Here is a 72,089-nt window from a genome sequence, read left to right on the forward strand (position 1 = left end):
CACTGTATATAGTGCTCATCAGTCACTGTATATAGTGCTCAGCAGTCACTGTATATAGTGCTCATCAGTCACTGTATATACTGCTCATCAGTCACTGTATATACTGCTCATCAGTCACTGTATATAGTGCTCATCAGTCACTGTATATAGCGCTCATCAGTCACTGTATATAGTGCTCATCAGTCACTGTATATAGTGCTCATCAGTCACTGTGTATGGCGCTCATCAGTCACTGTATATAGCGCTCATCAGTCACTGTATATAGCGCTCATCAGTCACTGTATATAGCGCTCATCAGTCACTGTTTTTAGTGCTCATCAGTCACTGTATATAGTGCTCATCTGTCACTGTATATAGTGCTCAGCAGTCACTGTATATAGTGCTCATCAGTCACTGTATATACTGCTCATCAGTCACTGTATATACTGCTCATCAGTCACTGTATATAGTGCTCATCAGTTACTGTATATAGTGCTCATCAGTCACCGTATATAGTGCTCATCAGTCACCGTATATACTGCTCATCAGTCACTGTGTATACTGCTCATCAGTCACTGTATATACTGCTCATCAGTCACTGTATATAGTGCCCATCAGTCACTGTATATAGCGCTCATCAGTCACTGTATATAGTGCTCATCAGTCACTGTATATAGTGCTCATCAGTCACTGTGTATAGTGCTCATCAGTCACTGTACATAGTGCTCATCAGTCACTGTATATAGTGCTCATCAGTCACTGTATATACTGCTCATCAGTCACTGTGTATACTGCTCATCAGTCACTGTATATAGTGCTCATGAGTCACTGTATATACTGCTCATGAGTCACTGTATATAGTGCTCATCAGTCACTGTACATAGTGCTCATCAGTCACTGTATATAGTGCTCATCAGTCACTGTATATACTGCTCATCAGTCACTGTGTATAGTGCTCATCAGTCACTGCATATAGTGCTCATCAGTCACTGTATATAGTGCCCATCAGTCACTGTATATAGTGCTCATCAGTCACTGTATATAGTGCTCATCAGTCACTGTGTATAGTGCTTATCAGTCACTGTATATAGTGCTCATCATTCACTGTATATACTGCTCATCAGTCACTGTATATAGTGCTCATCAGTCACTGAATATAGTGCTCATCAGTCACTGTATATAGTGCTCATCAGTCACTGTGTATAGTGCTCATCTGTCACTGTATATACTGCTCATCAGTCACTGAATATACTGCTCATCAGTCACTGTATATAGTGCACATCAGTCACTGCATATAGTGCTCATCAGTCACTGTATATAGTACTCATCAATCACTGTGTATGTTGCTCATCAGTCACTGTATATAGTGCTCATCAGTCACTGTATATACTGCTCATCAGTCACTGTATATACTGCTCATCAGTCACTGTATATAGTGCTCATCAGTCACTGTATATAGTGCTCATCAGTTACTGTGTATACTGCTCATCAGTCACTGTATATACTGCTCATCAGTCACTGTATATAGTGCTCATCAGTCACTGTACATAGTGCTCATCAGTCACTGTATATACTGCTCATCAGTCACTGTATATACTGCTCATCAGTCACTGTATATAGTGCCCATCAGTCACTGTATATAGTGCTCATCAGTCACTGTATATAGCGCCCATCAGTCACTGTATATAGCGCTCATCAGTCACTGTATATAGCGCTCATCAGTCACTTTGTATAGTGCTCATCAGTCACTGTATATAGTGCTCATCAGTCACTGTATATAGTGCTCATCAGTCGCTGTATATACTGCTCATCAGTCACCGTATATAGTGCTCATCAGTCACTGTGTATAGTGCTCATCAGTCACTGTGTATAGTGCTCATCAATCACTGTATATACTGCTCATCAGTCACTGTATATAGTGCTCATCAGTCACTGTATATAGTGCTCATCAGTCACTGTGTATACTGCTCATCAGTCACTGTATATAGTGCCCATCAGTCACTGTATATAGTGCTCATCAGTCACTGTGCATAGTGCCCATCAGTCACTGTATATAGTGCTCATCAATCACTGTATATACTGCTCATCAGTCACTGTATATAGTGCTCATCAGTCACTGTATATAGTGGTCATCAGTCACTGTGCATAGTGCTCATCAGTCACTGTATATACTGCTCATCAGTCACTGTATATAGTGGTCATCAGTCACTGTATATAGTGGTCATCAGTCACTGTGCATAGTGCTCATCAGTCACTGTATATACTGCTCATCAGTCACTGTATATAGTGCTCATCAGTCACTGTATATAGTGCTCATCAATCACTGTATATACTGCTCATCAGTCACTGTATATAGTGCTCATCAGTCACTGTATATAGTGCTCATCAGTCACTGTGTATACTGCTCATCAGTCACTGTATATAGTGCCCATCAGTCACTGTGTATACTGCTCATCAGTCACTGTATATAGTGCCCATCAGTCACTGTATATAGTGCTCATCAATCACTGTATATAGTGCTCATCAGTCACTGTATATAGTGCTCATCAGTCACTGTATATAGTGGTCATCAGTCACTGTGCATAGTGCTCATCAGTCACTGTATATAGTGCTCATCAGTCACTGTGTATACTGCTCATCAGTCACTGTATATAGTGCCCATCAGTCACTGTATATAGTGCTCATTAGTCACTGTATATAGCGCTCATCAGTCACTGTGTATAGTGCTCATCAGTCACTGTATATAGTGCCCATCAGTCACTGTATATACTGCTCATCAGTCACTGTATATAGCGCTCATCAGTCACTGCATATAGTGCTCATCAGTCACTGTATATAGTGCTCATCAGTCACTGTGTATAGTGCTCATCAGTCACTGTATATACTGCTCATCAGTCACTGTATATAGTGCTCATCAGTCACTGTGTATAGTGCTCATCAGTCACTGTATATAGTGCTCATCAGTCACTGAATATACTGCTCATCAGTCACTGTATATAGTGCTCATCAGTCACTGTATATAGTGCTCATCAGTCACTGTATATACTGCTCATCAGTCACTGAATATAATGCTCATCAGTCACTGTATATAGTGCTCATCAGTCACTGTATATAGTGCTCATCAGTCACTGTGTATAGTGCTCATCAGTCACTGTGTATAGTGCTCATCAGTCACTGTATATACTGCTCATCAGTCACTGTATATAGTGCTCATCAGTCACTGTATATACTGCTCATCAGTCACTGTATATAGCGCCCATCAGTCACTGTATATAGCGCTCATCAGTCACTGTATATAGCGCCCATCAGTCACTGTATATAGCGCTCATCAGTCACTGTATATAGCGCTCATCAGTCACTGTGTATAGTGCTCATCAGTCACTGTATATAGTGCTCATCAGTCACTGTGTATAGTGCTCATCAGTCACTGTATATAGTGCTCATCAGTCACTGTATATAGTGCTCATCAGTCACTGTATATACAGCTCATCAGTCACTGTATATAGCGCTCATCAGTCACTGTATATAGCGCTCATCAGTCACTGTGTATAGTGCTCATCAGTCACTGTGTATAGTGCTCATCGGTCACTGTATATACTGCTCATCAGTCACTGTATATAGCGCTCATCAGTCACTGTATATAGTGCTCATCAGTCACTGTATATAGTGCTCATCAGTCACTGTGTATAGTGCTCATCAGTCACTGTATATACTGCTCATCAGTCACTGTATATAGCGCTCATCAGTCACTGTATATACTGCTCATCAGTCACTGTATATAGTGCTCATCAGTCACTGTGTATAGTGCTCATCAGTCACTGTATATACTGCTCATCAGTCACTGTATATAGCGCTCATCAGTCACTGTATATAGTGCTCATCAGTCACTGTATATAGTGCTCATCAGTCACTGTTTTTAGTGCTCATCAGTCACTGTATATAGTGCTCAGCAGTCACTGTATATAGTGCTCAGCAGTCACTGTATATACTGCTCATCAGTCACTGTATATAGTGCTCATCAGTTACTGTATATAGTGCTCATCAGTCACCGTATATAGTGCTCATCAGTCACCGTATATACTGCTCATCAGTCACTGTGTATACTGCTCATCAGTCACTGTATATAGTGCTCATCAGTCACTGTATATAGTGCTCATCAGTCACTGTATATACTGCTCATCAGTCACTGTATATAGTGCCCATCAGTCACTGTATATAGCGCTCATCAGTCACTGTATATAGCGCTCATCATTCACTGTGTATAGTACTCATCAGTCACTGTATATAGTGCTCATCAGTCACTGTGTATAGTGCTCATCAGTCACTGTACATAGTGCTCATCAGTCACTGTATATAGTGCTCATCAGTCACTGTATATACTGCTCATCAGTCACTGTGTATACTGCTCATCAGTCACTGTATATAGTGCTCATCAGTCACTGTATATACTGCTCATCAGTCACTGTACATAGTGCTCATCAGTCACTGTATATAGTGCTCATCAGTCACTGTATATACTGCTCATCAGTCACTGTGTATAGTGCTCATCAGTCACTGTATATAGTGCTCATCAGTCACTGTATATAGTGCTCATCAGTCACTGTACATAGTGCTCATCAGTCACTGTGTATAGTGCTCATCAGTCACTGTGTATAGTGCTCATCAATCACTGTATATACTGCTCATCAGTCACTGTATATAGTGCTCATCAGTCACTGTATATACTGCTCATCAGTCACTGTATATAGTGCTCATCAGTCACTGTATATAGTGCTCATCAGTCACTGTGTATACTGCTCATCAGTCACTGTATATAGTGCTCATCAATCACTGTATATACTGCTCATCAGTCACTGTATATAGTGCTCATCAGTCACTGTATATACTACTCATCAGTCACTGTGTATACTGCTCATCAGTCACTGTATATACTGCTCATCAGTCACTGTACATAGTGCTCATCAGTCACTGTATATAGTGCCCATCAGTCACTGTATATAGCGCTCATCAGTCACTGTATATAGCGCTCATCAGTCACTGTGTATAGTGCTCATCAGTCACTGTATATAGTGTTCATCAGTCACTGTGTATAGTGCTCATCAGTCACTGTATATAGTGCTCATCAGTCACTGTGTATAGTGCTCATCAGTCACTGTATATAGTGCTCATCATTCACTGTGTATAGTGCTCATCAGTCACTGTATATAGTGCTCATCAGTCACTGTATGTAGTGCTCATCAGTCACTGTGTATAGTGCTCAGCAGTCACTGTATATAGTGCTCATCAGTCACTGTATATAGTGCTCATCAGTCACTGTATATACTGCTCATCAGTCACTGTGTATAGTGCTCATCAGTCACTGTATATAGTGCTCATGAGTCACTGTATATAGTGCTCATCAGTCACTGTATATAGCGCTCATCAGTCACTGTGTATAGCGCTCATCAGTCACTGTATATAGCGCTGATCAGTCACCGTGTATAGTGCTCATCAGTCACTGTATATAGTTCTCATCAGTCACTGTATATAGTGCTCATCAGTCACTGTATATTGTGCTCATCAGTCACTGTGTATAGTGCTCAGCAGTCACTGTATATAGTACTCATCAGTCACTGTATATAGTGCTCATCAGTCTCTGTGTATAGTGCTCATCAGTCACTGTATATAGTGCTCATCAGTAACTGTATATAGTGCTCATCAGTCACTGTGTATACTGCTCATCAGTCACTGTGTATACTGCTCATCATTCACTGTGTATAGTGCTCATCAGTCACTGTATATAGTGCTCATCAGTCACTGTGTATAGTGCTCATCAGTCACTGTATATAGTGCTCAGCAGTTACTGTATATAGTGCTGAGCAGTCACTGTATATAGTGCTCATCAGTCACTGTCTATACTGCTCATCAGTCACTGTATATAGAGCTCATCAGTCACTGTATATAGTTCTCATCAGTCACTGTGTATAGTGCTCATCAGTCACTGTGTATAGTGCTCAGCAGTCACTGTGTATAGTGCTCATCAGTCACTGTATATAGTGCTCATCAGTCACTGTGTATAGTGCTCATCAGTCACTGTATATAGTGCTCATCAGTCACTGTATATACTGCTCATCAGTCACTGTATATAGTGCTAATCAGTCACTGTGTATAGTGCTCATCAGTCACTGTATATGACTCGCCCCCTGGGCCGTGGGGCACTCGGATCCGGGCCGTAGGGAACGATGGGAGTAGTAGTGGCAACCCGGTTCCGTGGCTCAGGGTGGTCAGGCCAGTGGTAGTCCGTTATGTGCTATTGATTATGTCCGACTACGCCACCCGTGGATTTGCGGTCATTAGGAACCGCCGCTGTAAGGCGGACCGCTGGGGCTGATGATGTATGCAGCTGGGATGGTGTGACTCCCCACGGGAAGAGTGCGGCCCCAGGGCAGTGTAGTGGATGTTGGGAGTGATGGTAGTGAGAGTCCCAGTGTTGATAGTGCTGGAGGAGCAAGGAGCACGCAGACAACAGGTTGCAGTCCAGGGTCTTTACTAGAACAGGTAAATTGACCCACAAACAGTCTCAGCTAGGAGGGGACCTGGATGTCTGAGAGCAACGGGGAAATTGGCCCTGGTCAGGGTGAGGGTGTAGGCCTACCGTGCTTTCTGCGCTCCTTCTGGCTATCTCCTCGTTATAGGGTAACAGCCCACGTTTCCGAGCTTTCCCTGTATTCTCGCCTGTATGGCCTGCAACGTGGGTTCCTTTCTACTCCCAGCCTTGTACGGCTTTGCTGGTCCCTTCTGTTGTGGCAGGGCCTCCAGGCTTCTTAGGCCAAGGAATATACAGTCCCCTGCGGGCTGGTTATCTGCTGGGGGATGTGGAATCCTTCCAGCCTCAGACACCAAAGTCTGGTAAATTAAGTCCTTTATCTGCCAAGACAGGCTCACTTCGCCTCTTGTCTCTGGCTTGTGGCTCTCCTCCTGCCACACTTCCTCTTAGGTGCAATACAACTCTCTGTCCGTGCTCTGCTCTGGGACAAGTCTCAGTCCTGAGACAGGCCTTCAAGTTCTCTCTAACCGTGCCCCCAGCACCAGCTTTTATAGGGGCAGCCTGCTCCCCCTACTGGCCTGAGACAGGAGGTACTGCATGCTAATGTTCCCCTGACTAGAGAACCTCCCCCTTGCTCTCAGACACAGCTTTATTACATTTTGTGGCATCCAGGCCAGGGTGACACATTCCCCCCTAGTGAAATTTAGTACTCCGGGACTAAACAATAAACAAAGACAATATGCATAACTATAAAACATTAACAGACAGACGACGCACAGATTGAGTTCTTAAGGTCACAGTGTGGTCTGTGACCGGGTGTCCATATCACCAATACAACGGGGAGCCTTAACCAGGTGGGGGTCTGTCCTACCCCAAGTCCTTTACAGTCTTAGTTCATTCCTTGGTTAAGCTCCGAACGCAGTCCATACAAGGTCCCGGTTATAAAAAGTCCATAACCTTTGAGTCCTTACGTTAGCTGCAAGAAACTGAAACACAGAATTACCAAACATGCATGTAACTTGGCAAACAATTCAACATTTGGCAACAGGGTTATTTACAATTTTAGCACGCTCTATATTCTCCAGCGAGCGGGTATCTGCCCCTTTGTGCTCCTGGTTGACCTCCTTAACCCACTGTCTGGTGGTGGACTGACTTGGCTTTCCCCACTAGCGTTAGGGGTGCAGCTACCAGCTGGGTGTACAGGTAGGGCAGGCAGCTGTCTCCGGGTCCTTTGGCTTACCGCAGGCATGGCAGGCTCACTGTCAGCAGAGGGTTGACTCTCCTGGGCTGCTGGTACAGGCTCTTCTGCCTCTGGAACCGCTTGCTCCTCTTCACCTTCCGGCTCTGGTGTTGGTTGTTGCTGTGCCGGTTGCAGGAAATGCAGGACAGGTACCACTATGGCATAATTTATGCGAGTCCAGGACTGAGGGAACTCTCCGAGAACGGTGCTGATCATTTCTTCCTTATCCTCTGCGGGTTCAAGGTCACTCTGATCCTCTTCTGCACTACGGAGTTGCTCGGGGCACCTTTTGAGGTGGTCTCTGGAGACGGTACTAGTGGTTTCTCCTCCGTCCTTGGTGATTACGCACACCTTTGGGTTGTCGTGGTCAGACTGCAGTACGGTGTAGGGTTCCCTTTCCCACTGGTCGTCCAACTTATGTAGCCTTCTCTTCCGCTTCAGGACTTGCTCACCAGGTTCTAGGGGACCAGCAGGGGCGTGTTGATTGAAGAGTTTTTCTTGCCTCTCTCTCACCGGGGCCAGGCTCTTCTCCACACTCTCCTGTACCTTCTTGTACTGCAGTTGCCTTTCCGTATCCCAGTCCGCATCCGGGGAGGTGTCCTCAGGTATTAGGACTCCCATCTCCAGGTCTACGGGCAGCTTACCTCGTCTAGCTCGCATCAGGTAAGCCGGGGTGCAGTTTGTAGCATTCACCGGGATATTGTTGTATAGGTCTATCAGGTCCGGCAGTTTTTCTGGCCACAGGCTGCGCTCCTCCAGGGGCAATGTCTTCAGGAGATCAATGACTATATTGTTCATCTTCTCACACATCCCATTGGTTTGGGGGTGGTAAGGCGTTGTACGAATCTTCTTACAGCCATAGAGGTTGCAGAACTCCTGGAAGATTTCAGCCTCGAACGCTGGACCCTGGTCTGTCAGGACCTGTTCCGGATACCCGTGTGGACGGCAGAAGTATTGCTGTAAGGCTCTGGCCGCTGTTTGGGCTGTCAAGTCCTTTACCGGGACCACCACGAGAAAACGGGAATAATGGTCCACGATTCTCAGGGCATAGATGTATCCTGACCGGCTTGGAGCCAATTTGACGTGGTCCAGAGCTACCAGCTCAAGAGGCTGCGTGGTGACGATGGGCCTCAAGGGTGTCTTCTGGCTGGCACGGTCCTTCCTCCTTAGGTGACAAGGGCCACAGTCTCTGCACCATTTTTCTACAGCTTCTCTCATGCCGACCCAAAAGAACCTTCCTCTTAGCAGGAACTCCAGTTTCTTCCAACCGAAGTGTCCCGCTCTGTCATGGTAAGCCCCCAGGACCATAGCTGCATCCCGCCTTGGGACCACGACTTGCCAGGTCAGCTCGTGCGTCCGGTGGTTGACAATCCTTCTGCACAACTTGCCTTCGTAGAGGAACAGCTTGCTCTTCTCCTTCCATAGCTGCTTGGCTTCCTCTGGGGCATCTGGATCTAGGCGGGCGTCTTCCTGGGTCAGCAGATCTTTCACCAGGCGGACTGCAGGGTCACTATCTTGGGTCTCGGCCCAGCTGTGGTGAGGTAGGGGATTGATCATCACAGTTGTTAGATCCTCCTCCTTCACGCGGTGGGAGTGTTGAGTGGCTCCATACCGGTGAAACGCGGGGAGTTCTGCCTCCTACAGCTCTTCTGGGTCTTCGTCACCTGCAGGTAAGTGAGGCATTCTTGATAGGGCGTCCGCTTTGGCATTGGTTTTGCCTGCCCGGTACTTGATCACGAAGTCATAGTTGGAGAGACGGGCCATCCACCGCTGTTCCAGGGCACCCAGTCTTGCATTGTCCAGGTGTGTCAACGGGTTGTTGTCCGTGTACACGGTGAACTTTGCGGAGGCCAGGTAATGCTTGAAGCGTTCTGTCACGGCCCACACCACTGCCAAGAATTCTAGCTTGAAGGAGCTGTAATTCTCCGGGTTCCTCTCGGTGGGCCTCAGCTTCCGACTGGCGTACGCGATCACCCGTTCTCTGCCCTGTTGGTTTTGGGACAGTACGGCTCCCAGTCCCACATTACTGGCATCTGTGTGGAGGATAAAAGGCTGGCCATAGTCAGGGTAGGCCAGGATCTCATCCCCCGTGAGGGCCATCTTTAGCTGGCGGAAGGACTCCTCTTCCGGTTTATCCCACTTGAAGGGTGGCTTTTGACTCCTGGACTTAGACTGTCCGATCAGGAGGTCCTGCATAGGAGCTGCCATCTTAGTGAACCTGGGGATGAACCTTCGGTAGTAGCCTACCAACCCGAGAAACTGTCTCACCTCTTTGATGTTCGAGGGGCTTGGCCAGCTCTTGATTGCCGTGACCTTGTCAGGGTCGGGGGCCACTCCTTCCGCGCTTACCACGTGCCCTAGGTACTGGACCTTTGGTTTCAACAGGTGACACTTCGATGGTTTCACCTTCAGGCCATAGCCTGCCAGGGCTTCGAACACCTCGGCCAGGTGCTTTAGATGGTCCTCGTAGGTTTTCGAATAGACGATCACGTCGTCCAGGTAGAGGAGGACCATCTCGAAGTTTCGGTGCCCTAGACAGCATTCCATCTGCCTCTGGAAGGTCCCTGGTGCGTTGCAGAGCCCGAAGGGCATACAGTTGAATTCGCTCAATCCCATCGGGGTGGTGAAGGCGGTCTTCTCCTTGTCAGCCTCTGCCACAGGAACCTGCCAGTACCCGCTAGTAAGGTCCAAAGTAGAAGAGAAGTTAGCAGATTTTAGTGCGGCTAAAGACTCCTCTATTCTAGGCAGCGGATATGCGTCTCTGTGGGTGATACGGTTGATTTGTCTATAGTCCACGCACATTCTCATGGTGCCGTCTTTCTTTTTCACCAGAACCAAGGGGGCTGCCCAGGGGCTACAGCTATCTCTAATGACCCCAGCTTCCTTCATTTCTCTTAGCATGCCCTTTGCGTTCTGATAATGTGCAGGGGGTACAGGTCGGTGTCTTTCTTTTATTGGTGGGTGGCTCCCTGTGGGGATGTGGTGTTCTATCCCTTTTACTCTGCCGAAGTCTAGCGGGTGCTTACTAAAGACTCTCTCGTACTCCTGTACCACCCGGTAGACTCCTTGTTTTTGGTGCAGGGGAGTGGAGTCAGCACCCACGTGGAGTTTCTGGCACCAGTCCTCCTTTTGTTTCTGGGAGGCATTACCCTCCGCCTGTGGAGATGGAGGCAAGGGTTCCACGGCCCTGATAGCTTTGTGTTCGACAACAAACAGTTTTGCGAGTGTAGCGTGCCTGGGTAAGTGTACTTCCCTCTCCCCAATGTTGAGAATGCGGACGGGCACCCTCCCATGACGGACATCAACCACCCCCCGGGCTGTCAAAATGGTGGGCCTGCTGTCTGAGTACACGGGTTCTACCATGGCTTGGTAGTGTCTACCTCTCAACCCGATTGCAGTCCGACACCAGATCATCATTTCACTTTTGGGAGACATGGAAATGGGGAATGGGTCACTCAGTCTTACGCTACCGATCTCACCACCAGACAGTTCTACCTGCTGCCGTCTCATCAGGGCTTTTATCTCCTTGTTGAGGACTCTCTGTTGGCTGGAACTAGCATTCACTGCCACCTGTTGTAGAATTACAATTACCTCTGAAAGACAATTTTCAATTACGTTAGTACCCACAGTTATTTTAGGGTGACTTTCACGATGGTCAATGTCCACGATAATCACTCCCTGTGCCGGTAGTTCAACTTTACCAATTTTAATGGTCATCTCCTTGAACCCCATCTGCGGCACGGGTAAGCCATTACTGGCGATGATGCTCAAGTTACTGTCTGGATACCGTATGATATCAGCATCAGTCCAATACTGCTTAAAAAGTACATAAGGGATAGTGGTTACTTGCGATCCTGTATCTGTTAGAACCTTGCTCTTAGGTTTTTTCCTTTGCTGGTCACATGACCTTGTTGGCCTATTTAATCCTGCTCCGCCCTTCTGGCTTTGCTGGACTTCATTGTATAACTACTTTCTAGCTAGCCTGTGCTCTGTATCTAACTCTGTTAGTTTGCTTGGTCTACGGACCTCTATATTCTATATATTTTGTTTGTTCGTCTGTCTGCTACTATTTCTGTTAGGAGGTGTCCATTTTCCTCCCAGTCCTTAGTACTTGTAGGGATTCCATCCCCACATCTATAGGTCTCCGTACAGACTAGCTTAGGACTTTAGCAGGTCTGATCGCAGGATCAGGTCCCCTGTTACATCGTAGGGATTCAGCTGAGTTCTATCGTAGGGACAGATCTCCTCTCTTTCCTTAGCTCTGGTAGCAGAACATAACAGTAAGTCCAGCCTGCAAATTCTCTAAGGAAAGATTTTTCTGTTCCATCATGGTGTCGGTTCAGGATTTGGCTCATCGCCTGCAGGGACTCTCTCTGGAGGTGGCCGAGCTCCGTCAGCACGTGAGTAACTGTCCTGGAGCACATTTCTTGGAGCCTAAGGTATGTTTGCCGGATTTATTTTTTGGTGAACACCGAGAATTTTTTTCATTTAAAAATGCTTGCTTATTGTATTTTCGTTTGAGACCCAAGTCCTCTGGGGATGAATCCCAGCGCATAGGGTTCATAATGTCACTTTTGCGCAAAGAGCCTCAGGAGTGGGCCTTTTCTTTGCAAACTAGTGATACATGCTTCAGATCAATGGATAGTTTTTTTTCTGCTTTGGGGCTATTATATGATGATCCTGACCGTGTCGCATCAGCTGAGACTGAGTTAAGACGTTTGAGACAGGGATCAGGTAATGTGGAAAAATATTGTACTCATTTCCGTCGATGGTCTACTCAAACAGGGTGGAACGATTCTGCTCTGAAAAGTCTATTTCTTGCTGGGCTCAATGAAAGGGTTAAAGACCTGCTAATTGCTTATCCTACACCTGAAGATTTGCAACAGGCTATGCAATTAGCTATACGGGTGGATAGAAGACTGCGTGCAAGGGTTAATGAGAGCAAATCCTCTGCTATGTCAGTTTCTGGTTATGAGAATGTGTGTACTGACAGTGGTGAACCGATGGAGATTGGATCGGTGGCACCTCGCTCTCAAGAAAAAGACCGTAGAGTTTTTGAAGGCTTGTGTTTCTATTGCGGAAAATCTGGTCATTTGATTAAAGGCTGTGAGCTTCGTATGAAGAAAGAAAAAAAAATGGTCAGTCATGCCCGTATTGCCTGTTTAAATTCCAAGGGTGTATTTTTAGCTGCTTCCACGATTGCTCAGGAAAAATTAATGGAATTTCGGGTGTTTGTCGATTGTGGGTCTACTCTGAATGTAATTGATGGGGGATTCTTGGAAAGACTCAATTTAAAACCCGAACCTTTATCATCCCCCATTGCTGTGGTTTCTGTGGATGGCTCCCCTTTGAAGAATATTACTCTCAAGGTCTGTGAATTTCCTCTCACTATTAATGGTGTTCACCATGAGAAATTGGATTTGGTAGTGTTGAATAACTTGCCTTCTCCAGTAATATTGGGATTGCCCTGGTTAAAATTTCACAATCCTGTACTGGATTGGTCTACCAGTGAAATTAAATCCTGGAGCCATAAATGTTATGACAAGTGTTGTAACGGGCGCATTGCAGCTTTGGATAGGGGAGAATTTCCTGTTCCTATTCAGGATTTTTGGAGAGTTTTTTCTGAGAAGGAATCGCAGGTTTTGCCTCCCCATAGAGACTATGATTGTTCTATTGAATTTGTCCCTGGAGCGACTCTTCCTAAAAGTCGTTTATTTAACCTTACTATTCCTGAGAGGAAGGCTTTGGAGGAATACATACAGACAAGCTTGGCCGCCGGTCACATTAGGCCCTCTAAGTCTCCTGTGGCTGTTGGATTTTTTTTTGTAAAAAAAAAGGACGGCGGTTTACGTCCTTGTCTGGATTTTCGTGAGATTAACAAAATTACTGTACGCAATCCTTACCCACTGCCATTGATTCCTGATTTATTTAACCAGTTAATGGGGGCCAAGTGGTTCTCTAAAATTGACCTTAAGGGGGCATACAATCTGTTGCGCATGAAGGAGGGTGACGAATGGAAGACTGCTTTTAACACTCCTGTGGGTCATTTTGAGAATCTGGTTATGCCTTTTGGTCTTACCAATGCTCCTGCATTTTTTCAGAATCTTATTAATGACATCCTTAGACCTTTGATCGGCAAAAATGTGGTTGTGTATTTGGATGACATTTTGATTTATTCGCCGGATCTGGAGTTTCATTGGCGGAGCGTACGTGAGGTATTACAGTTGTTAATGGACAATTCGCTTTTTGCTAAGCTGGAGAAATGTGAGTTCGCTGTACAGAGAATTAGTTTTTTGGGTTACATTATCTCCAGCGAAGGTTTTGAGATGGACCCGGTTAAAGTTCAAGCTGTACAGGAATGGCCTAGGCCTATTGGTTTGAAATCGATACAGAGGTTTTTAGGTTTCGCCAATTATTACAGAAAATTCATAAAAAATTTTTCTAGTATTGTCAAACCTCTGACCGATCTCACCAGGAAAGGTGCTGATGCGGTTCAGTGGACTTCTGAGGCCATTGAAGCTTTTGTGTATCTCAAGGAGAGGTTCACCTCTGCTCCCATCCTTATGCAGCCTGATGTGACTAAGCCGTTTTTGGTTGAGGTTGATGCTTCCTCTGTGGGGGTTGGCGCAGTATTGTCTCAGGATAACGGGGATGGATTACATCCCTGTGCTTTTGACGCGCCCCTGGGCCTGTGTCGCGCAGCGTTGCGCACGCGGGAGCTTACCCGGAGTCGGATCTGTTGAGGGTTGTAGTCTCGTGGCGGTGATCCGGTCCGTGTCCAGGGAGTCAGACTAAGTGGCGCTGTATCAGCGGTAGATGTTGGACGACTACGCCACCCGTTGAGTACAGCTAAGGAGCTGCTGCTGCAGGGCAGACCGCTGAGGCCGGTGGTAGGATTGTGCAGCGTGATAGTATAACCCCCAACGGGAGGGGTATGGCCTCAGGGCAGCCGACGTGGATGATGGGGGTAGCAGGAACCACTCGGAGACGGTACGGTGTAGTTCAGGGTCTTTACTGGTGACAAAGATAGACCCTCCCGGAGTACTGGCTAGCGATTGGGGCCTGGTCAGTCCTTGAGCAGATGGGATCTCCCCTGGCCAGGCGGAGTTGTAGGCCTCCCAAACTAACAATACTCTTCTGGCTACCTTGCTAGAGGCGGGTATAAGTAGCCCACGTCCCTGAGTGTACCGTGTGGTGCTCACCCGTATGGCCGGTGACTCGGGGCCTTCTAGTAGCTTCCGCTTCCACGACGGCGGTGCTGGTCCCACGCGTGTGACCGTGCCTTCGGGTTTCTGGGCCAGAGGACCTGCAATCCCCTGCCGGTCGGTTTCTGCTGCTGGATAGGAGTTAGTCCCCACAGCCTCGGACTCCGGGTCCGGTGATAACTTCTCAGTCAGGGCGAGCTCTGCAGCTGCCAGCCCCTGACTCCTTGTAGCACTGCTCCCACAGAGCTCCTGTTGTTTCTTCCTATGCTGCTTCTCTTCTCTACTTCTTCTCTACTCACTAACCCTGCCTCAGCCCTAGGTTTATATAGGGGAAGTTCTTCCCCTCCCAGGACTGGGCAGGAGGTGTGGCATGCATAGGATTCCTGACCAAGAGACCTCCCACCTGCTCTCAGACATAACATTGCTGTTACTGTGGAAACCAGACCCCTGGGGTGCCACATTCCCCCCTAGTGAAATTTAGTACTCCGGGACTAAACATATTTTTAGAAAAACATAACAAGGTATAAACAATAATAATACAATAAGAAAAACACATAAAGATGGTCACGGCGTGTCCGCAACCGGGAAGAAGCGAGGTAGTGCTTAAAGCGTTCGGTGACTGCCCACACCACTGCCAGGAACTCTAGCTTAAATGAGCTGTAATTCTCAGGGTTTCTCTCGGTGGGTCGCAGTTTTCGGCTGGCGTAAGCGATTACTCGTTCTTTCCCCTGCTGGATCTGGGACAGCACGGCTCCTAGCCCGATGTTACTTGCGTCGGTGTAGAGGATAAAGGGCTGGCTGTAATCAGGGTACGCCAGGATTTCATCCCCCGTGAGGGCCATCTTCAGCTGGCGGAAGGACTCTTCTTCTAACTTCTCCGATCTGAAGGGTGGCTTCTGGTTCTTGGCCTTCCGGGACTGGCCTATCAGGAGGTCCTGCATAGGAGCTGCCTTTTTGGTGAAACCGGGGATGAATCTGCGGTAATAGCCTACCAACCCGAGGAACTGCCGCACTTCCTTTACACTGGAGGGACTTGGCCATTCCTTAATTGCGGTGATCTTATCAGGGTCGGGAGCCACTCCATCAGCGCTCACCACGTGTCCCAGGTACTGCACCTTTGGTTTCAGGAGGTGACACTTGGAGGGTTTCACCTTTAGGCCGTAGCTTGCCAGAGCTTCGAACACTTCCGCCAGGTGTTTCAGGTGGTCCTCATACGTCTTGGAATATACGATGACATCGTCCAGGTACAACAAGACCGTCTCGAAGTTTCTGTGGCCCAGACAGCACTCCATTAATCGTTGGAAGGTTCCTGGTGCGTTGCAGAGTCCGAACGGCATGCAGGTAAACTCGCTAAGTCCCATCGGGGTGGTGAATGCGGTGTTCTCCCGGTCCGCCTCTGCTACAGGAACCTGCCAGTACCCACTAGTGAGATCCAAGGTAGAGAAGAAGTTAGCAGATCTTAAAGCAGCCAAAGACTCCTCTATCCTTGGTAAGGGGTACGCCTCCTTGTGTGTGATACGGTTGATTTTCCGGTAATCTACACACATCCTCATGGTGTTGTCTTTCTTTTTGACTAAGACTAGTGGAGCTGCCCAGGGGCTACAGCTATCCCTGATCACCCCAGCCTCCTTCATGTCTCTAAGCATCCCCTTGGCATGTTGGTAGTGTGCAGGGGGTACGGGTCGATACCTCTCTTTTATGGGAGGATGGTCTCCCGTGGGGATGTGGTGTTCTACCCCCTTGACTCGCCCGAAGTCTAACGGGTGTTTACTAAACACTCTCTCGTACTCTTGAACCACCCGATAGACTCCCTGTTTCTGGTGTGAGGGAGTGGAGTCAGTACCCAAATGTAGTTGCTGACACCAGTCCTCCATTGTTTTCTTAGAGCCGTTACCTTCCTCCGGGGAAGATGGAGGCAAGGGTTCTACGGACTGTATGGAATCTTGATTGATGGTATACAATTTGGCTAGCGTGGCATACCGGGGCAGGTACACTTCCCTCTTCCCGATATTTATTATGCGAACGGGCACCCTCCCATGGCGTACATTGACCACCCCCCGTGCTGTCAAAATGGTGGGCCTACTGTCTGAGTAAACTGGTTCTACCATTGCCTGGTAATCTCTACCTCTCAGACCAATAGCTGCCCGGCACCAAATCATCATTTCACTTTTCGGGGGCATGGCAATAGGGAAAGGGTCACACATTCGCACGCTACCAATCTCACCACCGGAGAGTTCTAGCTGTTGCCGTCGCATCAGTGCCCGGATCTCTTTCTGGAGCACTCGCTGCTGGCCGGAGCTGGCGTTCTTGGCAACCTGCTGTAAAAGGAAAATCACCTCTGCAAGACAATTTTCAATTACATTAGTTCCTAGAGTTATCTTTGGGTGACTCTCGTGTTTGTCAATGTCTACAATGATCAGTCCCTGTGCTGCCAATTCGACTCTACCGATTTTAATGGTCACCTCTTTAAATCCAATCTGTGGCACGGGCTGACCATTGCTGGCGATGATACTCAAGTCGTCGTCAGGGTAGCGGGTGATATCCGAGTCATTCCAGTACTGCTTGAAGAGCACGTACGGGATGGTGGTGACCTGTGACCCGGTGTCCAGTAGGGCACTCATAGGAATGCCATCCAGTACCACGGGTAAGACTGGACGTCCTCCCACATATTTGTCGCGCCAGTTCGATGGGCCTGGTGATCTTTTTCCTGGGGGTTGGCCCTCTACCCCAGGTTGTGCCAGTTTAAAGGACAGTACCTTGCCATATGTCCGGGTTGATTGCAGCGGCGGCAGATGGGTCGTCCGTCCTCGTTGTATCGGTCGCTGGGTCTTCCTCTGGCCGGTGGGGTCCTCCTTGGTCGACGCCACGGGATGTCCTCCGGTCCGGATGCCAGCTGGATCTTCCCTGGAGTGGAAACCTGTAAAGACTGCACAGTTCGGGTTAGCGCAGCAACGCTTTTAGCTAGCTCTTGGACCTGATGGTGCAGGTCTGGAGCCGGGTCATTGTTCAAAGCCTGCGCATCAGCTCCCACAGGCCCTGCCGACAAGGGCGCCGCCTCCTGGTGGTAAGTGGTAGTGGGGCGTCTGTGGGTCACAACGCCACCTGGTGCCGGTTCTCGGAGCACCCGGATGGCTCTGTCCTTGAACTGTGCAAATCCCAGATGAGGGTCCTGTAAGGCCATTGCCCGCAACTGGGTTCGGTGGGCATTGCAATATAAACCCTCTATAAATTGTTCAGTCAACAGCCTGTCCTCGTCTCCCACACCGTCAGGGTCGGTCTGCTTAATGGCTCTCAGGGCCTCTTGTAGGTTCAGGGCATAGTCCCTTATACTCTCATGTGCCCGCTGTTTGCACCCGTAGAATCTAAGCTTGATCTCGGCTGAGGTGCGGATATCAAAGGTGTCCCTCAGCCGGGTTAGTATCCCTGCGACAGTCCTCCCCCCAGGTGGCCAGGACTTTACCTCCCTTTGGGCTGCCCCGGTTAATTGGGCCACCAGGATGCTCACTTTTTGCTCCTCTGTGAGGGGGTACACCTGGAAGAGGCTATCCAGCTTTTCTCTAAAGTCATGCAGGGTATGTGACTCCCCTGAGTACTGGGGTAGCCAGGCTGCCCCCGGGATATAAGGCATGGTGAAAGGCATGACCGCAACAGCGGTGGCGCTGGCGGGGGTTGAAGCGGTGAAGCTCTCCTCCTTATCCGACATCCTTCTCCCCCCTAGTGGACCGTGGCCTACCTTGCGATGATCCTCTTCCGTAGGCCGCGGCTCCGCAGTGGATCGTCAGGGTTGAGGACCTTCCGTCGCGCTCCTGTGACGTCGGCGTCTGCTGGGCTCCTTCCAGGACCTTACGCAACGTCCGGATGTGAGGCGGGGCTTCAGTTCTCGCGCGCTTTCGGAGTCCACGCCCCTCTTCTTCCCGCGCGGCGTCCTCAAGATGGCGTCCAATGGCGGGAAAACTCCACGTGTGGCGGGAAGAAGGCTGAAGATGGCGCCGGATGGCGGGAAAACTCCACCGATGGCGGGAAGGAAGCGGAAGATGGCGCCGGATGGCGGGAATCTTCACCACAGGTAAGTTTGAACAGTCTTTTTCAGGCACGCAGTACCCGGTGGTTGCGGGCACGAAATCCTGCCGACTACGCCAAAAGTTGACGCGCCCCTGGGCCTGTGTCGCGCAGCGTTGCGCACGCGGGAGCTTACCCGGAGCCGGATCTGTTGAGGGTTGTAGTCTCGTGGCGGTGATCCGGTCCGTGCCCAGGGAGTCAGACTAAGTGGCGCTGTATCAGCGGTAGATGTTGGACGACTACGCCACCCGTTGAGTACAGCTAAGGAGCTGCTGCTGCAGGGCAGACCGCTGAGGCCGGTGGTAGGATTGTGCAGCGTGATAGTATAACCCCCAACGGGAGGGGTATGGCCTCAGGGCAGCCGACGTGGATGATGGGGGTAGCAGGAACCACTCGGAGACGGTACGGTGTAGTTCAGGGTCTTTACTGGTGACAAAGATAGACCCTCCCGGAGTACTGGCTAGCGATTGGGGCCTGGTCAGTCCTTGAGCAGATGGGATCTCCCCTGGCCAGGCGGAGTTGTAGGCCTCCCAAACTAACAATACTCTTCTGGCTACCTTGCTAGAGGCGGGTATAAGTAGCCCACGTCCCTGAGTGTACCGTGTGGTGCTCACCCGTATGGCCGGTGACTCGGGGCCTTCTAGTAGCTTCCGCTTCCACGACGGCGGTGCTGGTCCCACGCGTGTGACCGTGCCTTCGGGTTTCTGGGCCAGAGGACCTGCAATCCCCTGCCGGTCGGTTTCTGCTGCTGGATAGGAGTTAGTCCCCACAGCCTCGGACTCCGGGTCCGGTGATAACTTCTCAGTCAGGGCGAGCTCTGCAGCTGCCAGCCCCTGACTCCTTGTAGCACTGCTCCCACAGAGCTCCTGTTGTTTCTTCCTATGCTGCTTCTCTTCTCTACTTCTTCTCTACTCACTAACCCTGCCTCAGCCCTAGGTTTATATAGGGGAAGTTCTTCCCCTCCCAGGACTGGGCAGGAGGTGTGGCATGCATAGGATTCCTGACCAAGAGACCTCCCACCTGCTCTCAGACATAACATTGCTGTTACTGTGGAAACCAGACCCCTGGGGTGCCACACTTTTTTTTCAAAAAATTTTTCGGAGACTGAACTGAATTACGATATTGGTAATCGGGAATTATTGGCTATTAAACTCGCATTTGAACACTGGCGCCACTTCTTGGAAGGTGCGGAATTTCCCGTTCAGGTTCTTACGGATCATAAAAATCTGATGTATCTTGATGCTGCCAAGCGCCTGAATGCCCGTCAGGCTAGGTGGGCACTGTTTTTCTCGCGGTTTAATTTCTCCGTTACTTACATCCCTGGTACTAAGAATGTTAAGGCGGATGCCTTGTCTCGCAGTTTTTCTCCCATAGTCGGTGCTGAGAAAGAGGAGAACATTTTACAAGAAGGTGTTGTGATAGCTGCTTTGGACTCCGTTTTGGAAGATGAGATTCTTAAAGCACAGGAGAATGCCCCATCTAACACTCCTCATGGGAGGTTGTTTGTGCCTGGGACCTTTAGGAGAGATTTGTTTGTTGAGTGTCACGAATCTCGGTTAGCAGGTCATCCCGGAATCTCTGAGACCAAGAGACTGGTGGGTCGCAGTTTTTGGTGGCCTGGATGGCAGAAGGAAGTCATTAAGTGGGTGCGTCAATGTACTATATGTGCTAGATCTAAGTCCTCACATACTCCTGCTGCGGGGTTGCTTTGTCCTTTGGAGGTTCCCAGTGCTCCTTGGACACATTTGGCTATGGACTTTATAACTGACCTTCCCCCCTCTGAGGGTTTTACTGTCATCTGGGTGGTCGTGGACCGTTTTAGCAAGATGTGTCACTTGGTTCCCTTCGTCAAACTGCCCTGCGCTAAAACTCTCGCTAAGGCCTTTGTCAAGGAAATTGTCAGACTTCATGGTGTTCCTACTGACATTGTTTCTGATAGGCGTCCTCAGTTCGTGGCTCGTTTTTGGCGTGCCTTTTGTGACAGGTTGGGAGTTCATTTATCGTTCTCGTCCGGATATCATCCTGAATCTAATGGCCAGACAGAAAGGAAAAACCAGGATGTTGAGCAGTTCTTGCGTTGTTTTGTGGCAGACAATCAAGAGGGGTGGTCTGAGTTTCTGCCACTTGCTGAATTTGCTCTGAACAATCATACATCTTCTTCTGCTGGTTGTTCGCCTTTTTTTTGTCGTTCTGGGAGACATCCGTCGTTTGGGTCGTTCTCCAAGTTGGGATCTGCCGTGCCTGAGGAGGAGAATTTTTCCGGTGATTTGGAGAGAGTTTGGACGGATGTGCGTGGTAATCTTCAGGAGGCCAACAGAAAATCTAAAGACTACTTTGATAGGAAACGACAGGAGGTTTTGTTCGCTGTTGGTGACATGGTTTGGTTGTCCTCTAGGAATCTGCGGTTGAGGATTCCTTCTAAGAAATTGGGTCCCAAGTTTGTAGGGCCCTTTAAGGTGCTTCAGGTTGTCAACCAATCTGCTGTTAGGTTGGAGGTTCCTACCTCCTGGAGAATTAATCCGGTATTTCATGTCTCTCTGTTAAAAAAAGCTGTTGTGTCGGATGGTGACGCCTCTGCCTCTGTTCCTCCGGTGGTGGAGGACGGGGAATATGAAATTTCTCGCATCCTTAACTCTAGACGGTATAGAGGTAGTTTGCAGTATCTTGTGGCCTGGAAAGGTTTCGGACCCGAGGATAACTCTTGGGTGAGGTCAGATGATGTTTCCGCGTCCAGACTTATCAGAGCGTTTCACAGGAGATTTCCTGATAAGCCTGGTCCTAGGGGATCTGGAGGATCCTCTTAGAAGGGGGGGTACTGTTAGAACCTTGCTCTTAGGTTTTTTCCTTTGCTGGTCACATGACCTTGTTGGCCTATTTAATCCTGCTCCGCCCTTCTGTCTTTGCTGGACTTCATTGTATAACTACTTTCTAGCTAGCCTGTATCTAACTCTGTTAGTTTGCTTGGTCTACGGACCTCTATGTTCTATATATTTTGTTTGTTCGTCTGTCTGCTACTATTTCTGTTAGGAGGTGTCCATTTTCCTCCCAGTCCTTAGTACTTGTAGGGATTCCTTCCCCACATCTATAGGTCTCCGTACAGACTAGCTTAGGACTTTAGCAGGTCTGATCGCAGGATCAGGTCCCCTGTTACATCGTAGGGATTCAGCTGAGTTCTATCGTAGGGACAGATCTCCTCTCTTTCCTTAGCTCTGGTAGCAGAACATAACAGTATCCAGCAAGGCGCTCATGGGGATACCGTCCAGCACCACGAGTAAAACCGGGCGCCCCCCAACGTACTTATCACGCCAATTATAAGGGCCTGGTGATCTTATGCCTGGGGGTTGGCCCTCTGCCCCAGGTTGAACCCGTTTAAATTACAGTACCTGGAAATGTGTCCGGGCTGGTTGCATCGACGGCAAATGGGCTGTCCATCCTCTGCGTAGCGGTCTGTGGGCCTCCCTCGGAACGACGGGATCCTCCTCTGTCGACGCCACGGGACATCCTCCGGACTTGAAGCCGGCTCGATGGGTCTTGACGGGTCCACTTGCAACGCCTGGACGGTCCTGGTCAACGCCGTGATGCTCCTGGTCAGCTCCTGGACTTGGTGGTGCAGGTCTTTCGACGGGGCTTGGTTCAGGGCTTGTGCATCAGCCCCCACGGGGTCCATAGAGGAGGGCGCCGCCTCCTGGTGGTAGGTGAGAGCAGGGCGCCGGGGGTTTATAGCGCCACTGGTTGCAGATTCACGAGCACCCTTATGGCCCTGTCCTTAAATTGGGCAAAGGTCAGGTCAGGGTTCTGAAAGAACATGAGGCGCAGTTGGGCCCTGTGGGCGCTAGACAGCAGACCTTCTATGAATTGTTCTGTTAGCAGCTTATCCGTTCCCTGCACACTGCCAGGGTCAGTTTGTTGAATAGCCCTCAAGGCTTCCTGCAGATTTAGGGCATAGTCTCTGATGCTGTCCTGTGCCCGCTGCTTACATCCATAGAACCTCATTTTAATCTCAGCGGAGGTACGTGTGTCAAAGGTACCCCGCAGCCGGGCCAGAATACCCTTCACAGTCCTTTTCTCCTCAGTGGGCCATGATTTTACCTCCCTTTGGGCTGCACCAGTTAACTGCCCTGTTAATATGCTGACCTTCTGTTCCTCTGTCAGGGGGTAAACGTGGAACAAACTGTACAGCCTTTCCTTGAAGTCAGTTAGGACATGGGGCTCCCCTGAGTACTTGGGCAGCCAGGCCGCTCCAGGGATGTAGGGCAGGGAAAAGGGCATCACCGCTGCTGCAGCTGCGTTGGTGGTAGTGGGCGCCTCTGTATCCGACATCTTCCTCCCCCCTAGTCAAGCGTGGCTTACCTTCCGACGATCCTCTTCTGTAGGCCGCGGCTCCGCTGCTGCTGCTCTGGACGAGGACCTTGCGTCGCGTCCTGATGACGTCAGCGTCGCTCTCTCTCCCTTCCAGGACCTTGCGCAGCGTCGGTGCGTGGGGCGGAGCTTCGGATCTCGCGCGCTTTCGGCGTCCACACCCCTCTTCTTCCCGTGCGGCGTCCCAAAGATGGCGTCCGATGGCGGGAAGCGGCTGCGGATGGCGGGAAGACGGCAGAAGATGGCGGGAAACGACCCAAGATGGCGTCCGATGGCGGGAAACGACTCCGGACGGCGGGAAACTTCGCCACAGGTAAGTACAAAAGTCTCTTTCAGGCACGCAGTACCCGGTGGTTGCGGGCACGAAATCCTGCCGACTACGCCAAAGCTGACTCGCCCCCTGGGCTGTGGGGCACTCGGATCCAGACAATAGGGGGAACGATGAGAGTAGTAGTGGCAACCCGGTTCCGTGGCTCAGGGTGGTCAGGCCAGTGGTAGTCCGTTATGTGCTGTTGATTATGTCCGACTACGCCACCCGTGGATTTGCGGTCATTGGGTACCGCCGCTGCAAGGCAGACCGCTGGGGCTGATGATGTGTGCAGCTGGGATGGTGTGACTCCCCACGGGAAGAGTGCGGCCCCAGGGCAGTGTAGTGGATGTTGGGAGACATGGTAGTGAGAGTCCCAGTGCTGATAGTGCTGGAGGAGCAAGGAGCACGCAGACAACAGTTTGCAGTCCAGGGTCTTTACTGAAACAGGTAAACTGACCCATAAACAGTCCCAGCTAGGAGGGGACCTGGATGTCTGAGAGCAACGGGGAAATTGGCCCTGGTCAGGGTGAGGGTGTAGGCATACCGTGCTTTCTGCGCTCCTTCTGGCTATCTCCTCGTTATAGGGTAACAGCCCACGTTTCCGAGCTTTCCGTGTATTCTCGCCTGTATGGCCTGTGACGTGGGTTCCTTTCTGCTCCCAGCCTTGTACGGCTTTACTGGTCCCTTCGGTTGTGGCAGGGCCTTCAGGCTTCTTAGGCCAAGGAATATACAGTCCCCTGCGAACTGGTTCTCTGCTGGGGGATGTAGAATCCTCCCAGCCTCAGACACCAAAGTCTGGTAGATTAAGTCTTTTATCTGCCAAGACAGGCTCTCTTCGCCTCTTGTCTCTGGCTTGTGGCTCTCCTCCTGCCACACTTCCTCTTAGGTGCAATACAAAACTGTCTGTCCCTGCTCTGCTCTGGGACAAGTCTCAGTCCTGAGACAGTCCTTCAAGTTCTCTCTAACCCTGCCCCCAGCACCAGCTTTTATAGGGGCAGCCTGCTCCCCCTACTGGCCTGAGACAGGAGGCATTGCATGCTAATGTTCCCCTGACCAGAGAACCTCCCCCCTGCTCTCAGACACAGCTTTAATTACACTGTGGCATCCAGGCCAGGGTGACACACCTCCATACATTAAAAAAAAAATCAAATTCTCACCTCACTCCTCCTCACCTGCTGCAGCTGCTCGGGTCCAGACTCCAGCATCGCCGGTATCTTCTCGCTCTGCTCTCCCTGTGATGGCTCAGGGGAGCTCGCGGTGGAAAGACGTCACCGCACCCTCTGACCTGAGACGTCACAGGGAGCGCAGAGCAGGAAGACAGCGGATCTGCGGAGGCACGGGGAGAGGTAAGTATCCGGCTGCCAGGGCCCTGAGCAAGCGGGGGAGAAGGGCGGGCGCTGACACCGCTCTCCTCCGCCCATAGCCCAGCGGGGTGCGCGACCGCCAGTGGGCCCCTCTGCCTGCTTAGGGCCCCGGCACTTGCCCGGGTGCGCCGGGTGTTGACACCGGCCCTGGAGCCATACGTACCAGGATATGGAAATTTAACAGTAGCTGCTGCATTTCCCACCCTAGGCTTATACTCAAGTCAATAAATTTTCCCAGTTTTTTGTTGTAAAATTAGGGGTCTCGGCTTATACTCGGGTAACCGCGCACAGGCAGCATGTGACCCCCGGCTGCAGCCGGCTCTTGCTTCCGCTTATGTCACGACTATTTGCGGCTGCAGCCAGGGAGTCTCCTGTTTTGTGTTCCACGGTGAGTGATGGGCTGTGGGCGGGGTTATCCCCCATCCTGTCACACCCGGCATCCACAGCACGCGCATTCATTGACAGAGCGCGCGGTGGATGCTGGGTGTGACACGATGGGGGAAAACCCCTCCCACACCCCGTCATTCACCGGGATACGTGGAACAGGAGACCCATGGCTGCAGCTGCAAATAGTCGTGATGTAAGCGGAAGCAAGAGCCAGCTGCAGCCGGGGGAATTACGTGCTGGCTGTGCGTGGTCAGCGATGTTGTCACAAGCAGTATTGACAACATGACGTAATTACAAAATTCATTAGGGGCCCCGGGGGGATACATTGGGGGGTCAATTTAAAGTAGTGCACAACCCATTTAAACACTGCTTCGCTGATTAGTCGCGCCCGGTCGGCCGCATACATATTCTAGAATACCCGATGCGTTGGAATCGGGCCACCATCTAGTATATATATATATATATATATGTATATATATATATATACTAGCTATTGAACCCGTTCTACGCCCGGGTGGCGAGCATTTTTATTGGTATATGGTCTCCCATGCTGGTATGTGCTGCCCCCCTCCTTGTATTTGTGCTGCCCCCATCCTGTCCCCACCATCCAATCCTGGTATGCGTGGTACCCCTCACCCCCAATCCTGGTATGCGTGGAACCCCTCACCCCCAATCCTGGTATGCGTGGCACCCCTCACCCCCAATCCTGGTATGCGTGGAACCCCTCACCCCCAATCCTGGTATGCGTGGCACCCCTCACCCCCAATCCTGGTATGCGTGGCACCCCTCACCCCCAATCCTGGTATGCGTGGCACCCCTCATCCCTATCCTGGTGTGTATGGTATCCCTCATCCTGATATGCATGGCACCCTATCCCTCACTCCCAATCCCGGTATGCGTGGCACCCCTCACCCCCAATCCCGGTATGCGTGGCACCCCTCATCCCGGTATGCGTGGCACCCCTCATCCTTATCCTGGTGTGTATGGTATCCATCATCCTGGTATGCATGGTACCCCATCCCTCATCCCTATCCTGGTGTGTATGGTATCCCTCATCCTGGTATGCATGGCACCCCATCCCTCATTCCCAATCCCGGTATGCGTGGCACCCCTCACCCCCCAATCCCGGTATGCCTGGCACCCCTCACACTTTTTTGTTAAGTATATAATTCCACATGTGTTAATTCATAGTTTTGATGCCTTCAGTGTGAATGTACAATTTTCATAGTCATGAAAATACAGAAAAATCTTTAAATGAGAAGGTGTGTCCAAACTTTTGGTCTGTACTGTATATATATATATATATATATATATATATATATATATATAGTCGTGCTCAAAAGTTTACATAAAAGAGCAGAATTTTTCCTTTCTTGGCCTTGTTTCAGAGAATATGAATGAGAACAAAAAACCTTTTTCTCCACTCATGGTTATTGGTTGGGTGAAGTCATTTATTGTCAAACTACTGTGTTTTCTCTTTTTAAATCTTAATGACAACCGAAAACATCCAAATGACCCTAATCAAAGGTTCACATACCCTGGTGATTTTGGCCTGATAACATGCACAGAATTTGACACAAATGGGTTTGAATGGCTGCTAAAGGTAACATGCTCACCTGTGACCTGTTTGCTTGTAATCAGTGTGTGTGTGCATAAAAGCTGAGAGAGTTTCTGGCATCCAGACAGACTCTTGCATCTTTCATCCAGCCACTGACGGTTCTGGATTGTGAGTCATGGGGAAAGCAAAAGAATTGTCGAGTGGAGAAAATTTTTTTTTGTTATCATTCATATTCTCGGAAACAAGGCCAAGAAAGGAACAATTCTGCCGAGGTATGTAAACTTTTGAGCAGAACAGTATATACATACATATATATACATACAGAGGCAGGTAAAAGTTTGGACACCTCTGGTCAAAATTACTGTTATTGTGAACAGTTAAGCAAGCGGAAGGTGAAATTATCTCTAAAAGACCTAAATTTAAAGATGACACATTTAATTTGAATTTTAGGCAAAAATATATACAGTACAGACCAAAAGTTTGGACACACCTTCTCATTTAAAGATTTTTCTGTATTTTCATAACTATGAAAATTGTACATTCACACTGAAGGCATCAAAACTATGAATTAACACATGTGGAATTATATACTTAACAAAAAAGTGTGAAACAACTGAAAATATGTCATATTCTAGGTTCTTCAAAATAGCCATCTTTTGCTTTGATGACTGCTTTGCACACTCTTGGCATTCTCTTGATGAGCTTCAAGAGGTAGTCACCGGAAATGGTTTTCACTTCACAGGTGTGCCCTGTCAGGTTTAATAAGTGGGATTTCTTGCCTTATAAATGGGGTTGGGACCATCAGTTGTGTTGTGCAGAAGTCTGGTGGATACACAACTTATAGTCCTACTGAATAGACTGTTAGAATTTGTATTATGGCAAGAAAAAAGCAGCTAAGAAAAACGAGTGACCATCATTACTTTAAGAAATGACAATCAGTCAGTGCGAAAAATTAGGCAAACTTTGAAAGTGTCCCCAAGTGCAGTTGCAAAAACCCTCAAGCGCTACAAAGAAACTGGCTCACATGAGGACCGCCCCAGGAAAGGAAGACCAAGAGTCACCTCTGCTTCTGAGGATAGGTTTATCCCAGTCACCAGCCTCAGAAATCGCAGGTTAACAGCAGCTCAGATTAGAGACCAGGTCAATGCCACACAGAGTTCTAGCAGCAGACACATCTCTTCAACAACTGTTAAGAGAAGACTTTGTGCAGCAGGCCTTCATGGTAAAATAGCTGCTAGGAAACCACTGCTAAGGACAGGCAACAAGCAGAAGAGACTTGTTTGGGCTAAAGAACACAAGGAATGGACATTGGACCAGTGGAAATCTGTGCTTTGGTCTGATGAGTCCAAATTTGAGATCTTTGGTTCCAACAACCGTGTCTTTGTGCGACGCAGAAAAGGTGAACGGATGGACTCTACATGCCTGGTTCCCACAGTGAAGCATGAAGGAGGAGGTGTGATGGTGTGGGGGTGCTTTTCTGGTGACACTGTTGGGGATTTATTCAAAATTGAAGGCATACTGAACCAGCATGGCTACCATAGCATCTTGCAGCGGCATCCTATTCCATCCAGTTTGTGTTTAGTTGGACCATCATTTATTTTTCAACAGGACAATGATCCTAAACACACCTCCAGGCTGTGTAAGGGCTATTGGACCAAGAAGGAGAGTGATGGGGTGCTACGCCAGATGACCTGGCCTCCACAGTCACCAGACCTGAACCCAATTGAGATGGTTTGGGGTGAGCTGCACCGCAGAGTGAAGACAAAAGGGCCAATAAATGCTAAGCATCTCTGGGAACTCCTTCAAGATTTTTGGAAGACCATTTCCGGTGACTACCACTTGAAGCTCATCAAGAGAATGCCAAGAGTGTGCAAAGCAGTCATCAAAGCAAAAGGTGGCTACTTTGAAGAACCTAGAATATAAGACATATTTTCAGTTGTTTCACACTTTTTTGTTAAGTATATAATTCCACATGTGTTAATTCATAGTTTTGATGCCTTCAGTGTGAATGTACAATTTTCATAGTCATGAAAATACAGAAAAATCTTTAAATGAGAAGGTGTGTCCAAACTTTTGGTCTGTACTGTATATACTGTTGTTTTTTACATTTTAAAAATTATAAAAATGAAAATGGGCCAATGCAAAAGTTTGGGCATCCTTGGAGATTTGTGTGCTCAGATAACTTTGACCAAGGTTTCAGACCTTAATTAGCCCATTAGGGTTATGGCTTGTTCACTATCATCGTTAGGAAAGGCCAGGTGATGCAAATTTCCCAACTTTAGAAAAACCCAGCCTCGTCTAACCTTGTGCTAAAAAAACAGCAGCCATGGGTTCTTCTAAGCAGCTGCCTAGCACTCTGAAAATGAAAATGGTGGAGGCCCACAAAGCCTAAAAAGGCTATGAGCAGATAGAAAAGCGTTTTTAAATTGCCCTTTCCCCAGTTCGAAATGTAATTAAGAAATGGTAGTTAACATGAACTGTGGAGGTCAAGATAAGGTCTGGATGACCAAGCAAGATTTCAGTGAGAGCTGCTCATAGGATTGCTAGAGAGGCAAATCATAACCCCCACTTGACTGCATAAGATCTTCAGAGACACCTGCACAAATATGGCCTTCATGGAAGAGTCATCAGAATGAAACCTCTCCTGCATCCTCACCATAAAATTCAGTGTCAGAAGTATGCAAAAGAACAGCTAAACAAGCTTCATGCACTTTGGAAATGATGAGGTTAAAATAGAACTCTTTGGCCACAATGATCTAAGGTATGTGTGGAGAAAAAGGACACAGAATTTCAGGAAAAGAAAATCTCACCAAACATTAAGCATGGGGGTGGGTCAATCATGCTTTGGGGTTGTGTTGCAGCCAATGGCACGGGGAACATTTCACAGGTAGAGGGAAGAATGGATTCAATGAGATTTCAACAAATTCTTGATGCAAACATAACACCATCTGTAGAAAACCTGAATTTGAAAAGGGGATGGCTTATACAAATGGATAATGATCCTAAATACAAGTCAAAATCGGCAGTACCTCAAAATGCGCTAGTTGAAGGTTTTACAATGGCACTCACACTGCCGATCGGAACATCATTGAAAATCTGTGGCTAGACCTCAAAATAGCAGTGCATGCAAGACGACCAAGGAATCTCACAGAACTGGAAGAATTTTCCAAGGAAGAATGGATGAAAATCCCTCAAGCGAGAATTGAAAGATTCTTTTCTGGCTACAAAAAGCGTTTACAAGCTGTGATACGTTCAAAAGGGGGCGCTACTAGGTACTAACCATGCAGGGTGCCCAAACTTTTGCATCGGCACATTTTCCTTTTTGAAATTTTTAAAATGTAAAAGATGAAAAAATATATATTTGTTTTTGCGTAACATACAAATTAAATGTGTCATCTTTAACTTTAGGCCTTTTAGAGATCATTTCATCTTCAACTTGCTTAACTGTTCACAATAACAGTAATTTTGACCAGGGGTGTATACATACAGGGTGGTCCAAAAGTAGGTGGCCAGAAAATAATAACATTTATTTTGATTTATATATAAAATTATATTTACTAACACAAGCATAACATTGACAATTACATTTTATTCTGAACAATAATACAAAAGTCCTTAAATGTTATCAGCGCAGGGGCTCAAACTGTTTTCCATTACAATTTGCACAGCTTTGAAGTCGCCTCTTACGCTTCGACAAACTTTTTTGCACAAGTCTCTTTGGGTATTAATTTCTTGAAATGCATCTCTTATGTAATTTTTCAAATCACTGACACTTTTTGGTTTTCGACTATAAACTTTGTCCTTGAGTACTCCCCAAAAGAAAAAATCCATTGGGGTCAAGTCTGGTGAACGTGCCGGCCAATCAAGTGGGCCTCTTCGGCCAATCCATTTATTAGGAAATGTTTCATCAAGATACTCGCGGGCTACTCTTGAATAATGTGGAGGGGCCCCATCTTGTTGGAAATAACAAAGGTCATGTGAATTAGCCTGTTGCTGTAACTGGGGAACAACTTGATTCATTAGAATTTCAAGATACTTATCTCCTGTGACTGTTCCATCAAAAAATATTGGTCCTAAAACACCAAAACTTGAAATACCACCCCAAACATTGACACCAGGCTCATTTAGTTGTTGCTCTAATGTTAAAGCTGACTCGCCCCCTGGGCCGTGGGGCACCCGGAACCGGGCTTCTGTATGATGCTGGGGGTAGTAGTGGCAACCCGATCCCGTGGCTCAGGGTGGTCAGACCAAATACTGTGGCAGTCTATTAATAGATTTGTGAATGTCCGACTACGCCACCCGTGGATTGCGGTCAGAGATAACCGCCGCTGCGAGGCAGACCACTGAGGCTGGTATTGGTGTGCAGCACAGGGGTAGGACAACTCCCCATGGGAAGAGTGTAGCCTCAGGGCAGTGTAAGTGGATGCTGGGGGTGATAATGCCGGCCGCGATAGTAAAAGTTCAGAGCCCGTTTCAAGCAGTCCTGGGTCTTTATTGTAGATGTTATTAATGACCCAACAGTAGTACCGGTTAGGAATGGGCCTGGGTATCTGAGAGCATTCGGGCGAGCCCCACTGGTCAGGGTGAGTGTGTAGGCCTACCGTTCTCTCTATGCTTTTTCTGACTATCCCCCTCTTCGTGGTGTAATAGCCCACGTCCCTGAGCTGGCCGTGAACTTCTCGCCTGTATGGCTTGCGACTCGGGCCTTGGGTACCTTTTTGCTTTCTCCTCGCTGTACTGGTCCCTCTGTGTGGCAGAGGCCCCAGTCTTCTTAGGCCAAGGGACCTGAAATCCCTCGAGGGTTGGTTCTCTGCTGCTGGGCTTGATAACCCAGGGCAGCCTTGGACCCCAATGTCCGGTTAGATTGGTTCTCTGCCAGGACCGGCTCTCATCGCCTCTGTTCCTGGCTTGTAGTTTCTCCTCTGCCTCACGGACTCCTCAGCTGCTGCTGACCTGTCCCTCTTCTCTGAGAACTCGTCTGGTCACTTCAGAAGTGGGTTCTGGCCTCCCTAACCCTGCCCCAGTTCCAGCTTTTATAGGGCAGCCAGCTCCCCCTACTGGCCTGGGACAGGAGGTGCTGCATGCTAATGGTCCCTAACCAGGGAACCTCCCTCCTGCTCTCAGACACAGACTTTAATATTTGTAGCATCCAGGCCTGGGGTGACATTCCCCCCTAGTAAAATTTAGTACTCCGGACTAAACACATTTTTAGGGAACACAAATACAGGGTATAAACAATAACATAACATATATAAAAGTACATTTTGTCCTTAAGGTCACGGCGCTTCCGTGACCGGGTGTCCATATCACCCAATAAGGTGAAGTTTTGGAACGGTGCGGAGACCTGTCTCCATAGACCCCAAGTTCCTGGCCTTGGGCGTGGCGACAAGGCTGAGCTACCTACTTTGGGCCACAAGGGGCCACGCCGGACATGTTTTTCTTCTGTGACCATCTTCGCAAGAGGGCACAAAGTGCAACTATCTACAAGACAGTTCCGGCCATTCAGTGTCCATGACCGGTCAGTCCATTGTACTAGGAAAAACTGGAAAAACATTATTAATAACCAGGTAACAAATATAAAACATTAACTATATACTTTGCATTTAGATTCTCCAGCGAGCTGATATTTGACCCCTAGTGCTCCGGGTTGACCTGCGTAACCCACTGTCTGGTGGTGGTCTCACCTGGCTTTCCCCACTAGCATTTAGGGTACAGCTACTAGCTGGGTTTACAGGCAGCGCAGGCAGCTGTCTGCGGGTCCTTTGGTTTACCGCAGGCATGGCAGGCTCACTGTCAGCAGAGGGTTGACTCTCCTGGGCTGCTGGCATGGGTTCTTCTGCCTCCGGGGCTGCTTGTTCTTTTGATTCTTCCCGCTCTCCTGTAGGTTCCTGCTGGGTAGGTTGAAGGAAGTGTAGGATGGGTACCACTATTGCGTCGTTTATCCGAGTCCAGGACCGGGGAAACTCTCCAAGAACTGTGCTGATCATTTCTTCCTTGTCCTCTGCGGGTTCAAGGTCATGTTGATCTTCTCCTGCACTCTGTAGTTGCTCGGGGCACCGTTTTAGGTGGTCTCTGGAGACGGTGCTAGTGGTTTCTCCTCCATCCTTGGTAATTACACATACCTTCGGGTTGTTGTGGTCGGACTGCAGTACTGTGTATGGGTCGCTCTCCCACTGGTCATCTAGCTTGTGAAGCCTTCTCTTCCACTTCAGGACCTGCTCTCCAGGTTCCAGGGGACCAGCAGGGGTGTGTTGGTTGAAGAGCCTCTCTTGCTTTTCTCTCGCTTGAGCCAGACTCCTCTCCACACTCTCCTGTACCTTCTTGTACAGTAGCCGCCGTTCCGCATCCCAGTCTGCATCTGGGGAGGTGTCCTCGGGTGTCAGGACTCCCATCTCCAGGTCCATAGGCAGCTTACCTGGTCTTGCTCGCATCAGGTAAGCCGGGGTGCAATTTGTAACATTCACCGGGATATGGTTGTATAAGTCTATCAGGTCTGGCAGCTTCTCCGGCTACAGGCTACGTTCTTCCAGGGGCAACGTCTTGAGGAGATCAATGATGATATTATTAATTTTCTCACACAGCCCGTTGGTTTGCGGGTGGTAAGGCGTTGTCCGAATCTTCTTACAGCCGTAGAGGTTGCAGAACTCCTGGAAGACTTCAGCCTCAAACGCTGGACCTTGATCTGTCAAGACCTGTTCCAGATACCCTTGTGGACGGCAGAAGTGTTGTTGGAAGACTGGCCGCTGTTTGGGCTGTCAAGTCTTTAACAGGAACCACCACCAGGAACCGGGAATAGTGATCCACTATTGTCAGGGCATAGACGTAGCCCGACCGGCTTGGAGCTAATTTCACATGGTCCAGAGCTACCAGCTCAAGAGGCTGCCTGGTGACGATGGGCCTCAAGGGTGTCTTCTGGCTGGTACAGTCCTTCCTTCTAAGGTTACATGGGCCGCAGTCCCTGCACCACTTCTCTATGGCCCCTCTCATACCGATCCAGAAGAACCGCTCTCTCAGTAGGAACTCCAGTTTCTTCCACCCGAAGTGTCCCGCTCTGTCATGGTAGGCCTCCAGGACCATTGCTGCATCTCGTCTTGGGACCACTACCTGCCAGGTCAGCTCGTGCGTCCGGTGGTTGACAAGCCTTCTGCACAGCTTACCCTCATAGAGGAATAGCCTGCTTTTCTCCTTCCATAACTGCTTGGCTTCCTCTGGAGCGTCCGGGCCAGGGCTAGCATCTGCCTTGGTTAACAGGTCTTTCACCAGGCGAACTGCAGGGTCACTATCTTGCGTTTCAGCCCAGCCGTGGTGGGGTAAGGGTTGAACATGACGGTGGTTAGGTCTTTGTCTCTTACCCGGTGAGAATACTGAGTGGCCCCATACCGGTGGAACGCACGGAGCTCTACTTCCTCCAGCTCTTCCGAGTCCTCTTCTCCTTCGGGTAAGTGGGGCATTCTTGATAGGGCGTCTGCGTTGGCGTTGGTTCTGCCTGCCCGGTATTTGATTGTGAAGTCATAATTTGATAGCCGGGCCATCCACCGCTGTTCTAGGGCACCTAGTCTTGCATTGTCCAGGTGTGTCAACGGGTTGTTGTCCGTGTACACAGTGAACTTTGCGGAGGCCAGGTAATGTTTAAACCGTTCTGTGACGGCCCACACCACTGTCAAGAATTCTAGCTTGAAGGAGCTGTAATTCTCCGGGTTTCTTTCAGTGGGCCTCAGCTTCCGGCTGGCATATGCGATCACCCTTTCTCTGCCCTGTTGGTTCTGTGACAGTACGGCTCCCAGACCCACATTACTGGCATCTGTGTGGAGAATAAAAGGCTGGCCATAATCGGGGTAGGCCAGGATCTCATCTTCAACTGGCGGAAGGACTCCTCTTCCGGCTTGTCCCACTTGAAGGGTGGCTTGTGACTTCTGGATTTAGATAGCCCTATCAGGAGGTCCTGCATTGGAGCTGCCATCTTGGTGAACCCGGGGATGAACCTTCGGTAGTAGCCTACCAACCCGAGGAATTGCCTCACTTCTTTGATGTTAGAGGGGCTTGGCCAGCTCTTGATTACTGTAACCTTGTCGGGGTCGGGGGCTACTCCCTCTGCACTCACCACGTGTCCTAGGTACTGTACCTTCGGTTTCAACAGGTGACACTTTGAGGGTTTCACCTTCAGGCCAAAGCCTGCCAGGGCTTCAAACACCTCTGCCAGGTGTTTCAGATGGTCCTCGTAGGTCTTTGAATATACAATCACGTCGTCCAGGTAAAGTAGGACCGTCTCAAAGTTTCGGTGCCCTAGACAGCATTCCATCAGCCGCTGGAAGGTCCCGGGTGCATTGCAGAGCCCGAATGGCATACAGTTGAATTCACTAAATCCCATCGGGGTGGTGAAGGCGGTCTTCTCCTTGTCAGCCTCTGCCACAGGAACCTGCCAGTACCCGCTAGTAAGGTCCAAAGTAGAGAAGAAATTAGGTGATTTTAGGGCTGCTAAAGACTCCTCTATTCTAGGTAATGGGTATGCGTCTTTATGGGTGATACGATTGACTTGTCTATAGTCCACGCACATTCTCATGGTACCGTCTTTCTTTTTTACCAGAACCAAGGGGGCTGCCCAGGGGCTACAGCTGTCTCTAATGACCCCGGCTTCTTTAATTTCTCTCAGCATGCCCTTGGCGTTCTGATAGTGTGCGGGGGGTACAGGCCTGTATCTCTCCTTTATTGGTGGGTGGCTCCCCGTGGGGATGTGGTGTTCTACCCCTTTCACGCTGCCGAAGTCTAGCGGGTGCTTACTAAAGATTCTCTCGTACTCCTGAACCACCCGGTAGACTCCTTGTTTTTGGTGCAAGGGAGTGGAGTCAGCACCCACGTGGAGTTTCTGGCACCAGTCCTCCTTGGGTTTCTGGCAGCCATTACCCTCCGCCTGGGGAGATGGAAGCAAGGGTTCCACAGCCCTGACAGCATTGTGTTCAACAGTATACAATTTGGCTAGTGTAGCGTACCGGGGCAAGTGTACTTCCTTTTCCCCAATGTTTAAGATCCGGACGGGCACCCTTTCATGGCGGACATCAACCACCCCCCGGGCTTTCAAAATGGTGGGCCTGCTGTCTGAGTACACGGGTTCTACCATGGCTTGGTAGTCTCTCCCTCTTAACCCGATTGCAGTACGACACCAGATCATCATTTCACTTTTGGGAGGCATGGCAATGGGGAACGGGTCGCTCATCCTTACGCTACCGATCTCACCACCAGACAGTTCTACCTGTTGCCGTCTCATCAGGGCTCTTATCTCTTTCTGGAGGACCCTCTGTTGGCTAGAGCTAGCATTCTTCGCCACCTGCTGTAAAATTACAATTACTTCTGAAAGACAATTTTCAATCACGTTAGTACCCAAGGTTATTTTAGGGTGACTTTCTCGACGGTCAATGTCCACAATGATCACTCCCTGTGCCGGCAGTTCAACTTTACCAATCTTAATGGTCATCTCTCTGAACCCCACCTGTGGCACGGGCTGGCTATTGCTGGCGATGATGCTCAAGTCATTGTCTGGATAGCGGGTAATGTCTGTGTCACTCCAATACTGCTTAGAAAGTACATAGGGGATGGTAGTTACTTGTGACCCGGTATCCAGCAGTGCACTCATGGGGATACCGTCCAGCACTACGGGTAAAACTGGGCGTCTCCCCACGTACTTATCGCGCCAATTAGACGGGCCTGATGACCTTATGCCTGGGGGTTGGCACCCTGCCCCAGGTCGGACCCGTTTAAAGTACAGCACCTGGCTACGTGTCCCGACTGGCGGCAACGGCGTCAAATCGGCTGTCCATCCTCCGTGTAACGGTCGGTGGGCCTCCCTCTGAACGACGGGATCCTCCTCTGTCGACGCCACGGGACATCCTCCGGACTGGAAGCCAGCTTGATTGGTCCTGACGGGTCCATCTGTAATGACTGTACGGTCCTGGTCAATGCAGCAACACTCCTTGTTAGTTCTTGGACCTGATGGTGCAGGTTTGCAGGCGGGGATGGGTTTAGGGCCTGCGCATCAGCCCCCACAAGGTCTGCGGGGTAGGGTGCTGCCCCCTGGTGGTAAGTGATGGCAGGACGCCGGGAAGCTACAGCGCCACCCGGTGCGGGTTCTCGGAGCACCCGGATGGCCCTATCTTTGAACTGTGCAAAAGTCAAATCGGGGTTCTGTAGGGCCATGAGGCGCAGCTTGGTTCTGTGGGCGCTGGACAGCAGACCTTCTATAAACTGGTCAGTCAACAATTTATCTGTATCCTGCACGCTGCCAGGGTCAGCTTGCTTGATTGCCCCCAAAGCTTCCTGTAAATTTAGGGCATAATCTCTGATGCTATCTTGAGCTCGCTGCTTACATCCATAGAACCGCATTTTGATTTCTGCTGAGGTACGGGTATCAAAGGTGTCCCGTAGACGGGTCAGAACCCCCCTTACAGTCCTTTTCTCCTCAGCTGTCCAAGACTTTACCTCCCGCTGGGCCGCACCAGTTAACTGCCCTATCAGTATGCTTACTTTCTGATCTTCTGTCAGGGGATAAACTTTGAACAGGCTATACAGCCTTTCTTTAAAGTCGTCCAAGGTATGCGACTCGCCGGCATACTGTGACAGCCAGGCCGCTCCGGGAATATAGGGCATGGAAAACGGCATCACAGCTGCAGCGGCTACGCTGGTGGTAGAGGGTCCCTCCGCTTCCGACATCCTCCTCCCCCCTAGTTAACCGTGGCCTACCTTCCGGCGATCCTCTTCTGTAGGCCGCGGCTCCGCTCGCGATGCTTTGGGCGAGGACCTTATGTCGCACGGTGATGACGTTGGCGTCCGCTGGATCTCCTTTTTGGACCTTGCGCAGCCACAAACATGTTTCTGGATGCCACAAACATTAAAGGCTGTGTCTGAGAGCAGGAGGGAGGTTCTCTGGTCAGGGACCATTAGCATGCAGCACCTCCTGTCCCAGGCCAGTAGGGGAAGCAGGCTGCCCCTATAAAAGCTGGAACTGAGGGCAGGGTTAGGGAGACCAGGACCCACTTCTGAAGCATCCAGAAGGGTTCCAAGAAGAGAGGGACAGGTCAGCGGCAGCTGAGGAGTCCAGGAGGCTGAGGAGGAACAGCAAGCCAGGGACAGAGGCGACGAGAGCCGGTCCTGGCTGAGAGAGAACTGCACAACCGGACACTGGGGTCCGAGGCTGTCAGGGTTGCAAGCCCGGCAGCAGATCACCTACCTGTGAGGGATTTTAGGTCACTTGGCCTGAGAAGCCTGGAGGATCCGCCACACAGAGGGACCGGTACAGCACAGAGAAGCAACAGGTAACTAAGGCCCGAGTCGCAAGCCATACAGGCGTAGTGCATGGTCAGCTCAGGTACGTGGGCTATCACACCACTAAAGTGGGAGATAGTCAGCAAGGGCAGAGAGAGTACGGTAGGCCTACCCACTCACCCTGACCAGTGGGGCTCGCCCGAATGTTCTCAGACACCCAGGCCCATTCCTACCCTGTACTCCTGTTGGGTCATAAGTGCCACCTACAATAAAGACCCTGGACTGTTTGAGGTAGACTCTGGACCTTTATTATTGCGGTCTGCACCATCACCCCCAGCATCCTATTACCTGCCCTGAGGCTACACTCTTCCCGCGGGGAGTTATTCTATCCTAGTGCTGCCTACCAACATCAGCCTCAGCGGTCTGCCTTGCCGCAGCGGTCATCCCTGACCGCAATCCACGGGTGGCGTAGTCAGACATTCAAAACCCTACAAATAGACTGCCACAACATTTGGTCTGACCACCCTGAGCCACGGGATCGGGTTGCCACTACTACCCCCATCATTGCACTGAAGTCCTGTTCCGAGTGCCCCACGGCGCAGGGGGCGAGTCATCAGCGTAGGGCGGGCCTTCAGGTCTCGCGCGGTTTTGATGTCCACGCCCCTCTTCTTCCCGCGCGGCGTCCCGAAGATGGCTCCCGATGGCGGGAAACGGCTTAGTTTGGCGGGAAATGGCCCCGAATGGCGGGAAACTTCACTCAGGTAAGTATAAAGTCTTTTTCAGGCACGCAATACCCGTTTGTGGCGGGTTGTTCACAATCCTGCCAACTACGCCAAAGCTGACTCGCCCCCTGGGCCGTGGGGCATTCGGAACCGGGCTTCTGTACGATGGTGGGGGTAGTAGTGGCAACCCGATCCCGTGGCTCAGGGTGGTCAGACCAAATACTGTGGCAGTCTATTTAAAGATTTGTGAATGTCCAACTACGCCACCCGTGGATTGCGGTCAGAGATAACCGCCGCTGCGAGGCATATCGCTGAGGCTGGTGTTGGTGTGCAGCACAGGGGTAGGACAACTCCCCACGGGAAGAGTGTAGCCTCAGGGCAGTGTAGGTGGATGCTGGGGGTGATAGTGCCGGCCGCGATAGTAAAAGTTCAGAGCCTGTTTCAAACAGTCCTGTGTCTTTATTGTAGATGTTATTAATGACCCAACAGTAGTACCGGTTAGGAATGGGATTGGGTATCTGAGAGCATTCGGGCGAGCCCCACTGGTCAGGGTGAGTGTGTAGGCCTACCGTTCTCTCTATGCTCTTTCTGACTATCCCCCTCTTCGTGGTGTAATAGCCCACGTCCCTGAGCTGGCGGTGTACTTCTCGCCTGTATGGCTTGCGACTCGGGCCTTGGGTACCTTTTTGCTTTCTCCTCGCTGTACTGGTCCCTCTGTGTGGCGGAGCCTCCAGGCTTCTTAGGCCAAGGGACCTGAAATCCCTCGCGGGTTGGTTCTCTGCTGCTGGGCTTGATAACCCGGGGCAGCCTCGGACCCCAATTTCCAGTAAGATTGGTTCTCTGCCAGGACCGGCTCTTGTCGCCTCTGTCCCTGGCTTGCAGTTTCTCCTCTGCCTCACGGACTCCTCAGCTGCGGCTGACCTGTCCCTCTTCTCTGAGAACCCTTCTGGTCACTTCAGAAGTGGGTTCTGGTCTCCCTAACCCTGCCCCAGTTCCAGCTTTTATAGGGCAGCCAGCTCCCCCTACTGGCCTGGGACAGGAGGTGCTGCATGCTAATGGTCCCTAACCAGGGAACCTCCCTCCTGCTCTCAGACACTGCCTTTAATATTTGTGGCATCCAGGCCTGGGGTGACACAAATGCATGTTCTCATTATACCAGTAAATACAATTATGTCTGTTAATATGGCCGGATAATGTGAAAGAAGCTTCATCACTCCACATAATGTTATCTAAAATTACTGGATTTTCTTCAGTTTCGTTAAGCATAATCTCACTAAATTGCAGCCGCCTGTCTGGATCATCCTCCAATAAACCATGAATTAGACGTGGACGATCAGCTTTCCACCCAATAGATTTCAGGATTCGCATGATAGAAGCTCGTAAAATTCCCAATTCCAGAGAGGCTCTTCTGGACTTTTTTGGACTCTGAACAAATGTTTCAGCAACAAGTTGTTTATTATCTTCTGTACAGACTGTTTTGGGTCGACCAGTTTTTGGAGCATTAAGGATTGAGCCGGTGGCATTGAATTTGTCACGAATGTGGTAAATGCTTTGTCTCTTTGGGGCTTGAGTACCAAATCTTTCAACCCAATTTGCTCTAACGGTTTCAGCATTTTGAGATTTCCAATACTCTGTTAAAATCCATTTTCTTTGATCTGTATGTAAATTATTTGCCATTATGTGTTATCTGAATTATCTGAAAAGAAAACAGATTTGGGGGAGATCTATCTGTGAAAACTAGATCTGTGAAACTGGCTCAGTTGCCCTTAGCAACCAATCAGATTCCACCTTTCATTTTCCAAAGAGTCTGTAAGGAATGAAAAGTGGAATCTGATTGGTTGCTAAGGGCAACTGAGCCAGTTTCACTTTACACCATGTTTGATAAATCTCCCCCTTCATAACCTTATTACACTTTCTGTCCACCTACTTTCGGACCACCCTGTATATACATACACAATGTCCGGCCCATTTTTTTGAGTTTTGCTTGAAATTATGACCAATTTGCCCTTTTTTCTCTGTTTTTTGTGTTGTTCCAATACACTCAAAGGAAGTAAACGTGTGTATAATAAAACATGTGTAATTGCAATAATTTTCTGGGAGAAATACTTCATTTTCTGGAACAATTTCAAGGGTGCCAACACTTTCAACGATGACTGTATACAGGATGTGTTTTTATATACAGCATGTTTGTGTTTACAGTGTGAGTGTGTACAGGTGCATCTCACTAAATTAGAATATCATCAAAAAGTTAAGTTATATCAGTTCTTCAATACAAAAAGTGACACTCATATATTATATAGAGTCATTACACACAGTGATCTATTTCAAGTGTTTATTTCTGTTGATGATTATGGCTTACAGCCAATGACAACGCAAAAGTCATTATCTCAGTAAATTAGAATACTTTATAACAACAGCTTGAAAGATGATTTTACCATCCGAAATGTCCTCCTGAAATGTCTGTTCAGTAAATGCCCTCAATACTTGGTCGGGGCTCCTTTTGCATCAATTACGGCATCAATGCGGCAATGTGGCATGGATTCGATCAGCCTGTGGCACTGCTGAGGGGTTATGGAAGCCCAGGTGGCTTTGATAGCAGCCTTCAGCTCGTCTGCATTGTTGTGTCTGGTGTCTCTCATCTTCCTCTTGACAATACCCCATAGATTCTCTATAATAGATTCTCTATGGGGTTAAGGTCAGGTGAGTTTGCTGCCAATCAAGCACAGTGATACTGTTGTGTAAACCAGGTATTGGTACTTTTGGCCGTGTGGACAGGTGCCAAGTCCTGCTGGAGAATGACATTTCCATCTCCAAAAAAAGAGGGAAGCATGAAGTGCTCTAAAATGTCCTGGTAGACGGCTGCGCTGACAGTGGACCTCCACCAGCAGATGACATGGCTCCCCAAACCATCACTGATTGTGGAAACTTCACAGTAGACCTCACGCAGCTTGGATTGTGGCCTCTCCACTCTTCCTCCAGACTCTGGGACCTTGTGGAGTGTGTCAAACTAAGGGACCTTTTTAAATGCTTAGGAAGCCTTTGCAGGTGTTTTTTGTTAATTATTCTAATTTACTGAGATAATGACTTTTGTGTTTTCATTGGCGGTAAACCATAGTCATCAACATTAACAGAAATAAACACTTGAAATAGATCCCTCTGTGTGTAATAACTCTATATAATAGATCCCTCTGTGTGTAATGACTCTATATAATATATGAGTTTCACTTTTTGTATTGAAGAACTGAAATAAATTCACTTTTTGATGATATTCTAATTTAGTGAGATGCACCTGTATGTGAATACAGTGTGTATATTTACAGTATTTTTGCAGGGCTGCCACCAGGAATTTCAGGGCCCCATACTGGCAACATTTTTGGGCCCCTTGATACTCTGCCCAGACTCCACCCCAGCTCCGCCTCCATCTCTCAAATCTTTCATAGTGCCACAGCCCACTTCTGCACCACGCCCTTCCCAATCCCACATTAACAGTTCTCATGGAACACCATATTAGATACATTGTTTTTTTGTTTTGGCCAAAAGATTTTTTAAGCCTGCCACCACGACAAGGTAGACTCTTTTGGCAGGGCCCTACTCTACTCTAACATTAAAAATTTGTTAAAATATCCAATACTCTTTTTAGTTATATTTGTATTTATTTTTCTTTAAGGGAATGTGTCACATACATTTTTTAAACTAATTGAAACCAGATTGTGATAATGTTTTTATAATCGGTATTTCTGATTTCAGGGTATTGTATTCTGTTTCCTGTACATTTATGGAAGCTGCTCTCTTGCCTGTTTGGAGATATGGACATTGGACCTATGTCACAAGATACTGTATTATAGAGGACTCTATTTCCTGGAGAGAGCTTTCTATACATGTTCTCATGTTTAGTGACATGCAGATGTTATTGTGCAGGAAGGGGGGAGAGGTGAGCTGTGACACTACCTACTGTGAATGGTGGATTCTGTTATCTCTCATTGTAATCCTGCTTGTTATGATAATGAGCTGACTGCTGAAAAGGGATCTCTTCTGGACTTGTTAGTCTATTAGAAAAGCGGTTTCTGATTATTTATTATTTTATGATATAAGGGGTGACAAACTTTAAAGTCAATTATTCCAAGGCTTTAAACTATGATTAAAAGGATTGGCCATTTTCTGCTTATTGTTGACCAATGTGTTTGAGAAGAAGGTAAGGCACTTACTAATATGGCCTTTCTTGAATTTCAGCACTAAATATCAAATATGGGAAACACAAATCTCGGCTCTGCTGAGTTTCTGCACTGAATGCCTTTTATCATCTACAAACACATTGGTTAACAATAACCAGAGAGTGGTCAATGCCCTCAACATAAAAACTTCCCTAACACATTCCCAGTAAACATTTCACTAACTAAATGTATTTTTCATAAGAGTCATTTAGTTAAATCCTTTGGCCAATTAAAGATCATAAAAATGAAGGCATTGGCTCTTCTATCATCTCTATAAAACCAGTGGAGGGAGTGTAAAGTGCTGTAGTGCTGTAGTCGTGACCGAGCTGCAGTCCCTTTGGCACTTTACAGACAAGGGGTGTCCCAGTCCCAGTGTGCTATAAAGTGTGGGGGGCATCACACTCACTTGTGGGCCGTAGGCCTTCGCTGCCTCCAGGCTTCCGTCCTCAGGAGCCGCCGTACACAATGCATGGAACAACATTCAAACAGTCAAACTTTCACTAACAAGTACAAGTTCATCATGTGGGTACAAGTGGGATCGGGCCCAGCAATGCAGACTTCCTTCCTCCTTAGCACAACTCCTCTTCTCTTCTGCCACACGTTCATTCTGGACTACCCCCAAGTCTGCTGACTCCATCAGCCCCAGGGATTCATTGTCCACTCCAGCAGTGCCCCCGGGACCTGCCACCTGCTCCTCATGTAACTCCATGTCGCAATGTCAGAAGACCAGCCCGCTCCATGGTACCTGGCCTGAGCCATAGGCTCCAGGTGCTGTTGGAATGGCCATCACGGATCTCCATTTGGCCTCCCACTGTACAGAACATTTGGCCCATGCTGCCCCAACAACCCACCACCCCACCTGAACTTGAATTCTCTTCTACCCTTCACTGGCTGACACTGAATCCCCTCTAACCAGGAAGTGCCCCCCCTTCTAATCAGCACTAGTGCCCTCCCACTGGGCTAAACCTAACCTTAACCATTTCCTATCTCACATGCTAATCTATTATCCTTATGCTATATTCTATGCTATGCTAAACCACAATATTGCAATATGTAGTAAAAATCACACCACAGGCTGATCTTCAATGGAGCGCCGTCAGAACAGGCTCCAGGGCCTTCAACAGGCCAGCGGCAGCCATGACAACCCATCGGCACCCTGCATTACTGGAGGAAGGGGCAAGGTGTGCCCCCCAGACTGCGCTTTAAAAATGAGATTGACAGCAGCATTTAAGGGATTAACAGCAGCGAGTGGAGCTTAGCTCTGCCTGCTGCTGTTACAGTCAGATGCTGGCTGTATTAGGCCACGTACACACATTGAGTATTTGGTGAGTTTTTTACATCAGTATTTGTAAGCCAAAACCAGGAGTGGGTGATAAATATAGAGGTGGTGACATGGTCCTATTATACTTTTCCTCTGATTGTTCCACTCCTGGTTTTGGCTTACATATACTGATGGAAAGAACTCACCAAATACTCACCGTGTGCACGTGACATAGGGGTATGTGCATGCGCAGTCTTTTATACATCGGCGTATCCACTTACTTTTTTTCTATAGAAAGACGCTTCTGGAAAACCCTGGCTGTGTGGATAGATAAAATAGTGGAAGCTTAAGATTGGATCGGTCATTTCTTTTAGTTGCTTTCGAAGCCTGAAGTGCTTAACAGAAGAGACAAGAAATGAAATATATGCACAGCAAGTCGTTTTGACATTGCTGTGCATATATTCATTCTTTTTTATGTTTTTTAAGTGTTTTTTCAGGTGGGTTCATGGCAGAATATGCCTGAAAATGAGGCGGTGTGCACATACCCTAACAGTCAACATCTCTGGGAAATGATGCAGACTACTACTATTGTAGGTTAGAGGAAAAGGAACCACTGGTTACAAATGCCTATAACAGGTATTCTTGTACTTCCATTTACCCACAGTGCATCTGCAGTAGTGATGGACAGTCTGGCTCTTTTTGGCGATCTGTCTCTCCTGGCTCTGCTCACCAAAAACAGCCAGCTCTTTTGGATCCTAAACCGATCCCTATTAAATATGTGTTTACAATAGGTGAACACATATTTAAGATTATGTTAATGAGGTTGAAACTCTGCCTACTTGCAGTTGACCAATTAAATTGATGAGTGGGCAGAATTTGGTCTGGGTGGGAGTTACATCCCCTGAACACTGGAATTTAACACCCAGTTAGAGCCATTCAGAGAATATAGTGGCCCTCACTGGGGCGCTGACCCCCATCGTTCACAGCAGGAAGCCGTCAGTTTGTTTCAGGTCGTTTGTGAACGACCCATCACTAATCTGCGGGCTCCTTCATCTTTCAGCATCCATCTTCATTCTTCCCAAAGTCGGGGGGCGGGGTGTGTGTGTTATCCAGTATGGTGGTATTAGTGGTATTATACACCTATGATCTAGGGCGGTGTCTGCCTCACACTATATTCCTTATAGCTCATGTCATTACTTTCTTGAATATGAGGAATTCCAAAGACATGTACATGGACATGCAATAGCAATAGAAAAAAAAATCCGGCCTCCTTCCACCCCTTAATAGCCGGCCATCTCACACCTTATTTCCCCGTCACCCAGGACAGCTCAATGAGTTGTTATGGAGGAGGGGGAAAAGTATAACTATAGTCATCGGTAGTCACCGGTAAATATAATTATTTTACATAGCAAAGCAATATAGCTTTAAATGCTATGATTTAAAAAAAAAACTGGCCTCCTTCCACCCCTTAATAGCCAGCCATCTCACACCTTATTTCCCTGTCACCCAGAACAGCTCAATGAGTTGTTATGGAGGAGGGGGAAAAGTATAACTATAGTCATCGGTAGTCACCGGTAAATATAATTATTTTACATAGCAAAGCAATATAGCTTTAAATGCTGTGATTTAAAAAAAAAAAAAACTGGCCTTCTTCCACCCCTTAATAGCCAGCCATCTCACACCTTATTTCCCCGTCACCCAGGACAGCTCAATGAGTTGTTATGGAGGAGGGGGAAAAGTATAACTATAGTCATCGGTAGTCACCGGTAAATATAATTATTTTACATAGCAAAGCAATATAGCTTTAAATGCTGTGATTTAAAAAAAAAAAACTGGCCTCCTTCCACCCCTTAATAGCCGGCCATCTCACACCTTATTTCCCCGTCACCCAGGACAGCTCAATGAGTTGTTATGGAGGAGGGAGAAAAGGGTAATTATAGTCACCGGTAGTCACCGGTAAATATAATTATTTTACATAGCAAAGCAATATAGCTTTAAATGCTATGATTTAAAAAAAAAAAAAACTGGCCTCCTTCCACCCCTTAATAGCCAGCCATCTCACACCTTATTTCCCCGTCACCCAGGACAGCTCAATGAGTTGTTATGGAAGAGGGGGAAAAGTATAACTATAGTCATCGGTAGTCACCGGTAAATATAATTATTTTACATAGCAAAGCAATATAGCTTTAAATGCTATGATTTAAAAAAAAAAAAAAAACTGGCCTCCTTCCACCCCTTAATAGCCAGCCATCTCACACCTTATTTCCCCGTCACCCAGAACAGCTCAATGAGTTGTTATGGAGGAGGGGGAAAAGTATAACTATAGTCATCGGTAGTCACCGGTAAATATAATTATTTTACATAGCAAAGCAATATAGCTTTAAATGCTATGATTTAAAAAAAAAAAAATCCGGCCTCCTTCCACCCCTTAATAGCCGGCCATCTCACACCTTATTCCTCACAGCCCGTGTCATTGCTGTCACGAATATGAGGAATGTAAATTACCGGTATATTTAAAAATTGTCATAGGCATTAAAAAAAAAAAAGTCCGGCCTCCTTCCACCCCTTAATAGCCGGCCTGTCTCGCACCTTTTATTTCCTCTCAGCTCAGGACAGCACCATAATCTGCTGCTATGATGGGTGAGAGGAAATGCAGTCACCGGTTATAAATGCCTATGACTGAGGGGAAGTGCAGGTGTTATTGCACTTCTACTTACCAAGCATCTCTTGGCTCCTCCATCTTGCTGGTTGCATCTTCGCTCCTCCCGAGGTTAAGTGCCTGATGGATATTGGAGACATCTTCTTACTCCACGTCGCCCTGTAGCCAGTGCCAATCCTGGGATCCATACTTCAATCTTCCTATATTCTGATGATCTTCATTTCCTTCTGTTCTTCTTCCAGGGACTCCAGAGGGCACTATCTCTGATGACACGTGAGTCTTCAAGGGTTTTCTAGCTGACAAATGAAAAGCCTCTGAATGCAGCCTGTTTGTCTGGGGGGATCGATGACATTGTGGCCTCTGCTGCCTCCAACTTGCCTAGATGGAACCTTTTGCGGCGGTGATGAGGTTCAGATGTCTGGATGAAACACAACAGATGATTAGTATTTAAGGATGATGACTTATCACATTAAATAAAGTCACAATCTTTGCTCTTCATTTGTGTAGATTTTATTCCCAAGTAATCCTACATATTGGTTTTCTGGTCAATGTACTGCAATTAGCATGAGAATCAATACAGCAATTGACTATATTTGGTTTATTACCTAATCATGGGAGGTTCCATCGGTAATATACTGTAATATTTCTGTCATGTGAGATTGGTGATCTTCATGGGAAACATTTATGCCAGGTTCGTTTGGTGGCTGGCAAATTACCGCCTTTTAGGCTGCTCACCCACTAATCCAGTGTGCCGTCATACAAAGCTCATGCTAGCAAACATTAATGTATGCAGGATGACGTCAAAGATTGTTGGTGTATGAACATAAGAGCTGAAGCTAGATGCATCAAACCCGGGTGCTCTGTACAGACCCTGTGCACAATCAATGATGGAGGGGCATTAAATTCAGAATCCGATGGCGCTTGGCATCGTTTTTTTTCTTTCAGATTCCTACTAATTCGGACAGCAGAAGCCTCTATATGCCTCCTCGAGGTATATGGAGATTGAGAAGACTGCTCATGCTCATATATAGACTTTTCTGGGAGACCTATTACAGTTTTGCACAAATTCGAGCTGTAATTCGACCTTATCCATGAGCACTTTCTCTTATGTACAGTGGTTAAAGAAGAATATATTGGGCGTTGCATTCACTAGTCTTACTCTTCTTAAACATTAGATGGCTGTACAATTTCAGACTGCCAACCCTTTTGTTCTTACTGAGATAAGTTGCCACCAGATATTTGGCCAGCTACTATGTCGGCCCTCGCTCAACCGAGCTCTGCGGTGTTCCCTATGTGAGAGCTGCTGCCAGACATGCCTATAGGTGGTTTATCTCAATGAGAACAAAAGGATTGGCAACCCTGAATTGGACATGTCAGATACTTAACTCCCGCAAAAATCAATTGTCCGGGGGTTCCTATACAGATTAGACTGTTGGTAGAATCTATCGTTATCGGTGGGTTTGGCCAACAATAGTTTAATGTGTATTGGAGTAAAATACACCAAATTTATGACAAGGTGCATGGCCTTTACAAAAATCTGGTGCTTGAATAGTTTTACAGAGATAAATACATCTATGCTACCCTTGTATCATTTTCTATAATATGTAACAGTAAATCTATTAAAGGCAATATGTCACCAGGTTTTTGCTACCTTATCTGAGAGCAGCATGATGTAGATAAAGAGACCCTGAATCCAACAATGTATCACTTAGTTTACTTTGTGCAGTGGTTCTGATACAGAGTTCTTAGATTTAGCAATGTAGCAGAGTTGAGAAAGCTAACCCCGCCCACACTAGGCTGTGCATGTAAACAGTCCATTGACATTGAGCTGCTTAACACAGGAGGAGGCGGAGTCGGACTAGCAAGCATGTGCTGTTGTAGTCCTGGCAATGATAATCACCAGGTGATAAAACTTTCAGTGTAAGTAAACAACAGCACACAGCATTACAGGTGACATATCATTGAAATCTGTGATTTAACCTCTTCCTCATGCTGTCCGCAGATTACATAGTAAAAAGTTCACCCTGACCTGGATACAATTTCTGTCCATTTACTTACTACAGAGATGTGTGGTGGGGGCATCTGAAGGGCTTCCACAGAGACCCAGTCAATATGCTGGAAAAAGGGATGATCTCTGATGTTTCTGTGGACTCCTAAGCGCTTGGCGGGATCTCTCTGGAGGAGCTGGAAATGAAAAATATGCTTAATAGTCAATCAGTGCAGGTAAAAAATCTTATAACAGAACAATTCTACAGGACTTCTGTAGTGCAACGTTAGACCCTAGGGCTCTTTCACACGTCTGTGTGTCCGGTATGTGTGGTGACAGTTTCCACACGTACCGGAGACACTGACACACGTAGACCCATTCAAATGAATGGGTCTGCGCACATGTCAGTGTGTTTCCACGGACCGTGTGTCTGTGTGATCCACACAGACATGCCAGTTTTTGCCAGCCGGCAGCACGGATCACACGGACCCATTCAAGTCAATGGATCTGTGTAAACATGTACCGCACATGGATGCCATCCGTGTGATATGTTCCGGGCTTGGGAATCAGCGGTACAGTTAGAGCTAATCCCAAATGCCGGGTGCTGAATGCTGTCCTCATCATAGTTCCCTGCCGGCACAGCGATCAGCACCAGCAGGGGATAGTGATGAGAGTAGAATTCTGCTCCCGGTGTCTCCACCTGTAAAAATAAGAATAAAATTTAAAAAATCCTTATACTCACCTGTCCTAAGTGTCCCCCGCTGTAATCCACCCGACCGCTCAGCAGAGGAGCTGTGCTCAGTGAGCGGTGTCCTGTCAGTCACTGAGCTCAGCGCAGCTCCGGGGCCTGCTCGCTGCAGGAGTCATTCTCCCCTGCTCCTCTGCTACTACTCTCATCATTATGTCCTGCTGGTGCCGATCGCAGCGTCGGCAGGGGACTATGATGAGGGCAGTGTTCAGCGCCCGGTGCTTGGAAACAGTGCTAACTGTACTGCTGATTCCCAAATTCCGGTGCGTGTGCTACTGATGCGCCACACGGGTGGCACATGAGCGTCACACGTGTGCCACACAGGTGCACAAGGACACGCATATCTCCGGTACCAGAAATATCAGGACGTGTGAAAGAGCCCTTAGGTCCAACTGACTGTAGACTGCCAGTAGATCCATGACAGCAAGGCTCAGTGACTAAACACTTCTACCCAGCAAAACAAGTACTCATGTAGATCCTCAAATGGATTCATTGCTGGTTAGAAAGGGAAAAATTAAGAGTACATTGGCCTATTCTGTGCGGCTTCAGTACATTTACCATGGCAGTACATTACTAAGTAGTAAATCCAATATCCGTATCGTTCTCACCTCTCTAATGATGTCTTCAGCGCCGGAGGAAGATGTATCAAATAGTGCAGGATGGTAAGTGCACTCACCGGTAACCATCTCATTTATGATGAGGCCAAGCGCGTACCAGTCCACTCCGGCGCCATACTCCTCCCTAGCCAGCATCTGTCACAGAGGAGAGAACAGTTACTACATAGGTGACATGTCAGCACATGAATGTATCAGTCTTTGTATCACGTTTGTGTACTTCTGTGGTAAAATGACACAGAGTCAGTTGAAGTAAGAAGCGTCATTGATGTTTGCTGAAAGAGGCTTTTAAGTTTCCTGGAAGAGATGTGCCGACTGCCGACTACTTCATTGTAGTTTAGTGCATTATTTTTTAACCTTGCATTTTAGGCTATCGGCCAAAGTTTAGTGTACTCTAGGGTAATGCACATGATGTATTTTTTGGGAAGGAGGGGCAAGTCCACCGAGTTTTTCAAGAGGAAGACGCTTCAGGAAAAGTCTGAGTTATTTTTATCCTGAAGCATCTTTTTTTTTTTTACCCTTCTTCGTCATTTCCATGCCCCTGACGCCCATCCCCCTGCTCCCTCTCTCTGGAGCACTCTGGAATGCCTGCTCTGTCTGCAACAAGCTCCATTTTGTCCATGACCTCTTTACCTATCACAATCTCTCCTTCCTGGGCATCACAGAGACATGGTTGACACCCTCTGACACTGCCTCCCCTGCTGCGCTGTGTTACGGTGGCCTCCACTTCACCCACACTCCTCGCCCTGGTAACAGACATGGTGGAGGAGTGGGTCTACTCCATTCTACCAACTGCACCTTTAGCCCTATCCCACCTCTACCCTCTCTTATTCTACCTTCTTTTGATGTCCACTCTGTCCGCATTTACTCTCCCTCCAACCTCCAAGTGGCTGTCATATACCGACCTCCAGGCCCGGTCACTGCCTTTATTGACCAATTCTCCACCTAGCCTCTTTACTTTATCTCTGCTGACATTCCCACAATCATCATGGACGATTTCAACATCCCCACTGACACTCACCAGCCAGCAGCATCCAAACTCCTGTGGCTTACTTCATCCTTTGGAATTACTCAGTGGTCCTCCTCAGCCACCCACACAGACGGACACACACTAGACCTCATCTTCACCCGACTCTGCTCCCTATATATCCTTACAACCTCCCCACTACCGCTATCTGACCACCATCTACTCATGTTGTCATCCCTGTCCTCCTCACCTGTCACCCATGTCCAGCAACTAGCACACCCCCGCAGAGACCTTGCACATCTAGACACTCACACACTCTCTGACTCTATTCTACCACTGACATCCATATCTTCACTCCACGACACAGACAGCGCCACTGCTTTCTACAATGCCACTCTTGCATCAGCTATTGACTCGGTCGCCCCTCTTATGCATGGCAGAGCACGACGAGTCAATAGGCAACCCTGGCACAACAACCTCACTAAACAGCTTCGACAAGCATCCAGGGTTGCAGAAAACACATTCTCAAGATGACTACATTCAAACAAGCAACACTTGCATTCAAATCAGCCCTCACCTCTGCTAAACATGCCTACTTCACAACCCTCATATCTTGCTTATCCTACAACCCCAAACAGCTATTCAACACTTTTAAATCTCTCCTCCACCCCCCACTGACCCCTCCGACCGCCGTCATCTCTGTTGAGGAGTTTGCCACACACTTCAAAAACAAAATTGACCAAACAAGGCAAGTCTATACTGCCCAACCACCACAACCCCTTTGTTTTCCAGACCATTGCCCTTCCCCCATAACCTACCTTCACAACATCACGGAAGGAGACCTTACTCGTCTCCTCTCCAAATCACACCTCACCACTTGTGCACTCGACCCCATCCCATCCCACCTCCTCCCCAACCTCACCCCACCATTCATCCCATCCCTTACTCATCTCTTCAACCTATCACTAACTTCTGGCACCTTCCCTGCTGCCTTCAAACATGCCTAAATCACGCCCATCCTCAAAAAGCCATCCCTCGAGCCAACCGCCTTGTCCAGCTACCGCCCCATATCGCTGCTCCCATTTGCCTCCAAACTCCTTGAGCAACATGTTCACACTGAACTTTCCTCTTACTTCTCATCTAACTCTCTCTTCGACAACCGACAATCCGGCTTCCGCCCCCATCATTCCACTGAAACTGCCCTTACCAAAATCACCAATGACTTACTTACAGCCAAAGCTAACAGACAATTCTCTGTACTCCTTCTTCTTGACCTGTCCTCTGCTTTCGACACAGTTGACCACTGACTCCTACTACAGATCCTCTCTTGCTTTGGCGTCAAAAATCTTGCCCCATCCTGGATGTCCTCATACCTTTCTAACCGCACATTTAGCGTCTCCCACTCCCACACTACTTCCTCACCCCGGTAATCGCCGGTCCTCCCAAGAACTCCTTCTCTCCTCCACACTTATTCGCTCCTCGCCCAATGGCCTCCAAGATTTCTCCCGAATATCCCCCATCCTATGGAATTCTGTGCTTCACCACATCTGATTATCCTCCACACTTGGATCCTTCAGACGGAACCTGAAAACCCATCTCTTCAAACAAGCTTAGAGCCTGCCATGATCTTGCCTGCTGCCACCTCAACAACACTGGAGCCACCACAACAACCCAACCTACTGTCTTCTTCCCCATTCCTGTAGAATGTAAGCCCGCAAGGGCAGGGCCCTCTTCCCTCTGTACCAGTCTATCATTGTTAGTTTGTTTACTGTAAGTGATATCTGTATTTGGTATTTAACCCCTCCTTATGTACAGCACCATGTACATCTTTATGTACAGTATCAATGGCGCTATATAAATAAATAATAATAATAATAATATTTTCATGAGTGCTTTTTCAACATTTTTGACCATTGGCATTTTTTTAGCATTTCTCCAGCATTTTTGTGGTATTTTTTACTGCTGTTTTCTATTCCTTTTTTGTAAAAAAAACTATGTTCAATAATGAAGAAACCGTTAGTGTTGGCAAAAACAATAGCACAACGCTCAAAAAGATACTTGGATGTTTGCTGGAAAACGCTTTAAGAATGGTAAGGTCACTTCTTTTAACCACTTTGCGTCTTTGGAAGCCTGAAGTGATTAAATGCCTCTCAAAACACAACATATGAACGGCAAGTCGTTTTTGCACTGAAATACATATGTTTGTTCGTTTGAGCGTTTAGTTTGTGCTTTTTCAGCCAATTTTTCAAACCTCTCTAAATACGTCTTTTTGCCGTCTATTTGTCCAGTATATGTTACTATTCTGAAAAAAAAGTATGGGATAGCTAGTAGAACACACTATTCCATCATTTAATACAGTCTAAACATATATTTTAAATTTACACTTTTTTACCATGTAGGTCTGTGAGTTATGGATACCACTGTTTGCCATCCATCACACGCATTTGTTACAGGGATACATCCTGAACTTTTCAATAGGTTATACTGATATACAAGTGCTTCGCGCTAAATTAGAATATCATCAAAAAGTTAATTCATTTCAGTTCTTCAATACAAAAAGTGAAACTCATATATTATATAGAGTCATTACACACAGAGTGATCTATTATATAGAGTCATTACACACAGAGTGATCTATTTCACGTGTTTATTTCTGTTAATGTTGATGATTATGGCTTACAGCCAATGAAAACAGAAAAGTCATTATCTCAGTAAAGAATACTTAACAAAAAACACCTGCAAAGGCTTCCTAAGCGTTTAAAAAGGTCCCTTAGTCTGTTTCAGTAGGCTCCACAATCATGGGGAAGACTGCTGACTTGACAGATGTCCAGAAGGCAGTCATTGACACACTCCATAATGAGGGTAAGCCACAAAAGGTCATTGCTAACGAAGCTGGCTGTTCACAGAGTGCTGTGTCCAAGCATATTAATGGAAAGTTGAGTAGAAGGAAAAAATGGGGTAGAAAAAGGTGCAGAAGCAACCAGGATTGAAAGGATTGTTAAGAAAAGGCCATTAGAAAATTTGGGGGAGATTCACAAGGAGTGGACTGCTGCTGGAGTCATTGTTACAAGAGCCACCACACACAGACGTATCAAGGACATGGGCTACAAGTGTCGCATTCCTTGTGTCAAGCCACTCATGACCAATAGACAGCGCCAGAAGCGTCTTACCTGGACCAAGGAGAAAAAGACCTGGACTGTTCTCAGTGGTCCAAGGTGTTGTTTTCAGATGAAAGTAAATTTTGCATTTCATTTGGAAATCAAGGACCCAGAGTCTGGAGGAAGAGTGGAGAGGCCACAATCCAAGCTGCTGGAGGTCTAGTGTGAAGTCTCCACAATCAGTGATGGTTTGGGGGGCCATGTCATCTGCTGGTGTAAGTCCACTGTGTTTTATCAAGACCAAAGTCAGCTCAGCCGTCTACCAGGAAATTTTAGAGCACTTCATGCTTCCCTCTGCCAACAAGCTTTTTGGAGATGGAAATGTCATTCTCCAGCAGGACTTGGCCCCTGTCCACACTGCCAAAAGTACCAATACCTGGTTTACACACAACAGTATCACTGTGCTTGATTGGCAGCAAACTCGCCTGACCTTAAGAGAATCTATGGGGTATTGTCAAGAGGAAGATGAGAGACACCAGACCCAACAATGCAGACGAGCTGAAGGCTGCTATCAAAGCAACTGGTCTTCCAGAACACCTCAGCAGTGCCACAGGCTGATCGCCTCCATGCCACATTGCCGCATTGATGCAGTAATTGATGCAAAAGGAGTGTTAGCAGAGGATTAATCTGCGTGACATCCAGAGTTTAGAACACAGAATGTAGGTTTATTCATATCCAGCATAGGCACAGCATGGAGTCTGGTGTTACTGCAGCATGAGGAAATCAAATACATATATAACAACAACACAGGAAGAGAAGGAGGGGGCATCCTGTCTGTGGGAGTTTTTTTTTTTTTTTAACTAAACTTGGTTAATAACCTCACAATATGCACAACATATGAAACAGCACAGTAGTTGTTGCAATACACATACAGATTAATATGTATTATTCCAACACCCCCACTCAACAACTACTTATCCTCTTAGTCCCATTATGGTTCTCAATTCTTGGAACCTAGCTCATGGCAATGGCTTTGTCATAATGTCAGCTACCATCTTATCAGTTTCGCAATAGACAAACTGAATTATCCCACGATCTATCAAATCACGTAGATGATGATGTCTGACGTCAATGTGCTTGGTTCTAGCACTGATCTTTTCACTGCATGCAAGTTTAATGCATCCTTGGTTGTCTTCATAAATCACCGTCGGCTGAGTTGTCGGTTTGCCAAGATCGTCCATCAATTGTCTTAGCCAAACAACCTCCTGGCTTGCATAGGCTGCGGACACATACTCCGCTTCTGTAGATGACAAGGCAACAGACATTTGTTTCCTACTAGACCAGGAGATTGAACTTTCTCCAACTCTAAACAAGTATCCACTTGTGGATTTACGATCACGCGAATCACCAGCCCAATCCGCATCTACATAGCCGGTAAGTTCTAGATCTCCTGCTGCAGATAGTTTTAAATTTACATCTTGCGTTTCTTTCAAATATCGGAGAAGTCTCTTAACAGCATTCCAGTCTCTTTGGCGCGGTTCTTCCACATATCTGCAAAGGATTCCAACTGTTGTTGTGATATCCGGTCGAGTCATAGTTGATATGTATAGAAGTGCCCCCACTGCCTGACGATATTTCTCATTGTTAGGCAACAGGTCATCTTCTCCTTCCAGCTTCAGGTAGGATGGTTCCATTGGGGTTGATATACCTTTGGCCTCTGACATTTTAAACTGATTCAGAATCAAATTAATTTTTGCACTTTGGTTTAGAAGAAAACTTCCATCTTCCTCTCTCTGGATTTGGATTCCTAGATAATATGTCACACTTCCAAGGTCTTTTGTTTCAAAGTGCTGATTCAGAATTTCAGTCATTTTTCCAATTTCTGCGTCGTCTTGATGAACAACAATCACGTCGTCCACATATAAGAGAATATACATCCACTTTCCATCTGTATATTTTGTGTATAAGCACGGATCTGCTTGACCTCTTTTAAATCCTTCTTCCAACAAGACTTTATTCATCTTGGTGTTCCATGCTCTTGCTGATTGCTTAAGACCATAGAGAGATTTTTGTAGTTTGCAAACAAGATTCTCTTCACCTCTTTTTACATAACCTTCAGGTTGAGTCATGTATAAGTCCTCCTCAATGTCACCATTTAAAAAGGCAGTTTTTATATCCAAATGTCTGACATAGCATAGCATAGCATAGTTTTAAAGCCGAATAAAGACTTGCGTCCATCAAGTTCGACCTGTTAGTTCTGTAATTGCTAAAGTTGATCCAGAGGAGGGCAAAAACCCCAAATGATTTAGCCAATCTTCACCTGAGGAAAAATTCCTTCCCGACTCTGAAACCAGCAGTCAGAATAAATCCCTGTATCAACCTACTATTTTATTTTATTTTTAAGTATACGCTGAAATCTGCCTGGTATCTAGAAATGCATCCAGTCCCCGCTTGAACTGGTGTAGTGAATCCGACATTACCGTCTCCTCACTCAGTGAATTCCATATTCTCACTGCTCTTACCGTAAAGAACCCCTTCCTATGCTGGTGCTGAAACCTTTTCTCTTCCAGTCTTAGTGAGTGCCCTCTTGTTACCGTAATATCCCTACTTTTGAACAAATCCCGGGCAAGGTCTCTATACTGTCCCCTAACATATTTGTACACATTTATTATGTCCCCCCTCAACCTTCTCTTTTCCAGGCTGAATAGTCCTAGTTTTGCCAACCTCTCTGGGTATTGCAGTCCCTCCATTCCCTTTATTAATTTTGTTGCCCTCCTTTGTACCTTTTCAAGCTCATTTATATCCTTTCTATATATTGGGCCCATAACTGAGCACAGTATTCCAAGTGTGGTCTGACCAGTGCTTTGTACAGTGGAAGAACAATGTTCTCATCCTTTGCAGCTATACCTCTTCTGATACATCCCATTACCCTGTTTGCCCTTACAGCAGCGGCCTGACTTTGGGCACTCCAATTTAGTTTGCTATCAATCAAGATGCCCAAGTCCTTCTCCATCTCTGAATTCCCCAATGATTTCCCATTCAGTGAGTACTGGTGACTTCCATTTTTCCTTCCCATATGTATGACCTTACATTTCTCCTCGTTAAACCTCATTTGCCATTTAATGCTCCACCTACCCAGCTTATCCAAATCCCTCTGTAGGTCTGCACTGTCCTCTTTTGTATTAATTGTTTTACATAACTTTGTGTAATTGTAAAATAATACTCTTTTCTGTATTATTTTTCTCTACTGAGGACTTCTCAAAGTATCAATATCACGATATTCTTATAAAAAAATGTATCTATTTATTCTTGGATCGTCCATTAAAAAGAATCAGATTGCAGCAGGTACATACAATAATGAGTTATAAAGTAATTGTCCATTTGTCCATAATTAGCTTAATTGTTGAGATTCACCCATCTTTCCTTGGATCCTGGCTGGTAAATCATGTCTTTGTCCAGCACGTGTCCAGGCCTACATGTCATCTGCTTCTCAGCATGAAGATTCTTCTTGTGGGGTGGGCAGAGCAAGAGAGCCCCCCCCCTTTCCGTACCATGGGCTTTTATAGCCAGTCGTATGGACACCTGTTCTACATATGGTAGTGAACCAAAAATACACACACAAATAGCGCATGTCAACTAGACACGATGGCTGATGCAATCCTTGTATAGAACTCAAATTTAAGAAAAATGATTATTGATTAACATTCCAAATGAATTTCCATAATTAACCATTTAACATTTCCCCCTTTTTTGAGAATAAAAGGACTTTAACCGAAAATTCTCAAAAGAAGATACATTCATCAATCATTTTTTTTCTTTCCTTCTTCCTTGGCAATATCATTAAATTTCCATAATAATAATAATAATCTCATCAATAATAGTATCAGATTGTTGTTATATAATGATGTGAATTCATGTTATGGTAAGCCGTGACTAATATTCATTTAATATGTATAATTATACTTCCCTATATCTAAATTGAAGCTATCGCGGGTTCAATCGTCATCGTCTGATGTCATCGGGTCGTCGTCTCGTCTTCTTCTTGGTTCTTTTATAACACGGTCTTTAGATGAAAACTCCTTTGAAATAAATGACAGCGTGTAGATATTGTACAGTCCATAATTGTATTCATTATTGTGCAGTCCATAAACTGTACTCTTTATTAGAAAGATCATGTGTGTCAGATGATAAGAAGACAAAGTCCATGGATGAAATGTAGCTTTAATATCTGTGCGATGTCACCTGGACTTACGGTGGATAGTTCTGGAATCTTCCGTGTGTCCGCACTGGTCTCGTGTCACTTTTGGAACAGATGTGACGTCTTTGGTCAGTAAAGCAAGGGTTAACTTGACACTTCCCTGCTTTATATAGCCCCATAACCAGTACTCAGTCCTTTATATACAGGACACATATGCCAGGTATTACCTGTTCACCAGCTTTCATTGAAGCGTTGCAGGTGATAAGAAACCACTGGAACGTGATGAAACTTGAGCACAACCCAGTTCATATAGGATCATCGTCCTCTGCCGTCCCGGTGATCAGTGGTGTGAATTGTATTGTATGTACTGGACACAGTCTATGATCACTCAGCATTCACACCTGTTACCTTCTGAGACGTCCGGATATCAGTTGCTTCTTCTTGTAACTTTTGAGAGTCTCTTTGATTTATAAAAATTAAAAGTCTTTATTAAGATAGAATTCATAATTGCGATGTCTTGATTGAAGTCTTCATTCCCTAATCTGATACCAAATCTGGCAACTTTCCTAACCTATAATATCACAGCGTACCATAGCAATCAATAATATCCATCTAATTATTATCAAAATATTAAAATAAATTATGTTTGGAATAATAAACAATAATAGATAATAATTCATTAGTAATCAAGTTCTCCATATGATAGAACATTTTTATGTCATAGGTGTAATTACCTTTTCCAACCCATAGGTGTCAGTGTGTTTTGAAACAACAAGTGTTTATATCTTTATTAAACCAATAATACCAAAGAATGTATATTCCTGAACTAAAATGAATAAATATATGTGAATTTATAAATGAATGAATGAATGAATTGTTGTGTTTATGTAGCACCCTGAGGATTCGGCTGCTACAGGGGTATTGCACCTCAACCCAGAGGTGTGATATTCCACTCCCGGGTAAGGATGGAGTGTGGACCTGAGCTCGGTAGGCTGCATGCACTACACACATCCCATTTCCGAGGAACAGACCAACGGTACTCCCACTTAGAAATGTGCAGGTACGACCGAGTCTGTTCCTGGCTGGAGTGGGAGGGGGGTGGTACATCCCAAGTAGTGTAGGGGCAGATAGGGGGAGCAGCCTGGGTAAAGTTAGGAGCTCATTGGGTGCTGGTCACCTGAGCTCACACATAGGGGGAGTATATAAGGTGGGCACCATCTAAGATCAGGGTCAGTCTGTCAGAGTCAGCAAGAAGCAGAGGTCCAGATGAGCCTGCAGAGAGAGAGTGGAGCAGAGAAGGAAAGACCCAGAGGGGGAAAAAGAAAGGACTCTGAGAACCCAAATTCAATCCCCGGGTGAAGAGTCGGCAATAGGGTACCGGATCCCAAACTGGTGGGGGCAAAAGCACACCCTAGCCAGAGACCGGAGGCCGTGGGCAGCGTCTGCCACGGCCACCCACCACATCCACCCCGAAGGCAGACCACGTGGAGGGTCAAGGAACCCAAGGCCAAGGGTCTCCCAACAGAAGGCCCGAGGGAGCTGGACCTAGGTGGATCACTAGTGGGGACGGCCAGAGGAAAAGACAGAAGGAGAGCTCAGGGTCACGCTCCGGACTTGCTTGGGGGTTTGCTGAGTCCAGGACCTGGTGGACGCAGCACGGCTCGGGTGGTCACTTGAAGCTGGAGTGACCGGAACATCAGCAGTGAGTAAATACCCTAAACTGCACAACCCGACTCTGTCTTCACTTAACATCTACGCTGCACCACCACAACCCCCATCCTCTGCACCTGACCCCCTGAGGCTATACCCCACCCGTTGGGGGTTATACTACCAAAAGCTGCACCAACACCATCAGCCTCAGCGGACCCTGCTGCAGCGGCGGCCATAGTGACCGCAATACAACGGGTGGAGTAGTCGACATAAAGAACTTAATAACATCTGTAGGACTGCCACATACAACTGAGCTTGACACCCTGGGCACGGACCGGGTCACAGCCACTCGGAAGACTACAACTCCCATCTGATCCGGCTCCGGGTATTTCCCCTAAAGAATATGGCCCAGGGGGTGCGTCAACTTAAAGTTAACTTAAAGTTGACGCACCCCCTGGGCCATATTCTTTAGGGGAAATACCCGGAGCCGGATCAGATGGGAGTTGTAGTCTTCCGAGTGGCTGTGACCCGGTCCGTGCCCAGGGTGTCAAGCTCAGTTGTATGTGGCAGTCCTACAGATGTTATTAAGTTCTTTATGTCGACTACGCCACCCGTTGTATTGCGGTCACTATGGCCGCCGCTGCAGCAGGGTCCGCTGAGGCTGATGGTGTTGGTGCAGCTTTTGGTAGTATAACCCCCAACGGGTGGGGTATAGCCTCAGGGGGTCAGGTGCAGAGGATGGGGGTTGTGGTGGTGCAGCGTAGATGTTAAGTGAAGACAGAGTCGGGTTGTGCAGTTTAGGGTATTTACTCACTGCTGATGTTCCGGTCACTCCAGCTTCAAGTGACCACCCGAGCCGTGCTGCGTCCACCAGGTCCTGGACTCAGCAAACCCCCAAGCAAGTCCGGAGCGTGACCCTGAGCTCTCCTTCTGTCCTTTCCTCTGGCCGTCCCCACTAGTGATCCACCTAGGTCCAGCTCCCTCGGGCCTTCTGTTGGGAGACCCTTGGCCTTGGGTTCCCTGACCCTCCACGTGGTCTGCCTTCGGGGTGGATGTGGTGGGTGGCCGTGGCAGACGCTGCCCACGGCCTCCGGTCTCTGGCTAGGGTGTGCTTTTGCCCCCACCAGTTTGGGATCCGGTACCCTATTGCCGACTCTTCACCCGGGGATTGAATTTGGGTTCTCAGAGTCCTTTCTTTTTCCCCCTCTGGGTCTTTCCTTCTCTGCTCCACTCTCTCTCTGCAGGCTCATCTGGACCTCTGCTTCTTGCTGACTCTGACAGACTGACCCTGATCTTAGATGGTGCCCACCTTATATACTCCCTCTATGTGTGAGCTCAGGTGACCAGCACCCAATGAGCTCCTAACTTTACCCAGGCTGCTCCCCCTATCTGCCCCTACACTACTTGGGATGTACCACCCCCCTCCCACTCCAGCCAGGAACAGACTCGGTCGTACCTGCACATTTCTAAGTGGGAGTACCGTTGGTCTGTTCCTCGGAAATGGGATGTGTGTAGTGCATGCAGCCTACCGAGCTCAGGTCCACACTCCATCCTTACCCGGGAGTGGAATATCACACCTCTGGGTTGAGGTGCAATACCCCTGTAGCAGCCGAATCCTCAGGGTGCTACATTTACTCAGAAAATGTAAACATTTTTCTTATATTAATATATATCATCATTATATTTGATGAAGCAATATTCTTGTACTTGACATTACCCCATTAAATATTAATGTGTTTTCTCAATTGAAATCTTGAACTGAATTAAAATCAAAAATTGAGAATTAAAAATGAAAAATGGAAAAATAAGAAAATAAGTAAGAATACAATTTTAAAAATGAAAAATAAAATTAAGAGTAAAAATAAGAATAAAAATAAAAATAAGGCCTTTAAATTGTAATGACAAATGCAGAGTAATTATATTCTCCATAAAAAATACCCTTATATCTCCATTATCTGGATGATTTCATATTTGTCATAACCTTGTATCACCAAAAAATTATTAAACTATGCAACTTTGCATGTAATACCCTTCTTAATTGTACCATTGTACCTTATTATTGTTTTACCTTTATTAAAATGTATGGAAAATAAGTATTGATCAAAAGTGATTATGTAATCAGGATCAAAAACACATTTTCCCCCTTAATACCAAAAAAATATTATTTTATAAAATTTATGTATATATCAGAACCAAATTAAAATAATTATTCTTCTAGAAATATTTTGCATAAATTTCATATCGATGAGTAGCATAGATTTGTCTAAAGAGAGGTGTGTACCTATTGAGTTAACCATTAAAAATAATATCATAGTTATTCAAGAATATTATCATGTGGAAAATTATTCTAAATGTAAATTTGCTTTGTAAACCATTTGATGTGTGGTTGCTCTTATCCACTATGTCACGCTGTCTCTGTATACTGGAGGTAGGGGGCCTAAGCTGACCCTAAGCTGGGGCCCTGACTAATCCCTCAACCTGGAGGTACTGTTAATGGTACAGAGGTCCAGGCCGCCAGCGTAACCCCTACCGCCTGAGGATCCCTGCACCTAAGTAATCTAGTCCTGAGAAGGACCCCGATCACAACAAAAGAGGACAAGTAATAATATGCCCACACACAGTACTTAGACGAACGAGACAGTACAAGGGAAAAACCAAAACCACCTTGCATACAAAAACTACACAACTACAACAGAGGGAACACCAATGGGAAGGAGATAAATGATAAAGCGAGGAAGGGAAAAACCACTCCAAATACACTTATCTCAGAAACTCCAAATACCACGATCCGCTCTGTAAGTCTGTATGAAATGCTTTCACCGACACTTCCCAAACAGACCAGCAGGCATTTGAAGGAGACTCACTACAGCAGCATTGATTGCAGCTGGGCGAGGCTGGACCTCGTCTAGCACAGAGAGAGAGAGAATTAACTCCCTCACTGCCGAAAACACAAAGCACCAAAAAGTCAGCTGCGAGAAGTCAGGCTGTGTAATCGTGACGATCTTCGTGGCGACACACCCGTGACAGTACCCCCCCTTCTACGAGGGGCCTCCGGACCCTCAGGGCCAGGTTTATCCGGGTGAGTCGTGTGGAAGGCCCGAACTAATCGGTCTGCGTTAATATCCGACGCAGGAACCCACATCCTCTCCTCAGGACCATACCCTTTCCAATGAACCAGGTACTGAAGGGACCGGCGATTAAAACGTGAATCGATGATCCTTGATACCTGGAACTCCAAGTTACCATTGACCACCACTGGAGGGGGAGGTAAAGGTGACGGTACCACCGGCGCCACATACCTCTTAAGCAACGATCTGTGGAACACGTTGTGAATTTTAAACGTAGGGGGGAGGTCAAGACGGAATGCCACCGGATTAATAATAGAACTGATTCTGTACGGCCCGATGAACCTGGGACCCAGTTTCCAGGAGGGAACCTTAAGTTTAATATTCCTGGTAGACAACCATACCAGATCGTTCACACTTAGGTCCGGACCAGACACTCTCCTCCTATCAGCCATACGTTTGTATCGGTTCCCCATAGTATTCAGATTCTTCAGCACCCCTCTCCATACTGAAGCGAGTGATGAGGAAAATCGTTCCTCCTCAGGAACCCCCGAAGAGCCCCCCCTACTGAAAGTACAAAACTGGGGGTGAAAACCATATGCCCCAAAAAACGGGGACTTACCAGTGGACTCGCTCCGCCTATTATTAAGAGCAAACTCTGCCAGAGGTAAGAAAGAAGCCCAGTCCTCCTGGTTCTCTGACACAAAACACCGGAGATATGTCTCCAAGCTCTGGTTCATACGTTCCGTCTGACCATTGGTCTGAGGGTGAAAAGCCGATGAGAATGACAAATGCATCCCCCGCCGTGCACAAAACGCCTTCCAGAACTTGGACACAAACTGAGACCCCCGATCAGACACCACATCGGAGGGTACCCCGTGAAGCCTCACAATCTCCCCAATGAACACCTGCGCAAGAGTTTTAGCATTAGGGAGAGCCGGAAGAGCGATAAAATGTGCCATCTTGCTGAACCTGTCCACTACAACGAGTATGACCATTTTACCCGAAGACGGAGGGAGGTCCGTAATAAAGTCCATAGACAGATGAGTCCAAGGACGCTCCGGGATCTTCAAAGGTAAGAGGGCCCCAGACGGACGGGTATGTGAGGTCTTAGAGCGCGCACAAACCCCACAGGACGCGACAAAAGTTACCACCTCCTTATGTAAGTTAGGCCACCAAAACCGACGCGAGAGGAGATCCACAGTTGCTTTACTCCCCGGGTGTCCTGCCAAAACTGAGTTATGGTGTGCCTCGATCACCTTTTGTCGCAACTGATCTGGAACAAACAGTCTCCCCGGAGGTCCAACAGGGGCGTCCCCCTGAGCCTCCAATACCTCCTCCTCCAGCTCAGAGCATACTGCCGAAACCACCACCCCCTCCTGAAGGATAGGAATCGGGTCGTCCGTATTCCCGGCCCCAGGGAAACTGCGAGATAAGGCATCCGCCTTTACATTTTTTGACCCAGGACGATATGTAACGACAAAATTAAACCTGGTAAAAAACAATGACCACCTAGCTTGTCTGGGATTCAGACGTTTCGCGGACTCCAGATATAGCAGGTTCTTGTGATCGGTGATGACGGTGACCGGATGGACTGCCCCCTCCAAAAAATGGCGCCACTCCTCAAAAGCTAACTTAATGGCCAAGAGTTCCCTATTGCCGACATCGTAATTCCTCTCAGCGGACGACAATTTTTTAGAGAAAAAGGCGCATGGATGCCACTTACCAGGGGACGAACCTTGTGACAATACTGCTCCCACCCCTACCTCAGAAGCGTCTACCTCTACAATGAATGGCTGTGACGCATCAGGTTGAATGAGTATGGGTGCCGAGGCAAAACATTTTTTCAAGCAGGAGAATGCTTGACAAGCCTTGTCAGACCACCTAGAAAAATCTGTCCCCTTTTTAGTCATGTCTGTGAGAGGCTTAACCATGGACGAGAAATTACGAATGAACTTCCGGTAATAATTAGCAAACCCCAGGAAACGTTGTAGTGCCTTAAGATTCTCTGGCCGATCCCACTCAAGAACTGCCCGCACTTTCCCAGGGTCCATACGAAAACCGGACGCTGAAACCAGGAAGCCTAAAATCTGGAGTTCCTGTACGGCGAACACACACTTTTCCCATTTGGCATACAGTTTATTATCCCGCAAGATCTGTAACACCTGCCTAACGTGCTCCTGATGAGACACCAGATCCGGCGAGTAAATTAAGATATCATCCAGATATATGACAACAAACTGTCCCACCAGGCGGCGAAAAATGTCATTAACAAAGTGTTGGAACACCACCGGGGCATTAGTCAGACCGAATGGCATGACAAGGTTCTCATAATGCCCCTCCGGAGTGTTAAACGCCGTCTTCCACTCATCCCCCTCCTTCATCCTAATCAGATTGTACGCCCCCCTGAGATCCAACTTAGAGAACCATTTGGCGCCCACGATCTGATTAAAGAGATCGGGAATAAGTGGGAGTGGATACGGATCTCGGACCGTAATCCGATTAAGTTCACGGAAATCCAGGCAAGGGCGTAGGCCTCCATCTTTCTTCTTAACAAAGAAGAACCCTGCAGCCACCGGTGAAGATGAAGGTCTAATATGCCCCTTAGCCAGACTTTCTGAAATATAATCCTTCATGGCCTGCCTCTCAGGACCAGAAAGGTTATACAACCTAGCTTTAGGTAACTTGGCCTCAGGGAGCAGTTTTACAGAACAGTCATACTCGCGATGAGGAGGTAGTTCCTGACACCCTTTCTCCGAGAATACATCCTCAAAGTCCGCCAGAAATGGAGGTAAGACCCAAGGAGTAACCGCACCGATGACCGTGTTCATGCAGTTTTTATTACAGAAACTACTCCATTGGCTTATCTCTCTGGTTTGCCAATTAATAACCGGGTTATGCTTAGTTAACCAAGGAAGGCCCAACACTATAGGAGTGGGAAGACCCTCCAACACGTAGCAAGACAACAGTTCTTTATGTATCGCCCCCACTTGAAGTTTTACGTCATGCACAGCTTGCAAAAAACTTCCCTGACCGAGAGGCCTGGCATCGATCGAGAATATGGGGATGGGTTTAGCCAACTCACTCAATCGCATACCTTGAACCCGGGCAAACCGAGCATCAACCAGATTAGCCCCGGCCCCACTATCCAGAAGAACAGATATCCTCTCAGTTCTCGTACCCACCACCACCTCCGCCGGTACGAGAAACTGAGACGAACCTAGGGACGAAATACCTAGTCCCAGATTGCCGTCCACCACACAACCTGGGATCAGCAGTTTTCCGACGACTCTTCACTCTGCAAGGGACGGGATGGACACCCCCCAATAAAATGTCCCTTTCTCCCGCAGAAGAAACACCTTCCTGTCTTATGGCGCACCACCGGTCCCCTCCCCCGAAATGATGTCCCTCCTAATTGCATAGGCTCCTCTGGACTGACCAGGGGAACCACCATATGAGGGGACCTTGTAGGAGGTGGAGTCATCACAGGGGGTCGAGTTATCCCGCACCTCTCCCGAAGCCGTCTGTCAACGCGAATAGCCAGGGCCATAGCGGCTTCCAGTGACGCGGAGAGTCATACTGTGCCAACACATCCTGTAATTTGTCGGATAAACCCTGACAAAACTGGCTCCTAAGAGCCGGGTCATTCCACTGGGTGTCCGTGGCCCACCTACGGAACTCCGAACAGAATTCCTCCGCCGGACGATCTCCCTGCTGGATCCTACGTAACTTAGACTCAGCAAGGGAGATCCGATCTGGGTCATCATATACGAGTCCCAGAGCAGCGAAAAACCTATCCACTGACTGGAGAGCCGGGGAGCCCGGGGGAAGAGAGAACGCCCAAGATTGTGGGTCCCCTTGTAGGAGCGAGATGACAATTCCCACCCTTTGTTCTTCACTCCCCGATGACCGAGGCCGCAGCCGAAAGTACAATTTGCATGCCTCCCGGAAAACAAAAAACTTGTCCCGCCCCCCAGTGAACCTGTCAGGGAGAGCTACTTTAGGTTCTGGTCCGGCTTGCTCCTGAGGATGCAAAACCTTGGACCTAACGTCCGCCAGCTCCATGGACAAACTCTGCAACTGCCGAGCTAGACCGGCTACTGGATCCATGGTAGCTGGAGAAAAACTAAGTGGGTCGGTGAAAATGTCACGCTGTCTCTGTATACTGGAGGTAGGGGGCCTAAGCTGACCCTAAGCTGGGGCCCTGACTAATCCCTCAACCTGGAGGTACTGTTAAAGGTACAGAGGTCCAGGCCGCCAGCGTAACCCCTACCTCCTGAGGATCCCTGCACCTAAGTAATCTAGTCCTGAGAAGGACCCCGATCACAACAAAAGAGGACAAGTAATAATATGCCCACACACAGTACTTAGACGAACGAGACAGTACAAGGGAAAAACCAAAACCACCTTGCATACAAAAACTACACAACTACAACAGAGGGAACACCAATGGGAAAGGAGATAAATGATAAAGCGAGGAAGGGAAAAACCACTCCAAATACACTTATCTCAGAAACTCCAAATACCACGATCCGCTCTGTAAGTCTGTATGAAATGCTTTCACCGACACTTCCCAAACAGACCAGCAGGCATTTGAAGGAGACTCACTACAGCAGCATTGATTGCAGCTGGGCGAGGCTGGACCTCGTCTAGCACAGAGAGAGAGAGAGAATTAACTCCCTCACTGCCGAAAACACAAAGCACCAAAAAGTCAGCTGCGAGAAGTCAGGCTGTGTAATCGTGACGATCTTCGTGGCGACACACCCGTGACACACTATTAGTTAAATCAAGAAATAATAATTATTAAAGAAATATAGAAATATATATATGTAGATAAAACCTAATTATGTATTATAATTTCCTCAGAATTAAATATATTTTTGTACCTTCACATAAAGAAACATTTTTTTTTTCCAAACATACAAACATACGAGGCCTCTGTCACATCAATCACACTTAGCAGATGCTGATTTACTCATCTGTCACCTTCACTCTGACATTCACAGATCTGTTCAACTCAAACATTCCACATATGAAGTTTTAGATATATATATATTTAACCCAAAATTGTATCCCAATTTATTAATGCGCATTGTAAACTATCAGTTAAATTGAATATCTTTATATTTCTTTGAATATTCCCCAAGTACATATTATATAATATGAGAGTAAGTCACTGGAATTTCAGACACTTGAAAAAACTCTTGACTTAGATTCTTTTTTCACTGGCTGCCAGGTTTTAAGTTACATCAGCTGAAAATAGAATGAATGGGATCTATACTATTAGCTCAAAGTTCAAAGGCCGCAGCTGTCACACGTCATGCTGTAAAGCTACTTGTTATAACGAACACTTCATGCACAGAAAATATTAATTCATAAGTGCTACACATAATAATCCAACTAGTTATATTGTTATTATTTTAAAATGTTATACACATAAATCATGCAATTTTTTCACTTCCTGTGTGAATAAAGAAATAAATCCATTTTAGAGTTGTTTGATCAAATCCTGCTTTGGAATGAAACCTCTAAGGAAATATAAGAAAGTACAATTAAATATCAAATTCATACAGAAACAGAATTATTTAAATATCTTATACATATATTGGTTGGTTCTAATGTAATTCAAAATATTGCTACTTAAATTTATATATAAAGTTCTAATTTATTAATTAATATATATATATATATATTTTTATAAATATATATAAATACAATTATACACAATCTCTACATAAACAAGTATATATATATATATATATATATGAACTATTAGAAACTATGTAACTACAATTTTACTGTATAAGATTATAAATAAATATTGAGACATTGTAACACTTCTATGCTACATTATCATTACAGTATTTTCTTAGCCACTCCCTAAACCAAATCTTCTGTCTCTCTCAAATATCTCCAGGAACGCCCTATTTAGGAAAGACATTTTTCTATCCTTCAAAACCTCAGAGAACTGCCTGTCCTTCTGTTCACATTCCATGACGTCACTCTCAGCCGGTCGTCTCACCTGACTCTGTCCATCAGTTTCAGCCATTTTCCTTTCCAGGGAGAAGTCACAGCTTTGGATTTTTAACTCTTTCTGTGAAGAGATGGACCATTTCACTGGCTGATATGGCTTATAACAGATATGAAATCTTCTGCGTATTTGATAGAGTTCACTATGGGGATGACTCAGTCTAGGAGAGGTTGATATTGGCTTTTGGTAAGATTTTACCTTTTCTGGTTTTACAAATTTAACTTGATTTATTTTCTTTTCACGATTCTCATGTTTCCTAACAAAATCCAGCAACTGCGCACATTCAAATAATGAATGTTTTTGTGATGCAATAACTTGGGAAACTGGATTTAGGAATTTGAATTTTTGTACAAAAGTTGTTATCATTTGTTGTACTTTTCCATTTTTGATGAGAGCTTTGTACAACCGTTCAAATATGGACATGAATGTATATGTACATTCCTTCCTACCAATCCTTAGTTTCTGCAGATCTTCTATGTTGGGAAAATCCTTTGTGACACAATAAATCAAATATCTTAACCTGTCCGAATCATTTTCCCATCCATTAGGAGAGTAACATCTGGACAATGTCACAGGAATCCATATTTTAAATAATTGATTCCTCTCCTCATGGGATAAATCAAACGTATCAGAGAAGCTCTCAAATGTCTCTGAATTTCTACAGGCATGGATTTTGACATCATATCTTGGCATGATTTTGTATAATTTCAGCAAATTTTTCCTCATTTTAATTTGCAGTTGAGCCTGGGTAATTCCTGAATTCTCTGATATTTTTAGTGGCTCTTGTACGTCCGTTCCTCCTACGTCACTCACGTCTCCTCCCACATCACCTAGTATGTCGGTTTCTCGTATGTCAGTCATGTCTCCTCCCATGTCAGGTTTCTGTATGTCCGTCTCTTGGTCAGACCCAAGGTCACCTTCAGTTACAGACACGTGTCTTACTTCTTGTTCATTTTCCACATTACAGTCAGAATCAGTATCACCATCTGACACTTCTTCTACACTATTGTCCTGCTTAGACCTCTCAAGTACAAAATTATGAAATACCTGAAAAAGATGTAGAATATTCCGCAATTTGTGTTTCTCTCCAGGGTCAGACTGGGGTGTCTGGGGCCCACAGGGAGAACTGACTCTAGGGGCCACCTACAGCCATATGCAAATATCTGTTATCCGCTATCCCTGTTATAGTGGAGCATTGACAGGCGGCTCCTGCACATCTACTGTGCGACACTAACTGGGATGTACAACTACGTTAGTTTGCATTAAAGGGCTTCTTTGGTTAAAACAAGTTATCACCGATCCATGGGATCCACAGGATCGGTGATCACTTATTGATCGTTTGGGTCCGAACATTGGAAAACGCACCAATCGGAAGAATGGGGAAGTTTCATCCCTGACAGGACACTTATCACCATTTTAAAATGCAGCGACAGGTGGGACGTCTGACCACAGCCTCATTCGTTCTCTTGGGGGCTTCCAAAAAAGAGCAGCGCTCGCAGCCTCTGAGGGAATGAATGGATCAGTGGTCGAGTCGCACATGAGCTCCAGTCTAATGGGGAGAAAAGCTCCACATTCTGCCGATCGGTGCAGGTCCCAGCTGTCAGACCCCCACCAATCAATATTATCAATGATCCTGTGGAGAGGTGATTACTTGTTTTCACCAGAGAACTCCTGTAAGTGCATCTCTGATGCTCTGCTCCAAGTATTTAATCTCTAAGGTCACGGCCCCACTATCAGTATTCGGTCAGTATTTTTTCTCAGGAGTGGGAGCCAAAACCAGATGAGGAACAATCAGAGAAAAGGTAGAATAGAAACAAGTCACCAATTCTACATTTATCACCCACTCCTGGTTTTGGCAGCGACTCCTGAGAAAAAATACTAACCAAATACTAATGGTGGGGCTGTGGCCTAATGGAAAAAAATATTTTCCTAGTTAATATCAGCAAGAACAAAATGACTGCCATACACAACACAGTCCACTATATCAACACCAATAATACCACATACAAAAGGGACAAATATCGCCACACCATGACTAGATCACATATTACCACCACATAGTGACCGAATAATACCACATACAAGGAATAAATACGGCCACACCATGACCAGACCACATATTACCACCCCAAAGTGACCAAATACTACAATACTGATCATGAATACAAACCACAATACTAACAACACTGTTATTACCACCAGCGACATTATACACAGGAGCTCTGTATATAGTGTCAGTGTACAGGTAATACAGGGATCACCAGTGACATTATACACAGGAGCTCTGTATATAGTGTCAGTGTACAGGTAATACAGTGATCACCAGTGACATTATACACTGGAGCTCTGTATATAGTGTACAGGTATTACAGTGGTCACCAGTGACATTATACTCAGGAGCTCTGTACATAGTGTATAGTGTACAGGTAATACAGTGATCACCAGTGACATTAAACACAGGAGCTCTGTATATAGTGTACAAGTAATACAGTGGTCACCAGTGACATTATACACAGGAGCTCTGTATATAGTGTACAGGTAATACAGTGGTCACCAGTGACATTATACACAGGAGCTCTGTATATAGTGTACAGGTAATACAGTGGTCACCAGTGACATTATACACAGGAGCTCTGTA

At 47.0% G+C, this 72,089-nt stretch overlaps 1 long non-coding RNA gene across 1 annotated transcript; it reads left to right on the top strand.

The window, feature by feature from the left end:
• The first annotated feature begins 18,929 nt into the window (after nucleotides 1-18,929).
• Nucleotides 18,930-47,591, top strand: LOC141224291 (uncharacterized). Its single transcript, XR_012291746.1, has 2 exons — nucleotides 18,930-19,016; nucleotides 47,336-47,591. It is a non-coding gene; the product is annotated as an uncharacterized lncRNA (long non-coding RNA).
• Nucleotides 47,592-72,089: the final 24,498 nt, after the last annotated feature.

Source organism: Phyllobates terribilis, unplaced genomic scaffold (genome assembly GCF_046119375.1).
Source record: "Phyllobates terribilis strain yellow unplaced genomic scaffold, ASM4611937v1 Scaffold_386__1_contigs__length_1829782, whole genome shotgun sequence".
NCBI lineage: Eukaryota > Metazoa > Chordata > Amphibia > Anura > Dendrobatidae > Phyllobates > Phyllobates terribilis.